This window comes from Nicotiana tomentosiformis, chromosome 2 (assembly GCF_000390325.3).
Source record: "Nicotiana tomentosiformis chromosome 2, ASM39032v3, whole genome shotgun sequence".
Lineage (NCBI taxonomy): Eukaryota > Viridiplantae > Streptophyta > Magnoliopsida > Solanales > Solanaceae > Nicotiana > Nicotiana tomentosiformis.
Window position 1 is genome coordinate 26,886,336 of NC_090813.1, and position 59,529 is coordinate 26,945,864.

A 59,529-nucleotide genomic window follows, 5' to 3' on the forward strand; every position below is an offset into this window, starting at 1 on the left:
GAAGTTGAGACATAAGATTAGAATGCGTCATCTCCGAGATATCAAATAAAGCTTTCATCAGGGGGAGTATAATACGCGTTGTACTCTTTTTTCCTTAATCAAGGTTTTGTCCCAATTGAGTTTTCCTGGTAAGGTTTTAAATGAGGCAGCACTCAATGCGTATTATAAGATATGTGTACTTTTTTTCCTTCACTAGACTTTTTCCTACTGGGTTTTCCTAGTAAGGTTTTAACGAGGCATATTATCTATGGACATTCAAGGGGGAGTGTTATGAATACATTGAATTTGTGAATGTCCAACAACTCATCCATGAACCATTTTAGATATACATGAATATGTTTATTACATTCATTTAATATCTTGTAACTCTCAAGTAAATTGTACACTATATATACGGTATTTCTAATTCTACAAAAGACATCAATAAGATAGACTTGAATACAACTTGATAGAAGAAAAGTTTTATCTATATTTCTTGGCTTATATTACTATAATTTTATAATATGGAGGGAGTAGTTGGACTAATTTGACTTGTTTAGAAATAAAGGTTTAATTAAAAATACTTCAAAAAGTTTCTTAAATCCAGTAATAATTGCGTTCCATCAATCACTGTGCTTTCACAGATGAAGGTTAAGCGAAGGAACCTCACTCCAATTTTCAAGGTTCCAAGTTCATTTGATTTTTTTTGTCAAATCATGAACCTTAATGCAATAAATTACTCCCTGATTAAATACGGTTGAGGGTCATATCTACCCCGTACTCTTTAAAAATAGTTATATTTGTCTTTCATTATACTTTTTAGATATATTTATCCTTATCGTTATACTTTAGGATTATATTTGCCATTCGTTATACTTTTTTGATATATTTATCCTTACAATTATATTTTAGGATCATATTTGCCCCTCGTCCGTTAGATCGCCATGTCCCATCTTTATTTTCCTACATGGCGCCTATGTGGATTTTTTTTTTCAATTTAAATATGGTCACCTATTTAAGATAATTTAACCTGTGCACTCAATTTAAATAAGACTTCATTAACTCCATTGTTGTGCAACTTCTCATAATTTACTTTGGTTACTGCAGTAACTGTGAGTTGTATTAGATTAGTGATTTTGAGTTCAAAATTATTGTTTGCCAATATGTTGTCGCTTCAATATCGCTATTGTATTTCGCACAATCTTCATAAATGTCGTATCAGGAAATTACTTTTCGTGGATCAATCATGGTCAATTGACCAAAATTTAGACTTTACAGAGTTGTATCTCTATAAACACTTCAAAACATCATTGAGTGATTCATGTCTCCTAACTCCTAAGTATTAAAGGGAAACAAATTAACATAGACAAAGATAAAATAATTTAATAAATTAATTAGAGATAACACTATAATTTCATTCACTCACTGTCCAAAATTTTTCCGCTCTCCGAAAAATATGGAGCTGACCTGGAGAAGAGAGATGGACGAGTGGGGGGGGGGGAGGGAGGGTGTTGGGAATTAGGATTTTCATTTATTTTAGTTAGTGCGTCTTATTTAAATTAGGTGGGCGGGCTAAATAGGTGACCATATTTAAATTGAAAGAAAAAGAAATCCACATAGGCACCATGTAGGAAAACAAAGGTGGGACATGACGATCTAACGGATGAGGGACAAATATGATCCTAAAGTATAATTGTAAGGATAAATGTCAAAAAAGTATAACGAAGGGCAAATATAACCCCTTTGAAGAGTACATGGACAAATATGATCATAAAGTATAACGATACGAATAAATATATCTAAAAAGTATAACGAAGGATAAATATAACCCTTTTTAAAGAGTATAGGGGCAAATATGACCCCTTTCTGGATTAAATATGATGATAACAAACTTTCACCTCTTTTTTGTGTAAGGGATCGTTTGGTAGGATACATTAGATAAAATAATGCATGCATTAGCTTTGCGTATTCATAATATATTATTTTGTACAACTTTTGAATTCATGCATTAGTTATGCAAGCATTAGTTATACACCCTATTTGATATTATTCTATGCATAACTAATGCATAAGAAACCATGATATTATTCTTATACACCCTACCAAACTACCCCTAAAAGATAAGATACTTTATTTATTTATCAATATTGCTAATCTATACTCTTTTTGCCTACCATTATAGTTAGGAGTGTTCAAAACCAAACCGAAACCGAAAATTGAACCGAAACCGAAGCTTAATGGCTTATTGGTATCGAGTTAACGGTTTAACGGACGGGGAATGAATTGAAATTTTTTTATTAACGGCTTATCGGTTTGGGGGCGGATTATTCAATTTTCTTAACGGATAATCCGTTAACCCGTTAAGTATATATATATATATATATCAAAAACCCTTCCACTTCTTATATATATATATATATATATATTAAAGATCAAAAACCCTTCCACTTCTTCCAGTACTCTATCTCTAAGTTCTAACGCCTAATTCCTAAATAATCAGAACCCTTACGTACTATGCATCAGAGGATCCCATGCTTGGCTTAGCTTAGCTTATTCTCCCACCCTACAACAAGATTGTTTAAGTTGATGTCTATGGTTCACCTCTGCTTTTGTTTTTTAAAACTAATGCATGTTGTCTATGTTTAATAGAAGAACAGCAGTGTTGTGCCACATCTTTTTTCACTCTATAATACATGACACAATACATCATTCTTATGTAGGCGTTAACAAACATGTACGTCTGGACTCAATGTGTAATTTTCTATTCTGAATTTGTATGCTAGGCGGTCAGCAAACAATTAATACACGCAATATAGATTGAATTAGGCCGATAAACCGCCCGATAAGAGCTAAACCGATACCAATCCGTCCGATATCTTATCGGGTGGCTAGCGGATTAATACATTTAAAAGCCGATAACCGTTAAGCCAAACCGTTATGAGTAATTAACCGTCCAATCCGCCCGATAAGCAGCCCTAATTATAGTATCTTATAATTATTTAAAGAATCAAACAGTATTAGTAGTACATATGATTTTCAAATATTTTTAACTCAAAAAATAAAAAATTAACGATTCATATTATTTTGTGTAACTTTTTTTGTCGGCTATATTATTTTATGTAACTTACATATATAAGTTTTTACTATTTCTTTTTTCAAAAGATGGAGCAGTTTCAAATGAGAACAGAAACAAAAGTCAATACTCGAAATCCCATCATTCAATTTGGAATAGACAGATCACTCAGTAGCCAAATCAATGTCTCTTACAAGTTGTAATCGCTCATAAATAAAAATGAGATAAAATATGTATTAATCCATGATATATCTACCTAGGGCTGTGAATGGTGGGCGATTATTTTATAGAATCTGTACTATATCATTTTTTTTTGTTATTTTATTTTGCAAAATCAAAATTAAATTTTTCGAAACCGCTCCAATCATCTCAATTTTTCTTCGATATCAGTATGATTCAATTAGTTTTCAATATTTTGTTTAAAACATCATATAAGCGTCGCAAAGGTCTCATTACTGTTCAAAGGATGATGAATCAAGAAACTTGAAATATTGCCAAAATAAAGATCCACAGCTCTATTCTACAACGTTAATTAATCAAAAATAAGATAAAAATCACACGAGAGAAAGATACGAATAAAACTGAGACCGAAGAACAAGGTCTATTAGAATGTTAAGTACTCTCTCTATTCACTTTTATTTGTCCATTATGGACTTTGCACACCCTTAAAAAATAATAAATGAAATACATAATTTACCATGATACCTATATTAATTAATGCATATTTTTAAATGATTTGAGAAAATGATTAGAAATGAGTAATTAATACTGTGGGTATAATAGGAAAAAAGAAATTATCTTCTCTTGTATGCTAAAAGTGACAAATAAAAGTGAAAATCTATTTTTAAAATTCGTTCGGTGTGCCACGCACTTGGACACTCTCGGTCCCCGATCATTCGACATACCCCTTTCCAGAATGATGACACCTTCCAAACTTGGGACTCGTCCCATTCCGCTGCTTCGCTATACCTTCAAATTCTTTTCCTCACCTTGGCAATGCCCTCGGACAACCCAAATTCTTCTCCCGATGATATTATAACTAAATTAGTTTCAACATGAGCAGCAAAATAGATTTTGGGAGTTGCAACTTTGGAACTTGTATTCGTTTCCACTAGTTTAAGGCCTATTGGAAAAAAATTAATGTTTTATTATTTTCAATTTCAATATATAAAATATATTACACCCTCCGTTTAGATGAGTTAGTTTAATTTGACACAGAGTTTAAAAAAGAAAAAGACTTTTAAAACTCATGGTCTTAAAAGCTTAAGGGATAGAAGCTTTGTGGAGCCATGATATTTGTGTGGTTATAAAAATTTCTTATTAAGAGTAAAATGGTTAAAATAAAGAGTTTAAAGTTGAATTATTTTCAAATTTAGAAATATATCATTTATTTTGGAACATACTAAAAAGGAAAGTACCTCATCTAATTTGAAACGGATGGAGTATTGATATAATTTTATTCGCTATCTTTTGGTATCTTTTTGGTTTATTTTTGTAAATTAAAAATTTATCGTTAAAACCTACTATTTAATTAAAAGAATCCTAAAATTTAGTAAAATCTTAAAACAATTTATCTGCTTTTTCTCCTTTCATATTTTAAAAATAATTTTTTTATCACTGAATTAATTATAAGTGATATATATCATATATCTGGAGGAAGTCCACTTGTAGTTGCTTCATCGTCTTCAATTCAGACCTCAGTTTCTTCCCGACAAGACTCTAGTACAAGGGCGTTTTCGTATATGAATGCAATTTTCCCTTGTAACTGCGAAAGTTCCAAGACCCACAACATAAATAGTTGATTATACAATTTCAAAACGCGTCAAAACAAAGTAGCACAGAAACAGAGGAAATTGGTTGAGAAGATTAAAAAAAATAAAAAATTCTTCACCAAACTTCACAAATTACGAGAACTCAACTAGTAAATCCACTTTAATTATTGATACAGAGAATTAATTTTTGGTGTTTGATTAAAAATGGAGATATACGGTGAGGATCAGAGGTTAAAGGAAGAAGAGGAGGAGATGATTGAAGAGAGCAGTGATGATTGTACTTCTTCTTCAGAAGACGAAGGCACAGATGATTACAGGCGAGGAGGTTATCATGCCGTTCGCATAGGCGATGCTTTCAAAGGCGGCCGTTATGTTGTTCAGAGCAAGCTCGGTTGGGGCCATTTCTCCACTGTTTGGCTCGCTTGGGATACTCTCATGTCCGTACGTTTTTCGATCACACCTTCTCTTTTTTTATTCATCTGTTAATGTTTGGGATTGTGGATGATCAATGAAATAGGCCTTAAGTGAGATTTTAAGTCAGTGAGTGCGGAGGCTGAACTAGGATTTGAACCGTACTTTATATTTATTAGATTTCTTAATACAAATATAGTATTTAAATTAATAAGGTACTGGGTTCGGCCGCACCCGCAACCACAACTGTGGCTCCGCCCCTGAGTGCGGAATATCTCTATATCCACTGCTCTTTTTTGGTAATGGATACGAGCATAGTATATTTTCAGTTTTGTGCACCTGTCAGTGTATAAATTTAGCAAGCTTGATATGGTAACAGAAAAAATAGAGTACATGCTTTAGCCGGTTAAATTGAGCTGATGGTGTGAAAATAGTTTACAGTGTCCAGTGTATAGAATTTAAATCGATATAAATCTTGAAAATATTTTTGAACTACATATTCATAGTTTAAGGCTGCCTATAATAGACCCGTGTGGTCCGGCCCTTCCCCTGACCCTGCACATAGCGGGAGCTTAGTGCACCGGGCTGCCCTTTTTATATTCATAGTTTAAACTGAAGATTTGGATTCAATGAGTATTAGAGGATGAATAAATCCTTGAATCTTTGATTAATTGTGATTTCCTAACAGGTGTTGCTTTATATTGGACTTCTATTTCTAGCTCTTTAATCTATTAATTGTTGTCTATTAAATGCTCTTTTATGTTAGAATTGGCCTAGCTCACCTAATTGTGCATAAGCATGAATGTTAGCTTATAGCTCTTGCAAAATTCTCATTAGAAGGACTAAGGTTTGCATTTTTTACTTGACAGTGACTTTGGTTTGTTCGATGTTTGTTTCTATCATGGCGAGTGCTAACATTTTTTTGTATATATGTGTTTGTCAATAATGCAGCAATTTGTAGCATTGAAAGTACAAAAAAGTGCACAGCACTACACGGAGGCAGCATTGGATGAAATAACAATTCTAAAGCAGATCGCAGAAGGTGATCCAGACGGGAGTAAAAGTGTAGTGAAGTTACTGGATCATTTTAAGCACTCAGGTCCAAACGGCCAACATGTGTGTATGGTTTTTGAGTATTTGGGTGACAATCTCTTGACACTTATTAAATATACTGATTATAAAGGACTGCCTATTCACAAGGTTAAAGAACTTTGTTTCCATGTTCTAGTGGGTTTGGATTATTTACACCGACAGCTTTCTATCATACACACTGATTTGAAACCAGAGAACATTCTTCTCTGTTCCATGATTGATCCGTCTAAGGATCCGAGAAAATCAGGAGCCCCTCTTATTCTTCCTGATAATAAGGACGTGAAGGGTCGTGTAACATTCAATGGGAATGTAAATAAGAACCAAAAGAAGAAGATCAGAAGAAAGGCCAAAGAAGCAGCTCAAGGTTTTGCAGGGAAGAAAGCTATTGAGTCGTCTCTCAATGTAAAATCAAGTGCAGATTTCCCAAATGATCAGCTTGTTGGTTTAGCCAGTGTTAATAGATCGTCTAATACTGATGCTGCAACAGCTAGTGGGAAAGAACATGTTGGTTCCAAGAGAGGCAGTGGTTCTAGAAGGAGGAAGACACTGGAGTCTTATGACCTAAAATGCAAATTGGTTGATTTTGGGAATGCTTGTTGGACATACAAACAGTTCACAGACAATATTCAGACGAGGCAGTATAGGTGTCCTGAAGTTATTCTTGGGTCTAAATATTCAACCTCAGCAGATCTTTGGTCCTTTGCTTGCATTTGTTTTGAGCTTGCCACTGGTGATGTGTTGTTTGATCCTTACAGTGGTGACAACTTCGATAGAGATGAGGTATGATATTTATGAATGCATACTCCCCCCAGTTACTACTATGTGTTTTCGTTTTTATTTTTTCCCAAAGTCATTTCTATGTTTCAAGAAAGGACTATGTATTGACCTGATACTTAGTCATTTTATACTTAAAAGTTATTTTTATTTTTTCCCCCAGTCATTTCTATGTTTCAAGAAAGGACTATGTATTGACCTGATACTTAGTCATTTTATACTTAAAAGTTAAGTGAGCAAAGGAGGGTAGGAGCTGAATTTTGTTTGTTCTTTCTCTATGAACTATAGAATTATATACCCTTCTGAAGTAAGGATATTCTAGTACACTAGTAGTCTAGTCAGGAGATATTTGTTTGCGTTTAGTTCATCTGGTTTCTTCCAGAAGCATGATTATTTAAAAATAAAAGAGGGGATATTAACCATTTTATGGCTAAACATGGATTAAAACAACAAAAGAACTGTTCATTTACTTTTGCTTACAGGCACTGCCCCTACATATTTGTTTAATCCTTCTTGTGAACGTAAAGTTCTATGGACTGCTTCATATTCAGTTTTATGTGTCTTTTTTGAGTTAAATAAGTTTTGGTAGATTTATGTATATATTCCGCAGAATGTATTTGATATTTGCACAAGCCAGTAGTTATTTGTATGAAAAAGATGGTCTAATATGCATTTGATGGTCTTTTCTAGTTTCTTTGTGTGATGTCATGTTGACTTCTGCTCTTTTATTGTCAAATATATCAAACTTTTATGCACCAAGTCAGGTCAACTCAGCAGTTCAAGTAATGAAAGTTGAATGGAAAAATTAATATGCTCAAAGAAAATCTAACAATAGTGCTATTATTATTGGGACAAGATAAATCTTTGTTCCAGTAGCTGCATTAGAGGAAGTAAGGGCGAGGGAAGATATGTTGGGTTCAACAGTTAGCATAGAGTGTTCTGTTTGTCCGTGGTTTACAATACCACTTGGAGCCTTGTAAAAAGTGATTTACATATCCAGAGCTCTAGGGATCATCTGGTGATGTTATTGCTTCATCGTTTTTCTGAAATTCAGTATATAGGACAACCAGTTCCTTTTTCTATGCAGAAATCTACATTAAGCTCAAATTACTTGGACCATATAATCTTTTGTATTTGATTTATTGGGTAACAAATTGACAAAAGAAAAGGAAAATAAAGAGAAATTATGTTGTTCCCATTCGTTTGAATGATTACATTTATAATCGTGTTGACAAAACTGTACATGCTATCATGAACAAAATATTAAAGTTGTGCTTTTACTGTTTTAGTATCTCTCCTCTATTGACTTCTCTGTTCTATTTTTAATCAAAATGTGGGTAATCATCACTTTTATTCCGTCTCTCTTCCCTTGTCTTTAATTGGACGTTTATTTAAATTGTAGCAAGTGAATAAAGAAAAGCTTGAAAATATTGGATTCAAATTTCATCATGTTGAGAAAATACAATAAATCTTTAATTCGACGTTTATTTGAATTGTAGCAAGTGGTATTGGTCTCTAGCTGATAATGGTTATAACTATGTTATATAGGAACTTAAAAGAGGTGGGTATGAACAACAGATTTTCAAAAGAGACTTGATAAAGTAACTATTCTAAAGGGGGAGTGTTAATCTCTTTTTCCTATTTTAGCTTTTGGAGGAAAATAGATGTTTCAGTTTTGGGGTTGGTGTCTTTCAGTGCAAAGGGTTAAGAGAACAAGTTGTGTTTTGCATATTTTGTGATTTTATTGGATAGAGTGTATTTGTGCTGTCGAGGTGCGCTCAAGTTGGTCCCCACACCATAGTCATCCCAAAAGAACACTTTTTTTTTTAAACCCCTTCCAAAAGAACACTTAAAAGTTGTTAAAGAGGATAAGTGAGTTCGACAATAGTCTATGTTATCTCTGAACTTGCTGCTTGAATTATCTTTTCTAAGGGGTAACCGGGAAGGTTTGAAAAGAAAATTTGAAGCAAGATTTTGAGAAGTCTTAATGAGGTAGGCACACGATTTTGTAAGCAAAAACTGGCGATACTAACCAGTAATAGGTGTTTTCAGGGTGCATCCCTAGGGCGGTGCATGCTGGAAGCAACCCAAGGGTGCTAAAGGTAGGTGCAAGGATTCATTGGACGTGCTCCTGGCATGCGTTGCACCTTAAATGTAGAGTGGCGCCCAAAAAGCTTCCTAGTAACAAGCTGAATTGGCCAATCTAACCTTTTAACATTTCTTTTAGCTGCTGGTGAGTTTGAAATCCTACAAAAATCAATTATACCCGTCTTAAAATCCATGTTCTCCACTTAGTCATGGCGAAATGAGAATATGAAGTTCATCACTAAGTATTTACAATCGGGAGGGTGGGGGAAGCGCAAGAGGTAGAAATAGGAACTTATAGATATTGCAAGGAGTTAGCGGTAGAAGATGGAGAGAAGTGAAATTGCAACTACAAAAGGCTTAATCACGAGGATTGTGGAAACTATGCCTAGTGTATGTCAAACTATCTCGTACCTCATGGTCTTCTCCAAGTTTTGGGAGCTAGACGGACCTAGAATTCTGTGTCAAATTGAGATACATAGGATCAAAATAGAACTTGACCAAGGGGGGGGGGGGGGGTGACCTTTATTTGGATTGACTTATAATTCAATTCCTTTTTATGATGAATTTCTAGTTTTTCCTTATCCTGGATATAAAGAGCTCTTTCTGGTTCTTTTTTGTTGCTGTAATCTTGCCAAAGCCATTGTTATTGTGATTTAGTACTCAATTTAACATTGAGCATAGCCTATATATATATATATATATATATATATATATTTACTGAAAGCTTCTCGGGTTGGCAGGACCACCTAGCACTAATGATGGAGCTTCTCGGAACAATGCCCCGAAAAGTAAGAGAAAGCACCTTTAACCACTTCAAAGTTATTACAATTGTGTGCAGTCATTTTATCAACATGTTATGTCCTTTCCAGATTGCCTTGGGTGGGCGTTATTCACGTGAGTTCTTCAATAGGCATGGTGACTTGAGGCACATCAGACGGTTACGCTTTTGGCCCTTAGATAAGGTCCTCGTAGAGAAATACGAATTCAGTAAGCAAGATGCAAAGGATTTGGCTGATTTCCTGATCCCAATACTTGATTTTGTCCCAGAGACACGGCCAACTGCAGCTCAGTGCCTTCTTCATCCATGGATGAACACAGGTCCCAACAGTTTGGAACCTCGCGCGCCTGATGCACAGTCTAAAGCCACTGATACTGTAAACTCTGAGCAGATTAAGAGTGTGAAGGAAAGGAAAGAGGCTATGGAGGTTGTAATGGGGAATATGGCTATTAACTAGGAGTCTAGGACTAAAGATTGTCAAATTACTTGGTCAAATTAATGATACTTCGATACAGCAGCTTTAACCAGCCCATCTCATTAAGAAATCTAATCTATATATTATTGGTATATCGTCATGTTGTTTCTTAAGTAATTAAGCGATGTACAGTTAAGGAGGCATTATAGCACCATATATTACTTGAAACTCTTGGCAAGTCCATATAAATTCCATTACTTCGTTAATATGCTTATTGTGCTTTTAAGTCGATTAGTCTCTTGCAGAGGCGGATCCAGGATTTCATGGCTACGGGTGCCACTATTTTAATGTAAAACGACCACTAGTGAAGAAGATTGAATTAGAGTGTACATTCAGTCGATTCAATCCGTTTTGGATTACTTCGGTTCGATCCATTTTGAATTTATTCAATCCAATTTAAAATTTATTTTATGCATAAACGAATATACGATACACCCCTTCCATCTACATGTAGCTGATTAATATTATATTATGTCTTTAATGCATCGCTATTAAAAAAAATTGTAATTAATAAAATAATATTATATGGATTAAAAAATAATTAGATTACATCCATCCAAATAAAATACGAACAAATATTTAAGATGAAGAAAATAAGAGAAATTAACAAAAAAGAACAGAAAAGGAACAACAATTGCATTCAGAGAGTCTTGATCCCAAGTGTCTTGCATGGAATTTCAGCACTTCAACCATAGCACCTTCAGTCCTTTTGTGACTTGAAATGCCACTTGTTCGTTATGTAGGTGTTTTTGTGGAAAATATTAGTATGTATATAAAACTTTATCCGAGCGACCGGGTGGCGTGCCACCCCCAACTCAATACATAGATCCGCCCCTGATCTCTTGAGCTGCATTTTCTTGCTTCCAAAAAGATTAATTATATTATTTGTGAATGTCCATTCTTTATTTGGTTAGGTTTAGCAAACAAAGTTTTTAAGAATGGAAAGAAATTATATGGTGGCTCAAATTCTTTCCTAAAAGGTTAGCACCCAAATATCTTTTCTAAAAGGGTTAGCACCCAAACTATCTTCTGTTTTCTATTATTTTACTATATAACAAGTAACAACAAAGGTAGCCTTTTCATATAATCGTGGCGGAAACGCAAAGTTTAGAAATAGAAAGACTCCTCGGTAAGGAATAAAGAAGTATTTAACGGATATCGCTTGAATAGTTTCTCTTTTGAGTATTCCTTAATTGTCAATCAATCACTTTTTCCTTTCGAGAGAATATATATAGAGGGAGCACCCTTAACGGAAAACGGAAAAAATAACAAGACATGAAAACCCAAAATGCATTTACCATTATTATCTTATTTGGCAGTTTATTTGTAATTTCTTTGCTTAATTGATAAATTTTCAACCATTTTCATTTTAGCAAAATATAAGGAGTTGATTCATTTTTGTTACAAAATTTAAAATTTAGGAGTTTCTTATGACAGGTTATAATCTTAATAAGAAAATAAAGATCTTTTTACTTTATTTACTGATCTCATGCATGTGATATTATATTTACCTCCCTTAAAAGTAATTAATAATTAAAAGAACATTTGTAATGAATTATAAATCTGATGTTCCCTAAAATTTAATGAGTTTTTATCGTTTTCTTACGGAAAAATAACACCGTATAGTTACTCTTAAAATAATAGTCGAAAGGACTAAAAGTGATCTTTGCACTTTTCTTACTGCTTACTAGGAGTACTATTTTTGCATGGAAAATATACCATAAGGTGACAAATTTAAAACTAATAACACGGAAACAAAGACGCATTGCAGGAGACATACGTCATGTGTATTTGAGTATCCCAAGACGTGGCCGCTTCCTTTGGTTTCACTTTACCCCACAAATGTCAAACCAGAATATACGTAACTTATGTCATTTTGTGCAAATATGAAATAATACTGAGTTCAATTGGTAACGCCAAAGAAATGGACTCGACTGCAGCTTCTTCTTCTAGTAGAAGAGTTGTGTGGTTAATTGCAGTTCCATTAATTTTAGTGTCTCTTTATTTTGGTTTACAAAGTTCAAGTACCTTCCCTTTGGTCCTTTCTTTTGGCAATTTTTCTCAGTTTTTAGCAACAAATGTTACTTCCAAGAATGAGAGCCAACTGAATAATACACCACCAATTGCTGAATTACAAAAGAAGTTGAGCAGTTTAGAGAGGCTTGAAGCTGGTCTTGTACGAGTAAGAGCTGCTATAAAACAAGCTCAAAGTAAAAATCAAACATTTGATGATCCTGAGTATGTTCCTACTGGTTCAGTTTACTGGAATCCCATTGCCTTCCACAGGTATTATTACTAGCTTTTAATATTGTTTAAAAACTTTTGATTATGGAATTAAGATTCTTGAACTTTTGTTATAGAATTGAGCTGGTGCAAATAATCTTGAATTTTTGATTATGAGATTAAAATTCTTGAAATTTTGACTATAGAATTGAGTTTGGTGCAAAGATTTTTGAATTTTTGACTATGGAATTAAAATTCTTCACTATTGTTTTTCTTTTTCAAACGTGCTATGAAATGCTTTTCTTGAGCCGAAAGTCTATCGGAAACATCATCTTCAATTTACTTTCACAAGGCAAGGGTAAGCTCCGCGTACACATCACCCCACACTGTGAGAATATACGGGCCATGTTGTTGTTGGAATTAAAATTCTTGAAATTTTGACTATAGAATTGAGCTGGTGCAAAGATTCTTGAATTTTTGAGTATGGAATTGAACAGGAATTAAGATTCTTGAACTTTTGACAATAGAATTGAAATGGAGCAAAGATTCTTGAACTTTTGAGTATGGATTAAAATTCTTGAAATTTTGGCTATGAAATTAAGATTCTTTATTTGGGAATTGTAGGAGCTAGTTGGAAATGGAAAAACATTTCAAGATATACAAATATGAGGAAGGCGAACTCCCTGTTTTTCACTATAGTGCTAGTCAAGGAATCCTGGGAATTGAAGGAATTCTGATTCATCAGCTTGAGATTAGCAAGTTTAGGACTAATGATCCTGAGAAAGCCCATGTTTACTTCCTTCCCTTCAGTGTCTTATCGATAGTAAGCTATGTTTATGTTGTCGATTCTCGAGAATGGGGTCCTATGCGGAATACAGCAGCAGATTATATTGATAATATCTCAAGAAAATACCCTTATTGGAACATAAGCCTTGGATCTGATCACTTTATGCTTGCTTGCCATGATTGGGTAAGGAAACACCAATTTTCATAAGCTTTTTTGAATTGAGAATTTAAACTCCCCCCCCCCCCCCCCCCCCACAAAAGTCCACCATGATGGTGGAGGGTTTAAGTTATACCCCAACCTTTAGATAATAAAAAAGGATAAGTACACGGAGAAGGACATAAACCATAGCCTCCAAAACATGATGGAGAATGATAGTACTCATTCTTGTGTACATCTGATCAATAAGATACTGTCTAGCTTTGGTGGCTACATACTTTACACAATATGTGTACATCGAGCTTCACAAAAAGATGCTATGAGTATAGTTGTAAAAATTATACAAACATCATCACTATCTAAGGTTAGCATCATTAATTACAAAACAGTTCTTCTTTGGTCTGAATCTGAAGTTTGGAATGCTCTGCTGATTCAATATCACAATTGCCTTCACATAATATGGTAAGGAGCTCTCATTATCAAAGATAACTCGACTTCTCCCTTTTTCACCCATGTTTACTAATTGATCCGCAACCATATTACCCTCTCTGACTGTATGGACAAAACAAAAATTACCATTACTTGAGACTAAAATTCAGAATTAAAACTTAATAGGTTCAATTTTTAAGTTCTAATATTGAACTCATTTCACTTGTGAAATGTATGCGTTTAAAATTTAATATTGTTGAATCATTAGAACATATGTTCTAATGATATGTGTCGAAAATACTGGATCAGTTGAATCATGTAAAATAGGCTCCATTCGCCTCTATTAATGTTTCAAAAGAAACTATAAGGACAAGCTGAGAATAGCATAAAAACACAAAAGAAAGGTTCCTCATTCCTAGAGTTTGATAATCAAGCCATGGCCTAAGAATCTTGACTCGTGATAATTAGCTATGCAGAATTTTATTACTAGTCCTGAGATTATTTTGAGGTTGTTTTTCTTTGATGTTTTTGGGAGACAATGCTTAATTCTTCTTATGTAATTTTCCATATTGCAGGGTCCTAGAATTTCCTTAGCTAATCCTTACTTGTACAAGAACTCAATAAGAGTTCTATATAATGCAAATACATCTGAAAGATTCAATCCTACCAAGAATGTATCGTTGCCAGAAATCTATCTCCCTCGAGGTACAACAAATGGTTTAATTGGAGGGCCGTCTCCATCACATCGTTCTGTTTTAGTTTTCTATGCCGGAGGTATTCATGGCTACATAAGGAAAGTGTTAATGGAGCATTGGGGAAAGAACGCGATGATCCTGACGTGCAAATACACGAGTACCTTCTGAAGAATATGTCGTACTATGGCATGATTAGAAAGAGTAAGTATTGTATTTGCCCGAGTGGTTGGGAAGTGGCTAGCCCGAGAATGGTCGAGGCACTTTACATGGGGTGTGTTCCAGTACTCTTGAAGGATATCATTATGTTGCGCCATTTAGTGATGTTTTGAACTGGAAAAGTTTTGCTGTTGAAATGACTTCGAACGATATACCTAATCTGAAGAAAATATTGATGGCAATACCTCAAAGAAAGTACATCAAAATGCAGAAGAGAGGACTTCAAGTGCGGAGGCATTTTGAGGTAACATAATTCATATTTGTATTACGATTTCGATGTGATTGTAGCAGCAAATGTTGAACTATCAGAATTGTAGATCGAAACTTCTTTTCTTATATATGTTTAAGAGCATGTTCCTATATTGAGAATACTCATATATATGAACGTGTTATAAAATCTTGAATTATGGTGGATGTTCATAACCACCAAAAGAGTAATGCTCACTACTCTTCTCCATTATCTCCATAACTTTCACTACTATAATACTTATGGAGTTATGATTGTAATTCCATAACCTCCCCATGATCTTCCTCAATGATCTTAAATGCTTAATGACATTTTTTCTTTTTTGCTTAATGACATATTCAATGACATATTTATTCACTTTTCATGCATATATAAAGGCCTTGTAATAGATGGAAAGATCACACAATTGAAGAAGAAATAAGAATCTCTCCTCTCTTTCTCTCTATATCTCTTAGCTTGTTTTTTCTTGTTTTATATTGTTACTTTGAGCTATATTTCATAACACGTTATCAGCACAAATTCTCTAACTTCAAAATTAAACTTCACATCTTTCGAGTTTTTGTTTGACACATATATTCCGCTAGTTTATGACCGTTTCTAGTTAATCTTTGAGTGAATAAGAGACATATATATACAATTGTGTATCATATGTTTAAGAAGAGAGTGCTCTGATCCTTTGGTGCGTAGATTCGACCTCATGTGGTCTAGAATTGGCAATTGCCACTAACCAACTTTCCCTGAGGTATGTTACTGTATCATATATCAAAAGGTATGTTACTATATTCAATAGTTATATTCTTCTAAATTTCATCAGTTTACATGGACTATTATTTTTTTATTTGTTCACATTAATTGAATATGAAGAGTAACTTTTGCGAAATTGATATTATTGACATTTAAATACCAGTAAGGTAATAATTTATCCCTACCAAAAGATCAAAATGATATACATATCTGATGCAGGTACTTACCATATAATATTGTTATCTATCATTAATTATTTATGCAATTATACTTTGTTTGTTTTAAGATTTTATAATCTTTGCTATTTGGAGTTTTGTTTTTACAGATTGTTAGAAGGTCTGCAAAGTGTTCTTGGAAGATGTGTATTCTCAACAATCTTCTGTTGTGATTTTAGCGATCCAATTTAACTTCTAAATACATGCAGATTTGTGCTCTTCTCTACAGGGAGGTTTCTATTGCTTTAATGATTAATCGTTTACACAGTAAAAAAAAAAAAGTTTCTGAAAATTCACAAAATGTTGAAATCTTGCGATACCCAAACCATTTATTCGCAGGGATCTACTTATGGTATGTAATATTGTATGACCATTTGAAATGATATTATGACTAAACTCAACTGTACCTATAATTGTAAAGTGATAATACGTATAAAGATTCGAATGTGAATCTTATTGTGCGGCCTATTATGCCATTGGTTAAGGGAAAGGCATATACCATGCCATTTATTAAAGGTAAACGATGGGTTTAAATTCCACATGAGGGTAAGACATCGCTGATGCACTATGATGATAAGAGTTGGATTTGAGTCTCAACTCATTATGACCTAACATGCCTTTATATGAGTAAGACATTGGATTTGAGTCCCAATGCACTATATTGATGATATAACGATGACTAAAGAAAAATAATATATTTTTCATGAAAAGGAGTGAAGCGCGTCCCACTTGATTTGCTCAATTCTTGAAGTGAATGTGGTAGCGGCGCATAATAAGTCTAAATGAAGACAAGTGGTTGACCAATGAACGTGGACGTTTCAAAGAACAAAATAATAATAGTCATCACTATGATTATAAAAGAAGAACAATAAGAGTTCTCAAAATAGTCCTTCAAAATGTGAAGGCAATATTTACCATCAAATTAGTATGGAAAAATAATAAACCACACTTCTGACTATGATCCATTCCTTAAAGAGAATGTGACTTATGATAAGCATTGAGAATGCAGACCCATTCCTAAAGATGAATGTGGCAATATGTGATAAAAGAAATGAATAAAGACATGCAATACATGATTGGATGAATGCCACACAACTCATCTCTAAGGGAGGTTTGAGTAAAATAAAGAGAATAAATATTATTATGTGGTTACATGAATATGTCATTGGTCGCGTACATGTGATACGCCAAAATATTTTGGCATGCCTTATAAAAGTTATTAAAGGCAAAATTAAAGCAGAAAATGATTTTGCTTATGTTGATTTTGACCATGATATTATGATATAATTTTCTTTGTAAATGAGACATTCACCATATGGATGGTGTCACAAAGTATCTTATAGTACAAAATCAATCAAGAGCCCTAGAAGAACTAATTTGTACTACCTAGATGAGTAAAATTGTTCATGACATTAATATTATAGTAAGTCTCAAAAGAAACTTTTTGAGTTTTAAATGTACAAGCCAAAGTGGTTGGCATATTGAGACTATAAATAAAAGGAAGATTGAATATCTTCAAATTACTATAATCATACCGGATAAATATAAAAGGTTACCCGACTTTTTTTCTATTTATACTACACAAGTATAAGCATGATGATGGAATCACATGCCACAAGTAAACTAGAGGTTTACTGAAACAAATATTAGTTGGCATGACCGGTTGGCCATCCCGGTTCAATTATGATGCGAAAATTAATTGAAAATTCACATTGGCATATATTGAAGAAATAGAAGATTCTTAAAGAATTCTCTTGTGCTGCGTATTCTCATGATATACCAGTTAAGGTTGGGATTGAATCTCTTTATTTCTGGAACGAATAAAAGGTGATAAATATATGGGCCCAGCCACCTGCCATGTGGACCGTTTACTATTATATGATTTTAATAGATGCATCTATTGTATGGTCACATGTGCATTTGTTATCAACTTGCAGTTTGACTTTTGCAAGGTTGCTTGCTCAAATTATTAGAGCACATTTTCAGAATATAAATATGATAATTTATCTTGATAATGCTGATTTAAATCCAAGTTAGTTTAGCAGAAATTGTATGCCTCCAATTATAGCTAAATCATTGGTTATGAGAACAAAACTTCTAAAACGAAATTTGGTATGAGATGTATTATTTAATATACAGTAGCACTTGTATGCATCTAGCCAAGTTATGAAATTTTTTCCCTATCACAATCAGTTTAGGGTCAGGAACTAAATAATTTCCATCTAGAAATATGGATGTACTATATGATTTAATTATGCCACTATAATGCACAAAGATGGGTTCCCAAAGAAGGTTGGGAAATGTGTTGGTGATCCCAACATTAGGGGAAAAAAATGGGCAGCTGAGAAAGTGATACGTGGAATGAATTATTATGAATACATATAAATCCTCGTATAAGAAAATATGAACTTGAAGTTCAAGTGATAATTCATTTGCAAATTATTGCCAGCCGCATTTGTTGACCCAAAGCTAAATATCATATTTCTGCTGCTAATGCTCCAAATAGACTAAAGTCCATAAGGGACAGAGTCTATGGAACGCAAAAAGCGTAACAGGCCAATCAGTTCCAAAGATAAAACTCCTTGAAGAAGGAGAGGAACAAATGAAAAAGATGGTCATACTAAGGAGGCAAGTGCTCTATAAGAGCACCACGACATAACACTTTATAGGACCTCATGGGAGAGGCTCAGATACCTGAAGCTATTGAGATCTCAATACGTTATATCTTTATTGGATAATAATGGAACCTGTCGCGCCCCCTTTTCCTCGCGAAAGCGGGCTTCGACACGTGACAACTCCTTTTAGAATGAGAGATAGAGTGCTAAAGGAGAAGAGTCGCCACCTAACGATTTTTAAGGTGCGTTAGGGCACCTATTATGCAGATAACTCTGTTTGACTAGTCAACACCACCAAATATCGGGTAATGGCTCAAATTACCTCAAAGAGAAGGTGTTAGGCACTCTTCGAGGTCTACAACTGTGGGTCCCGATCGAACTTAAGATTATGTGGATTACGATTAAGCTAGGTGATCATATAAATAAAGGGAATTCAGAAGTCAAAGAACTTTATTACAATATGATTAATACAGATCTTAGTGCGAATATAGGGATACAACTATTTAGATCTAATAACAACATATAAAAAGGGGGGGGGTCCTAAGTGTTTTAGCCTAAAGGATCACCCCGTGCAACATAAATAATATTTCGCAACTCCCTTAAGATAGAGAGTTACTCATATTATTCAGCGGGCACAAACTATCATCTCCTGCTACCCGATTACTATGTTAAAGTTATTTACCTAAAAGCGCTCTAATTCAATTCTAAGTCGTACCCTATACGTGCACTACCCGTCCCATACCTATGGCCTAGGAGGTATTGGACCTCTATTTGGGTGGTTCTAGACCTTACTTAGGCTGCTCAGAAATGTCAAAATTAGGAGACATACAAAAATACATTGGACTTCAAGTATGTACAATTAAGGGCTCAAGTTTGCCTCCACATTTAAGCAACAAATGCACGCAAGACAAGTTTTCATGTTAGGCAATTCCAAATTAAGAACCTTAAGCCCTATAGACATGATTTCTATGTGACAAGGTATCAAAGCACACAAGCAGTTTCAGAGGCCAGGCACTGCTCATAGACATGATTATACATGCTGATTATTGAGATTACAGGATTTTAGTTATTAACCCTGTTGTATCTAGGTGACTTACGCAGTAAGGAGTAATGAAGATCATTGGGAGGAGCCCAGAATTACTTTTGCTTGATGACAGTGGCATAAACAAGCAGTAAACATTTTTTAGAGGTCGATCATTAATATAGAACGAGTAATTATACCCTATAGGCAGGATCTCTAATAGATGACGCTTGGAACTTGTTTTATTGTTATACTTATTCCTATAGGCATGGTTTCTAGTGAACAGTGCGATACAATAGCAAATGAAATGATCAAAATCCTATAGGCATGATTTCTAGTGATTAGTGCGATACAGTAGCAAATGAAGTGATCCAAATCCTATAGGCATGATTTCTAGTATATATGCTGCAACAATGCAAATTGAAGGAAAGTTCAACGATATTTATTTTCTATGGGCATGTTTTCTAATTACATGTAGCAACAAGGATAATTGAAGCATTTGAGCTCATACTTTGCTAGTAGACAAGTAGTGTAAGTGTGTGCTTCTCCTAATGGCATGATTTCTATAGTGTACATAGAGAGTGAACGACACATATAGCAAACACATTATTAAGTCTTATAGGCATGTTATCTATCCATCACATGTAAATATTAAAATTTACCCCATTCCCTTTTACTAACAACCCTAATCGTTTATACAAAGATTATTACAGGCCCAATAATGAGTAAAGTAACAATGCTATATAACAGTGAACATGCCCACAGTAGGCCCAAATAAATACCCAGCATTGCCTGGGCCTTCAACATCTCTTACAGCGTACCCAGGCCTTCAACAGAGAGCCGCGTTCAATACACGACTCAAGGGTCCATAGGAGAGTCCAAATCTATTTACTTAACCACAACACTAAGTGTTGCACCACTTGAAATAACCAAATTCAGATACACAGTACATAACATGGGAAGTGGAATAGTAGGAACAGTTTTGGAGGTTGAGGGAGTGACTGAGGACCAAGCCCTAGTGTGTCAGAGTTCATAAAGGCCTCAATGGGACCCCGAGCAGTGCTCATACTAGGGAGGCCAACAATAGAACCTAGATAGCCTTAGCTTTCAGCCGTCTAAGAATGAGAATTTAGAATAGCATAAGTTGCCAGTGAGGAAAATGGACAGAAGTTAGGAGATACATTCATATCGTAAAGTAGACATAGCCAAATTGAGCATATAGAGTAATTAATCAAATAGGCTAGTAGGTCTAGCAGGACAGCAAAGCACCACATAGATAGCCTCATATTGAAAGAAATTAGGGAAGAAACAAGTTTGCAAGATATACATAGATTATCATTCATGACGTTAAACCGATTGAGACCTAAGAGGTTCGGATTAAGCTAAGCATGCATCTTAGGGTCATGCTAATAGGTATTTAGACATTGTGATAAATACTGGAAAAGACAGGGTATCAAATGAACAAAAGACAGAATAGAAACATATTAGCATGGAAGCAAGATCATAGTCAATAGAAAATGGTTTTAATACAAATTACAACACATTGTACATGCAAGACAGACATTGCAGAGATTCAGGACAGTGTGTGATAGCAAACACATGTAGGTATTCTAGGATTGATATAATAGACTAATCTAATAGAGAAAATCTAAGTTATGTCATAAAGCAAAATAGTTCAAACATGGTAGAGAGATCAAGTTAAGATAACTGTCAAGATCTTAGTCAATCACTAATGGGGTAGGGGGATCATGCTGAGTGACAGAAGGGCAGGTGAACATGTCACAATTAACACAAGAGGTTCTAACACAAGTATGAAGCATTCACTATAGAGATTAAGGACAAATCAAGTAAGCATGTATTAGGGAACATCCAGACACCCATACACTTAAGAGGATTAGATTATCCAAGTTGGACTTAGGCATACTCAGAACTAGTAGCATTAATGTAACGACCCGACCGGTCGTTTTGAATATTATAACCCCGTTTCTTCATTTACTGCTCAAGTTATGCTTTATAGTTATTTTATGACTTACCGTGTTAGTTGGTTCAGGTCTGGAAGAATTTCGGAGTGAAATGAGACACTTAGTCTCATAATTGAAATCTTAAGTTGGAAAAGTTGACAAGATATTGACTTATATGTAAACGACCTTAGAATTTAATTCTGATGATCCCAATGGCTCCGTATGGTGATTTTGGACTTAGGAGCGTGTCCGGAAAATTATTTGGAGGTCCGTAGTAAAATTAGGCTTCAAATGACGAAAGTTAATTTTTTGGGAAGTTTGATCGGGGGTTGACTTTTTGATATCGGGGTCGTAATCCGATTCTGAAAATTATAACAGGTCTATTATGTCATTTATGACTTGTGTGCAAAATCTGAGGTCAATCGAACTTGATTTGATAGGTTCCGGCGGCATTTGTGAAAACTTGAAATTTCAAAGTTCATTAGGCTTTAATTGGGGTATGATTCGTGGTTTTAGCGTTGTTTAAGGTAATTTGAGGATTTGACTAAGTTCGTAAGGTGTTTTAGGACTTGGTGGTATATTTGGTTGAGGTCCCGGGGGCCTCAGGTGAGTTTCAGAGGCTTAACGGATCGAATTTAGACTTGGAAGAAAATTTGAAGGTTTCTGCCATCTGATGTAATCACACATACGGAACTTCCATCGCAGGTGCGAGCTCGCAGAAGTGAGCCTTCCATCGCAGATACATCTAGGCGTGGCTGGGGCTTCGATTGTAGAAGCGGTAGGTAGCCGCAGAAGCGTCCCCGCACCTGCGGGCGTTTGATCGCAGAAGCGCAAGGGCGCTTGGTGAGGTAGCTTCGCAGAAGCGGACAGCTCCTCGCATAAGCGTGTCCGCAGATGCGCACAAAATCCCGCAGAAGCGAAAACTCCTGGGCAGTACAAAAACAGAGGGGTTCCGAGCTTTTGCCATTTTTGGGCATTTCAATCTCGGGCTGGGCGATTTTGAGCAAGGTTTTTACGGGAAATCTTGAGGTAAGTCACTTGTGATAATTTCTACTTCATATTATTGAATTATCATCGAATAATCCAACTAGATTACATGTTTTTGAGGTGTAAATCGGGGATTTGAACTTAGAGATTTGAAAATAAGATTTGAAGATTTGGAAGTCAAGTTGAGGTCTGATTTTGGTAAAATTGGTATGGTTAGACTCGTGATTGAATGGGCTTCCGTATTTTGTAACTTTTGTCGGGATACGAGACATGGGCCCTACGGGCAATTTTTGAGCTAAATTTCGGATTTTTATGGAAAATTAACATTTTCTTATGGAATTAATTTCAATAAATTTTATTGACTGAATCGAATTATTTGTGGCTAGATTCGAGGCGTTTGAAGGCCAATTCACGAGGCAAAGGTTTAGCGGAATAAGAATTTCACGGTTTGAGGAGAGTAACATTTTTAAATCTGGTCCTGAGGGTACGAAACCCCATATTTTTGTGTCATGTGATTATTTTGGAGGTGACGCACATGCTAGGTGACAGGCTTGTGGGCGTGCACCGAGGGGATTGTGATTGGTCCGTCCCGTGAAACTGTAAAGTTGAATAACTTGTTGTTAGCTATATGCTCTCTATGTGTTAAAACAATTTGACTGTAAATCATGCTTAGACTATGTGATAGTGTTGTTGGGACCCACAGAGGTCGTGTACTTGTTGAATTATTTGCTAATTGCTGTCTTGTACTCAGTCATGATTTTATCTGCGTATCATACCTCAGTCTTTCTTGATTTTTGTTGATACACTATGTTATCTTTGTTTGGGCTGATATTTGTGATTTTCCAGAGCCCGAAAGACTAGAGAGATTGATGTCGAGGGCCTGTCAGTGAGGTATGGATATTATAGCACGTGAGTTGTCCGTGCAACACGTGATTTGTCCGTGCGGATTATTGCGCTTAGGCTGTAGGAGCCCCTCCGGAGTCTGTACACCGCTAGTGAGCGTGGGTACCCATTGAGTGTGAGTGCTGAGGGTTGGGAGCACAGTAAGTGATTGTTGTCCTGAGAGGCTGTACTTGTTTTTCATTTGTTATTGCACTTAGTTGCTATCTATCATTGTTGTGAAATTCTCTGAAAGATTTTATATCCGGATTACATGAACTTGAACTGTATAAAACTGATTTGACATAAACTGCTAGATTTGAAAGCATGTCTATTCTTTGCTGGAATTACTGAAAGTGAACTATAACTGTGTAGCTCGTCACTATCTTCAGTTCTTTATTTATTATTGTTACTTACTGAGTTGGTTGTACTCATACTACACTCTGCACTTCGTGTGCAGATCCAGGTATTCCCGGACATAGCGAGTGTTGATTCTTTCGCACAGTTGATTTTTCGGAGATTCGCAGACCTTGCCTCTCCTTCCCTATCTTCTTATTTACTGCATTTGGTCTTAGACTATTATGGACCATATTTTCCAGACTTGTATTCATATTAGATGCTCATGTACTCAGTGACACCGGGTTTTTGGGAGTTTTTATGTATGTATTTGTAAATTTTCTTCCGCTGAATTTAATCATTGTATTTTTAAACTTAAAAGATATGGGAGTTTATTGAGATTGTCGGCTTGCCTAGTATTGAGATAGGCGCCATTACGACGAGTGAGATTTTTGGGTCGTGACAAGTTGGTATCAGAGTCTAGATTACATATGTCTCACGAGTCATGAGCAGGTTTTGTAGAGTCTTGCGGATCGGTACGGAGACGTCTGTACTTATCTGCGAGAGGTTGCAAAACCCTTAAGAAAATTTTACTTTCTTGTATTCTGTCGTGCAAATTTGCTGATTCCGAAAACTAAATTTCTGTTATTCTATTCTCTCACAGATGGGGAGGACACGTACTACTAGATCGGGCGAACAACCACCAGTGCCACCAGTTAGGGCCACGAGAGGCTGGGGCCGTGGTAGAGGCCGGGGCTGAGGTAGAGGTCGAGGTATAGCTCGTGCAGCAGTTGGAGCAGCACCTGTAGTACCACTAATTGTTCCAGTTCAGGAACAGATTCCGGATACAATTGAGCCGGCGGGACCAACTCAGGCACCAGTTACTCCTATTGTGATTCCAGGACTTCAGGAGGCTTTGGCCTATATATTGACAGTTTGTACTGGTCTTGCTCAGGTGATTTTGGCTCAGGCTACACCTACCACTTCTCAGGCCGGGGGAGGTACTAATACCCCTGTTGCCCGTACTCCAGACTAGGTAGTACAGGGGCTTTAGAGGAGACTTGAGAGATTTGAGAGGCTTCGACCTCCACCATTCAGCGGTACTGAGTCAGAGGATGCTTAGGGTTTTCTGGATAGGTGTCAACTGATGCTTCGGATATCGGGTATTCTGGAGACCAGTGGGGTCTCGTTCACTACTTTTCTGTTTTCTGGGGCTGCTTTCAGATGGTGGGAGCCTTACGAGAGGCGTAGGCCGGTCGGTGCAGCACCCCTTACCTGGCAGCAGTTCTCCAGTCTATTCCTGGAGAAGTTCGTGCCTCAGTCCCGCAGAGAGGAGCTGCCCAGACAGTTCGAGCAGCTTCGTCAGGGTGATATGTCTGTGACGCAGTATGAGATGAGATTTTTGGAGTTGGCCCATCATGCTATCTTGTTGATTCCCACAGACAGAGAAAGTATCAGGAGGTTCATAGATGACCTCACTTTTCAGCTACGATTACTCATGACTAGAGAGAGTGTCTGGTGCCACTTTCGACAAGGTGGTCGACATTGCTCATCAAATTGATATGGTTCGCAGTTAGGAGCGGGTTGAGAGGGAGGCTAAGAGGCCTCGTAGTTCAGGTGATTTCAGCGGTGTTCCTTCAGGGGGTCAGATTTACCGCAGTAAGAGTTGTTCTTTCAGACACGCTCAGGCAGCTCGTCCAACTCATCGTGGTGTATCAGCTAGCCATGGTTCTTACAGTGGTCACTTAGGACAACCTTCATTCAGTGCACTACCAGCGCAGAGTTCTCATAATGCCTCATCCGCTCAGGCTTGTATAGGTAATTCCTCGGGTTATCAGGAGCAATAGTTCCATTAGAGGAGGGGTTGTTTCGAGTGCAGAGAATTAGGTCATTTCAAGAGAGATTGTCCTATGTTGTTAAGTGAGGCTCTACAACAGAGTTCTCGACCAACGACACCAGCACCAATAGTTACACCACCCGTCCAGCCAGCTCGGGGTGGGGGTCAGGCAGTTAGGGGTCGCCCAAGAGGGGGAGGCCGGTCAAGTGGCGGTCAAGCCCGATTCTATGCTTTTTTCCTGTCAGTCCAGATGCTGTTGCTTCAGATGCAGTGATCACATGTATTGTTTCAGTGCGCCACATGGATGCTTCTATATTATTTGACCCTTGGATCTACTTATTCATATATATCATCGTATTTTGCTCATTATCTGGACATGCCCTGTGAGTCCTTAGTTTCACCTGTTTGTGTGTCTACACCGGTAGGCAATATTATTAATGTGGACCATATGTATCGGTCGTGTGTGTTAACTATTAGGGAACTGGAGACTAAAGTTGATCTCTTATTACTTGGTATAGTTGATTTCGATATAATCCTGGGTATGGATTGGTTGTCTCCATGTCATGCTATTTTGGACTGTCACGCAAAAACCGTGACGTTGACGATGCCAAGGTTGCCAAAGGTTGAATGGAGAGGTTATCAAGATTTTGTTCATAGTAGGGTAATTTCTTATTTGAAGGCCCAACGTATGGTTGGAAAAGCATGTTTGTCATATGTGGCCTTTGTGAGAGATGTTGATGCAGATACTCCTATTATTGATTCAGTATCGGTCGTGCGAGACTTTTCGGATGTATTTCCTGCAGACCTGCCGGGTATGCCACCCGACAGGGATATTGATTTCGGTATTGACTTAGTGCAGGGCACTCAGCCCATTTCTATTCCTTCATATCATATGACATTAACTGAGTTAAAAGAATTGGAAGAGCAACTTCACGAACTCTTTGAAAAGGGGTTTATTAGGCCTAGTGTGTCACTTAGGGGTGCACCAGTTCTGTTTGTTAAAAAGAAAGATGGCACTATGCGGATGTGCATCGATTATAGGCAGTTGAACAAAGTTACAATCAAGAATAAATATCCCTTACCGCGTATTGATGATTTATTTGGCCAGCTTCAGGGAGCGAGGGTGTTCTCCAAAATTGATTTGAGATCTGGGTATCACCAGTTGAAAATTCGGGATTCGGATATTCTAAAGACAACATTCAAAACTCGTTATGGCCACTATGAATTTCTTGTGATGTGTTTTGGGCTAACCAACACCCAACAACATTTATGCACTTGATGAATAGTGTATTCCATCCATATCTTGATTCATTCGTCATAGTATTTATTGATGATATCCTGGTGTACTCACGTAGCCAGGAGGAGCATGCACAACACTTGGGTATTGTATTACAAAGATTGAGAGATGAGAGACTTTATGCCAAATTCTCTAAGTTTGAGTTCTGGCTTAGTTCAGTGGCATTCTTGGGACACATAGTGTCCAGTGAATGGATTAAGGCGGATCTGAAAAACATAGAGCCAGTTCAGAGTTGGCCCAGGCCATCTTCAGTTACTAAGATTCGGAGTTTTCTCAGCTTGGCCAGTTATTATCGTCGCTTTGTGGAAGGTTTCTCGTCTATTGAATCACCTATGACTAAATTGACCCAGAAAGTTGCTCCGTTTAGGTGGTCAGATGAATGTGAAGAGAGCTTTCAGAAGCTCAAAACAGCTTTGACTACAACTCCAGGTATTGGTGTTGCCTACAGGTTTAAAGTTTTATACTGTGTATTGTGACGCGTCGCGTATTGGTCTTGGCGCAGTGCTGATGCAAGACGGTAGGGTGATTGCCTATGCGTCCAGACAGTTAAAGGTACATGAAAAGAATTATCCAATCCACGACCTTGAGTTAGCAGCTATTGTTAATGCCTTGAAGATTTGGTGGAACTATTTGTACGGTGTCCATTGTGAGGTTTATACAGATCACCGGAGTCTACAACACCTGTTCAAACAGAAATATCTTAATTTGCGGCAGCGGAGATGGTTAGAGTTACTTAAGGATTATGACATTGCCATTCTCTATCATCCTGGAAAGGCCAATGTGGTGGCCGATGCCTTGAGTCGTAAGGCGGAGAGTTTGGGCAGCTTAGCATACTTACCAGTAGCAGAGAGTCCTTTAGCCTTGGATGTTCAGGTCTTGGCCAACCAGTTTGTTAGATTGGATGTTTTCGAGCCGAATCGAGTTTTGGCTTGTGTGGTTTCCGAGTCTTCTCTTCATGATCGTATTAGAGAATGTCAGTATGATGACCTACATTTGCTTGTCCTTAAGGACACGGTTCAGCACGGTGATGCCAAGGAAGTCACTATTGGAGATGACAATGTATTATGGATGTAGGGCAGACTATGTGTGCCTAAAGTAGATGGTTTGCATGAGTTGATTCTCCAGGAAGCTCACAGTTCGTGGTACTCCATTCATCCAGGTGCCGCGAAGATGTATCAAGATTTGAGGCAACACTATTGGTGGAGGCGAATGAAGAAAGATATAGTTGGATTTGTAGCTCAGTGTTTAAATTATCAACAGGTAAAGTACGAGCATCAGAGACCAGAAGGATTAATTCAGAGGCTTGAAATTCCGGAGTGGAAATGGGAGCGTATTACCATGGACTTCGTAGTTGGGCTTCCACGGACTTTGAGGAAGTTTGATGCGGTTTGGGTGATTATAGATCGGTTGACTAAGTGGGCGCATTTTATTCCAGTTGGTACCAATTATTCTTCAGAGCGGTTGGTTGAGATTTATATCCGCGAGATTGTTCGCCTACACGGTGTGCCCGTGTTCATCATTTCAGATCGGGGCACGCAGTTTACATCACAGTTTTGGAGAGCAGTGCAGCAAGAATTGGGCACACAGGTTCAATTGAGTACAACATTTCATCCTCAGACGGACGGACAGTCCGAGCGCACTATTCAGATAGTAGAGGATATGCTACGCGCTTGTGTCATTAATTTCGTGGGTTCTTGGGATCAATTTCTGCCACTCGCGGAGTTTGCTTATAATAATAGCTACCAGTCAAGCATTCAGATGGCTCCGTATGAGGCTTTGTATTGGAGACAGTGCCAGTCCCTAGTGGGTTGGTTTGAGACGGGTGAGGCTAGGCTATTGGGTACTGACTTGGTTCAGGATGCTTTAGAAAAGTCAAAGTGATTCAGGAACGGCTTCGCACGGCACAGTCTAGACAGAAGAGTTATGCCGACAGGAAGGTTCGTGATGTTGTTTATATGGTTGGGGAGAAGGTTCTGCTCAAGATTTCACCCATGAAGGGTGTATTGAGGTTCGGGAAGAAGGGCAAGTTGAGCCATAGGTATATTGGGCCTTTTGAGATACTTAAGAAAATTGGAGAGGTGGCTTATGAACTTGCCTTTCCACTTAATCTATCAGGTGTTCATCCAGTATATCCATGCTCCAAAAGTATGTCGAGAATTTGTCTCATATTATGGATTTCAGTACAGTGCAGTTGGACGGTAATTTGACTTATGATGTGAAGCCGGTGGGTATTTTAGACCGACAGGTTCGAAAGCTGAGGTCAAAGGAAATAGCATCAGTGAAGGTACAATGGAGAGGCCAGCCAGTCGAAGAAGCTACTTGGGAGATTGAGCAGGAGATGTGGAGCAAATTTCCATACTTATTTGAGACTCCAGGTATTATTCTAAACCCGTTCGAGGATGAACGTTTGTTTAAGAAGGGGAGAATGTAACGACCCAGCCGGTTGTTTTGAGTATTATAGCCCCATTTCCCCATTTACTACTCAAGTTATGCTTTATAGTTATTTTATCACTTACCGTGTTAGTTGGTTCGGGTCCAGAAGGATTTCGGAGTGAAATGAGACAATTAGTCTCATAATTAAAAACTTAAGTTGGAAACGTTGACCAGATATTGACATATGTGTAAACGACCTCGGAATTTAATTTTGATGATTCCAATAGCTCCGTATGGTGATTTTGGACTTAGGAGCGTGTCCGTAAAATTATTTGGAGGACCGTAGTAGAATTAGGCTTGAAATGGCAAAAGTCGAGTTTTTGGGAAGTTTGACCGAGGAGTTGATTTTTTAATATCGAGGTCGTAATCCGATTCTAAAAATTGTAATAGGTTCGTTATGTCATTTATGACTTGTGTGCAAAATGTGAGGTCAATCGGACTTGATTTGATAGGTTCTGGCATCGTAAGGTATTTTAGGACTTGATGGTATATTTGGTTGAGGCCCCGGGGGCCTCGGGGTGAGTTTCGGAGGGTTAACGGATCGAATTTGGACTTGGAAGAAAATATGAAGATTTCTGCCATCTGATGTAATCGCACCTGCAGAACTTCCATTGCAGGTGCGAGCTCGCAGAAGCGAGCCTTCCATCGCAGATGCGTCCAGGCGTGGCTGGGGCTTTGATCGCAGAAGCGGCAGGTAGCCACAGTAGCGTCCCGCACCTGCGGGCATTTGATCGCAGAAGCGCATAGGCGCTTGGTGAGGCAGCTTCGCAGAAGTGGACCGCTCCTCGTAGAAACGTGTCCACAGATGCGCACAAAATCCCGCAGAAGCGGAAACCCCTAGGCAGTACAAAACAGAGGGGTTCCGAGCTTTTGCCATTTTTGGGCATTTCAAGCTCGGGCTGGGCGATTTTGAGCGAGGTTTTCACGGAAAATCTTGAGGTAAGTCACTTGTGATCATTTCTACTTCATAATATTGAATTATCATCGAATAATCCGACTAGATTCCATATTTTTGAGGTGTAAATCAGGGATTTGAACTTAGGGATTTGAAAATAAGATTTGAAGATTTGGAGGTCGAGTTGAGGTCGGATTTTGGTAAAATTGGTATGGTTAGACTCGTGATTGAATGGGCTTCCGAATTTTGTAACTTTTATCGGGTTCTGAGATGTGGGTTCTGCGGGCGATGTTTGAGCTAATTTTTGAATTTTTATGGAAAATTAGCATTTTCTTATGGAATTAATTCCAATAAATTTTATTGACTGAATTGAATTATTTGTGGCCAGATTCGAGGCCTTTGGAGGCCAATTCATGAGGCAAATGCTTAGCGGAATAAGAATTTCATGGTTTGAGGTAAGTAACAGTTTTAAATCTGGTCCTGAGGGTACGAAACCCTCAGATTTTTGTGTCATGTGATTATTTTGGAGGTGACGCACATGCAAGGTAACGGGCGTGTGGGTGTGCACCGAGGGGATTGTGACTTGGTCGGTCTCGTGAAACTGTAAAGTTGAATAACTTGTTGTTAGCTATATGCTCTCTATATGTTAAAGAAATTTGACTGTAAATCATTCTTAGACTATGTGATAGTGCTGTTGGGACCCGCAGAGGTCGTGTACTTGTTGAATTATTTGCTAATTGCTGTCTTGTACTCAGTTATGATTTTACCTGCGTATCATACCTTAGTCTTTCTTGATTTTTGTTGATACACTATGTTATCTTTGTTTGAGCTGATCTTTGTGATTTCCGAGAGCCCGAGAGACTAGAGAGATTGATGACTGAGTGAAGTCGAGGGCCTGTCGGTGAGGTATGGATATTATAGCACCTGAGTTGTCCGTGCAGGATATTATAGCATGTGAGTTGTCCGTGCAGGATATTATAGCACGTGAGTTGTCCGTGCAACACGTGAGTTGTCCGTGCGAATTATTGCGCTTGGGCTGTAGGAGCCCCTCCGGAGTCTGTACACCGCTAGTGAGCGCGGGTACCCATTGAGTGTGAGTGCTGAGGGTTGGGAGCACAGTGAGTGATTGTTGTCCTGAGAGGCTGTACTTGCTTTTCATTTGTTGTTGCACTTAGTTGCTATCTGTCATTGTTGTGAAATTCTCTGAAAGATTTTATATCCGGATTACATGAACTTGAACTGTATAAAACTAATTTGACTTAAACTGCTGGATTTGAAAGCATGTCTATTCTTTGCTGGAATTACTGAAAGTGAACTATAACTGTGTAGCTCGTCACTATCTTCAGTTCTTTATTTATTATTGTTACTTACTAGGTTGGTTGTACTCATACTACACTCTGCACTTCGTGTGCAGATCCAGGTGTTCCCGGACATAGCGAGTGTTGATTCTTTCGCACAGTTGATTTTTCGGAGATTCGCAGACCTTGCCTCTCCTTCCCTATCTTCTTATTTACTGCATTTGGTCTTAGACTATTATAGACCGTATTTTCCAAACTTGTATTCATATTAGATGATCATGTACTCAGTGACACTGGATTTTGGGAGTGTTTATATATGTATTTGTGAATTTTCTTCCGTTGAATTTAATCATTATGTTTTAAACTGAAAAGATATGGGAGTTTATTGAGATTGTCGGCTTGCCTAGTATTGAGATAGGCGCCATCACGATGGGTGAGATTTTTGGGTTGTGACAATTAGGAAGAAGTTAGATGCTAAAAGATTTAGAACAAAGTAGAATTAACAAAATCGTGCACAAAAGTAATCCAAATATTAAGCCAAAATTTTAGAGGCGAGAACACATGCAAATCAAAGGCACATAGGGATGAAATTGCAAGAGTCAAGTAGCTTACCAACAAAAGATCCACAAGAACCCAGAAACCTCGATGCGTCAAAGTTCCCAAGAGCTTTGATGAACTCAGGGAAATGCTCGCACCAAGAACATGTAACAAAATACTAATGGCCTTGGCTTTCAGCCGGCCAGTACAGAATACCAAGCAAGAGAGTAGCAAAACACCCAAATTTTAATAAGAATCGATTCTTTTCAGTCCCCTATCGGAGGGAAAATGAGGGGGTTTATATAGAAGTCAAAAATCAAACAAACACATAAATAAACGAAGTAAATTAAACAACAAATAAGGAAAGAAAACATGCAAATCAATTTGAAATTGATTTTAGAGAGAAATCCGGTAAACCCTAGGTTTTTAGGGAAAGTGTAAATCAGTAGAAATCCAAACGAAATCGGACTCACACAATATAGTATTGAACGTATGTAGACGAGATATGGCCCATATTCAAATGATTGAAATTGAATGGGCAGAATCGGAGAGATAGTACTTGCCATGTTTAGGCAAGTACTAAGTGATACCATGGAGGAACAACCGGTAGCGGAAAAGCACAGATATGGCAAGTAAATAAGAGGAGAATACCATTAGGAGAGGGATTAGGAAAGGGATTTACGGAGTGGCAGCGATTTAGGGTTCTTCAGAGAAGGGGGAGGGTTCCAGGGCGGCGAGTGAGAGGGAAATGAGGATTAGGGTTTGGGGGTTGGGCAAATAAAAGGATAGGTTAGTTGTGGGCCGTTGATCTTAGAGATCAACGACTAGGATTTAAAGAGGGATTGTGGCGGGTTAATTACACGGGTTGCGACCGGGTTGGGTTAGAAAGGTTGTTTGATTTGGGCTGGGGTTATTGGGCTAAGGTACTGGGCTAATTTATTCCGAAAAATCACTTAGAAATTGGGCCAACCTTTTAAACACATGTAATTTAGTAAAACTAATTTATAAAAATAATTTGTAAATGAGTAAAATATCTTTTATGCACTAAAATAATTAAGAATAATGATTTAACATTATAAAAATATAAAATGCTATTTTTGACACAAATAGTATAAATAAGGAGCATTTGTATATGAATATAGGCCATTATTGCAAAATTAAATAAATAGTTTAAAAAATGCTAATGTAATTATATGAAATGAAATAAAATATTTGAAACATATATTATAGGTGCAAAATAATTATTTCAGATAACTAAGTCATTACAAAATAATTTAAAAGGATAATTACTATATATTTACATATAATTTAAATACAAAAAAATTAATTTAAAGCTCTAAAAATTATGAAAAATTATAAAAAATGCTTGTATAGGTTTGTAAACTAAATAATGATGCAAAAATGCTATTTTGAAAATATATATAATTTTTGAAAAATATGAGGGCAAAATTGGGTTTCAACAACTGCCCCTCTTTACCCGAGAATGATGAAAGAGTTGTCGAGTAAAGAATATGATGACCAATTTTGGCCGAATTGAGTGAGGGATGGTGTGATTTAAAAAAATGAGGGCCGAACCCTGGTTCCTGAGTTGCCTACATATCCCCAGTGTTACGGGAATCAGGTCGTATGTAGTTCTGGATCCAACGGTGAACTGAACCGATGGAGTTGTTATAGGAATGGTCGTATGCTTTGGAAAGGGTTCTTTTGGGTAGGACAATATCAGATGAAATTGCAAAATCATGAATGTGAATCTGAAATGTTACGGATGTATCTCAAAACGAGTATCTGAACGGTTATCAAGTAAAAGTGGGTAACTGATGGTGGTTGGTTGCATTCGGAATAACTGCAGGATGTGAATTTTGAACGGAAATCGGAGCAAAGATTGCTCCCGTTAGGAGAACGGTTACTTCCTGGATTACCTACAAAACTTAAAACACGATGCATGCAAGTATATATGGATTATTGCGAGAATTAAAACATGATGCAAATTTCCTTTGGATGATGAAAGTTGTCTTTGGACGGTGAGGATGATGTCCTTAGACCATGATGTCTCGGGCCATGAATCATGTAATAAGTGATTCACAGGCCATGAAATGATATCCTCGGGCCATAAAAATGGTTCCTCTAAACCATGACACCTTTGAATAATGATGTGCAATACTGAGAGATCCTCATGCCATGGAATGGTGTCTTCCGGCTATGAGGATGATGCCTTCGGACTATGACGCCTTTAGACAAAGATGGCGATGTTTCAGCCCATGAGATGCAAAGATATGATGCTAGGTCGTATGTAAAATGAAACAGAGCTTAGGCAATGCTTAGCCGCAGGCGAATAGAAGACAATGTTAGGTCTTAAATAATATAATGGAGATAGTATTTAATCTTGAGGAAAAGGCAGTGCTTAACCGTATGCAAGAAGGGGAGGAAAGGCTTAGCCTCATGCAAAATAGGAGACAATGCTTAGTCTCATGCAAAGAAGGCAATGTTTAGCCTTATGCAGTTAAGGAGGCAGGGCTTAGCCTCGTGCAAATAGGAGACAATGCTTAGTCTCATGCAAAGAAAGACAGTGCTCAGCCTTATGCAGTTAAGGAGGCAATGCTTAGCCTCATACAAATAGGAGACAATGCTTAGTCTCATGCAAATAAAGGCAGTGCTTAGCCTTATGCAGTTAAGGAGGCAGGGCTTAGCCTCATGCAAAATAGGAGACAGTGCTTAGTCTCATGCGAATAAGGCAATGTTTAGCCTTATGCAATTAAAGAGGCATGGCTTAGCCTCGTGCAAATAGGAGACAATGCTTAGTCTCATGCAAAGAAAGGCAGTGCTTAGCCTTATGCAGTTAAGGAGGCATGGCTTAGCCTCATGTAAATAGGAGACAATGCTTAGTCTCATGCAAAGAAAGGCAATGCTAAGCCTTATGCAGTTAAGGAGGCAATGCTTAGCCTCATGCAAATAGGAGACAATGCTTAGTCTCATGCAAAGAAAGGCAATGCTTAGCCTTATGCAGTTAAGGAGGTAGGGCTTAGCCTCATGCAAGAAAACAATAAGTGATAGTGAGAAAGCAGAGTATTTCTTAGCTGGAGATGCTTGGGATAGATGATTTGCTATCTTGAAGGTAGTGACCTGATGTGTTTGCAGATATTATTGTCTTACTGTGCTTGCATCCAAAGAAAACAATTGTGAGTTTTGTGGTGGAGGTTGGTCCGTGCTTTCGCCTTCTCGCTTTGCCTTTGCTTCTGCCTTGAGATCCTGTTTGAGTTGCCCTGGGCAGCATCTGGCTGTTTATAAAAATAAAGTTTTCGAAAAAAACAAATATGCGTGTATTTGATGAATGTAGTTATTTAAAATATAGTAGTATGCAATATCAAGTAATTTAGATTGACCAATGACTGTGACACTTTTTAGAGACATTGCGACTTCTATGCTTTAGAATTTTGAGGGTCCTCCTCAAAATTCTGCCCTAGTTTAAAAGCAATTCTTTGACTATTGTGCATATGACGAAGTTGGCTAGACTTATTTCAGAATTTTGAGGGTCTTCCTCAAAATTCTGCCCCAGTTTCTGACCATGGCAAAAATGAAGATTTTATTGAGATGTGACCAAACCCACAAGGCTGTCTACGTATCCCCTCTTAAACGGGAATCAGGTCAAGCACAGTTCAGTTACATAAGATGAAGAACTACAAACAATCTAAACATAATATCTTTTGACTGCGTTTGAGTTGATAGGTTTTGGCCAAACTTCCCTGTCTATTTATGTAAGTGTGAGTGCTCCTCCTATTAGTACTCTGTGAACCATGTAGGGCCCTTGCCAATTCGGTGAAAAATCCCCTTTGGCTTCATCTTGATGCGGGAAGATCCACTTTAGCACCAACTGCCCTGGTGTGAATTGTATGGACCTGACCCTTTTATTGAAAGCTCTGGACATTCTGTTCTGGTAAAGTTGACTGTGACATACTGCGTTTATTCTTTTTCCGTCAATGAGAGCCAGTTGTTCATAACGACTTCATATCCATTCTGCATCACTGAGTTCAGCTTCTTGTATGATTCTCAAAGAAAGAATTTCTACTTTGGCGGGAATGACGACTTTAGTACCATAGACCAACAAATAAGGAGTTGCCCCAGTTGATGTGCGAACCGTGGTACGATATCCAAGTAGGGCAAATGGAAGCTTCTCATGCCATTGTTATGATTATTTACAATCTTCCTTAATATCTTCTTGATGTTCTTATTGGCGGCTTCCACAACTCCATTCATTTATGGCATGTATGCTGTGGAATTCTTATGCTTGATCTTGAAGGTTTCACACATGGATCTCATCAAATCACTATTAAGGTTGGCGGCGTTATCGGTGATGATTGATTCCGGTACCCCGAATCGACATATAATACGATCCCTAACGAAATATGCTACGACCTTCTTAGTTACAACCTTGTAAGATGCGGCTTCAACCCATTTTGTGAAATAGTCCATGGCCACTAGAATGAACCTTTGCCCATTTGAAGAGGCGGGTTCGATTGGACCGATGACATCCACCCCCCAAGCGGACAAAGGCCAAGGTGCACTTGTTGTATTGAGTTCATTAGGTGGTACTCGTATCATATCAGTATGTACTTGGCATTGATGACACTTTTGGACATACTTGATGCAGTCTGTTTCTCTAGTCATCCAAAAATACCTTGCTCTTAATATCTTCTTAGCTAAGACAAAGCCATTCATGTGTGGTCCGCAAGTTCCGGCATGTATTTCTTCGAGCAATTTGGATGCTTCCTTGGCGTCGACATACCATAATAACCCCAGATCTGAAGTCCTTCTGTACAGAATTCCTCCACTTTGGAATAAGTGGTTAGATAATCTTCGGAGTGTGTATTTCTGAGTATGATTTGCGTGCTCCGGGTATTCTCCTTTTGCTAAATATTCTTTGATGTCATGTAACCATGGATTTCCATCAATTTATTCTTCAACATGAGCACAATAAGATGGCTGATTATGAATCCCTACCGGGATAGGGTCGATGAAATTCTTGTCTGGGTGTTGTATCATGGAAGATAGAGTGGCCAATGCATCTACGAACTCATTATGGATTCTCAGAACATGTTTGAACTCTATCTTTGTGAATCTCTTCTTCAATTCTTGTACATAGTACAGATACAACAGTATTTTGGTATTCTTTGTAGCCCATTCTCCTAGAACCTGATGTACTAAAAGGTATGAGTCACCAATTACCAGCAATTCCCGAACGTTCATGTCAATGGCCAACTTGAGTCCCAAGATGCAAGCCTCATATTCTGCCATATTGTTGGTACATGGAAACCTAAGCTTTGCGGATACTGGATAGTATTGACCTGTCTTTGATACTAAGACAACTCCAATACCTATTCCTTTAAAGTTTGCGGCTCCGTCGAAGAACATCCTCCAACCGTCGTATGCTTCAGTGATGTCTTCTCCCACAAATGATACTTCCTCATCGGGAAAATACATTTTCAATGGTTCGTATTCTCCGTCTACAGGATTTTCTGCCAAATGATCTGCCAATGCTTGCCCTTTGACTGCCTTCTGAGTTACATCGATGACGTCGAACTCACTCAGCAATATTTTCTATTTTGCCAACTTTCCGGTAGGCATGGGTTTCTGGAAGATGTATTTTAATGGATCCATACTTGATATGAGATATGTAGTGTAAGCACAGAAGTAGTGCCTCAACTTTTGAGCTATCCATGTCAAAGCGCAGCAGGTGCATTCCAACAAAGAATACCATGCTTCGTAGGGTGTGAACTTCTTGCTCAGATAGTATATGGCATGTTCCTTTCTTCCCGTCTCGTCGTGTTGTCCCAAGACAGAGCCGAAAGCCTCATCTAGTACAGATAAATAGAGTAGCAGAGGTCTCTCAGGTTCCGGTGGGACCAGGACAGGTGGTTTGGATAAATATTCCTTGATCTTGTCAAAGGCTTTCTGGCACTCTTCAGTCCAACTTGTTGTAGCGTCTTTCTTCAACATTTTGAAAATCAGTTCACAAATCACAGTTGATTGTGCTATGAAATGGCTGATGTAATTGAGACGCTCTAAGAAACTCATCACATCTTTCTTGTTTTTCAGAGATGGCAAATCTTGGATAGCCTTGACCTTTGACGGGTCTAGCTCAATTCCTCGGCGGCTGACGATGAACCCTAACAACTTTCCAGTAGGGACTCCAAAGGCACATTTTGTGGGATTCAGTTTCAGGCTGTACCTTCGAAGTCGATCAAAGAATTTCCTCAAATCTGCTATATGACCTGTGCTTCTCTTGGATTTGATGATGACATCATCCACATACACCTCTATCTCCTTTTGTATCATGTCGTGGAAAATGGTTCTCATGACCCTCATGTAAGTGGCTCCAGCATTCTTTAGGCCAAACGTCATCATTTTGTAACAATATATTCCCCATGGTGTAATAAAGGTTGTCTTTTCGGCATCTTCTTCATCCATCAAGATCTGATGATATCCAGCAAAGCAATCCACAAAGGATTGAAGTTCATGCTTGGCACATTTGTCAATCAGTATGTGTATATTGGGCAAAGGGAAATCATCTTTGGGACTCGCTCTGTTTAAATCTCGATAGTCGACACACACTCTGACCTTCCCATCTTTCTTTAGAACCGACACAATGTTAGCCAACCAGGTCGGATATTCAACCACTCTGAAAACCTTGGCTTTGATCTGCTTGGTGACTTCCTCCTTTATTTTCAGACTCATATCTGATTTGAAATTTCTGAGCTTCTGCTTTACAGGCGGACTCATAGGGTTGGTAGGTAGTTTATGAGCCACTATGGACGTGCTCAAACTGGTCATATCATCATAAGACCATGCAAAAATATCCTCATACTCCTTTAAGAACCGGATGTATTCTTCATTTCTCTGACGGCGATAGGTAAATGCTTACACGAGTTTCCTTGACTATTTCAGAGTCTCCCAAATTAACGGTTTCAGTCTCATCCAAATTGGACTTAGGCTTGTTTTCAAAATTTTCCACTTCTCTGACAATTTCCTCGGGTGTTATATCCTCTTCCAGATCTTCTGAATCATTATCCCTATGTTGCGTTGTCTCGTTACATGTCACAGTCGTAGGTTCATTGGGATAGGTAATAATAATATTGTAGAGAAAAATGTAAAGAATAATAATAAATACTAAAAATAACAATGCATTAAATAAATCTTGAAAATTCCAAACAAGTACGGCTCGATGACTCGAGCAATTATTTCAAAACAAAATACGTTCAGAACAAAATATTGAAAATGTCTTAGATGCTCATAAAATTGCTTTTTAAATAAATAAATAATTGATGCTAATTGCCAGGCTACCCAGGAACTCGACGAGCCCTTGATGGCGTAGCAGTCCAATTCTTGAGAACAACTCCCTTCTCCATTATCTGAATAATAAGGTCTTCTTTCTCCTCCTCCTCCACAACTATCACACTGCAGTCCATGTCTTTGTCATCCAGAAATAGCTTCTTTATGCCAGCTAGAGCTTCATCTTCTTCAGACCCCCACATCATGTCAGCTTGATGAAACGACTGGCTCAAATATGGTGCTGGCTGCTCTAGAGGGTAATAAGGACCACGCTACGGTGGCGACCAATTCTGATACTCGTGCCAGGTGTATTCATACCCAAGCCCAAAAGTTGTGCTATGACACTTTAGCTGTATCAGTTTGGTGATCCCCTGGAGATTCTTACCGAGACCCTTGCCAGGTTCATACCCTGTCCATGCCAAAATGCCTTCTATCTTACTGCTCCACCATTTGTCTTTTTTAATTGCGTTGACACGCTCGACGTGATGGTATGTTTCCCCACCCAACTTCATTCTATTCTCGATGACCGGAACAGTTTGATTGGTGTAAATGGGATTACTTCCTTCCCCATAGATGATCACTTCCTGATGGTTCCACTCAAACTTCACAGCCTGATGTAGTGTAGAAGCCACGGCCCCAGCGGCATGTATCCACGGTCTCCCTAACAACAGATTGTATGTAGCAGATATATCCAATACTTGAAACTCAACATCGAATCAGGTCGGGCCCATCTGTGGGCTAAGGTTGGTATCCCTAATTGTGGGCCTTTGAGACCCATCGAATACATTCACATTCATACTCCCTGCTTGTATCTCGTGCAGACCTTTACCCAACCTTTTCAATGTAGTTGGTGAACAGATGTTGAGACTCAAAACCCCCATCTATGAGGACCCTAGCAATGAATTTGTCCTCAAACTGCACTGTGATATGTAGTGCCCTGTTATGACTTAGTCCTTCCGGTGGCAGCTCGTCTTCATGAAAAGTGATCTTGTGGCTTTCCAATACTTTCCCTACCATGTTGGCTATCTCTCCACTGGTGATGTTATTGGGTACATAATCTTCATTCAACACCTTCATCAAGGCATTCCTATGTGCCTTGGAGTTTTGCAGCCATGATAAAATAGATATTTGAGCAGAGGTTTTATTCACATGATCAACCACAGAATACTCTCTCGCCTGCACCTTTCTCCAAAGATCATCTGGGCCAGTCTCAACGACAGGAGGCTTAGAGGCGGCTTCTTTGCTTGTTCCTCCCAAATGCTCGGGGTGTATAAACCCTACCAGTTCTGGTCATGCCTTGCGCTGCACCTGTTTCTTCCATTTTTTCCTTTCCTTTCCTTATTGCTTCTGCAACATAATCCTAAGGTATAACATTAGACTTAAAAGACGGTGTGGGTGCCACCATCATGGTGAAGGGTGTTGTTACCTCAACCTCAAACGGAGTTGGTGCAGCTACCTCAACTTTAATCGGTGACTGAGTTTGTACCACGATAGGTGTGAGAGTGACTGGAGATGTTTTAGGATTATCCCCTTCTCGAATGAGTCCAATTGACCCCTCTTAGTCTCATTCTTCATCGATCTCTATCACTTTTACCGCTACACCCCTGTGATCTGGGAGAGGATTGTTACGGACATTGGCTACAGACTCCTTTGCCTGTATGACTTTGGTGTCAATTAGTGTCTGAATCTTATCCTTCAAAGTACGACACTCATCAATAGTATGATCCTTCATGCCTGAGTGATAAGCACATGTCTTATTTGGATTAATTCACTGGAAGGAGTTTTCCATAGCAATAACGGGGATGGGAGTGACATAAATGGTAGCCTTCAGTCTCTCGTACAATTAGTATATGGGTTCAACAATTGGGGTGTATTGTCTGGGTGGTCTGCGGTCGAAATTGGGTCTAGATTTTTGGTAGTTTTGGCGGGCTGGTGGTGAGTGGTAGTACGCTGGTTGGGTGTTATAAGTATTGTAAGTGGCAGTTGGTTGTTAGTATCTGGGAGGTGAAGGCTGATATGTGGGTAGGGGTGTTTGGTATGTAAGAGGAGACTTTGGACCTTGGGCTACCATCACCGCACCTACTTCTTTCTTCTTGGAGATACCTCCTGGCTGTAAGGCTTTATTTGTGGCTTGGAGTGCTTCAACATTTTATCACCATTCCACTTTTGATCCCGTCTTCTATTCTTTCTCCAAATTTGATGATGTTCTAAAATTTATGGTTTTCAATAACCATCAGTCTTTCATAGTATTACGGATCCTGAGCTTTGACGAAGAACTTATTCATCTGTTCTTCTTCCAGTGTTGGCCTTACTTTTGCAGCTTCAGACCTCCATCGAGTAGCATACTCGCGGAAAGTTTCCGTTGGCTTCTTCTTGAGATTTTGAATGTAGAAAATGTCTAGTGTGTTTTCTATGTTAAACCTAAACCGATCCATGAAATCTGATGCCATGCTCACCCAATTAACCCATTTCTTTGGGTTCTGACCGATGTGCCAAGATAGGGAATCTTCGGTGAGGCTCCTCGTGAACAGCTTTATACGGATTCTTTCATCCTTGTCAACTCCTACAAGCTTGTCACAATACGTTCTCAAGTGCACCTTCAGATCACTAGTCCCGTCGAACATTTCGAACTTAGGAGGTTTGTAACCTTCTAGCAGTTCTACATTTGGCTAAATACACAAATCTTCATAATTCAAACCCTCAATGCATTTGCCCCATTCGACACTTTGAACTCTGCTAGTAAGTTTCTTGAGTTCTTCCTCCATGTTCTTGATGAGCAGGTCCTTCTCAGCGGATTCGGGTATGTATAGGGTCTATTGAGGGGTGTGGGGTAAAGTTTCCACATATATATGATTTCTTTGGTGGACCTCGGAAATCTGAGCGTAATGGTGGTCATTGGTTGAGTTTTGTGGGTCATGAATAGCCTATGGTGCATTCTGAGGGGTATGGTATGTGGTTGTTTGTAGGTATTGAGTTGGGTGGTGATGGTGTTGTTAAGGAGTAGGTACCGGTGGATGGTTGTGGTTCTGAGGAGGTGTGGTGTATTGATGTGGTGCGGGAGGATTTTGCGGATTTTGATTTTGTGTGTTTTGGGAAGGTGCTAGGTTTTGGGCGTGTGTGTTTTGTTGGTTAATGTCAGGGACGTTTAGGGTGAGGGAAAGGTTTGCCAAGTTCCGGACCTGTTCAAATTTCCCTTGTAGCTCCAATATTTTCTGTTCCAGACATAGGACTAATTCATTCTATGCTGGAGTATTACAAAGATAACATAGTGTTCCAGACTAGTTTCAATGTTCTCTGCATTGTCCTTTCTGATACCTCTTAAATCGTCCATCTTTCCTTTCCCTTTTCTTCTGCCTTTAGGATCACTTGGTGGAGGAGGAGGTGGAGGACCTTAGGATCTGGTGTGATATGCAGATGATGCCAGTATGCATGAACCAACCTTTGGGGAATGGGAATAAATAAAAGAAAAGAAAAACAAAAAGGTAACCAAGTCAGTAAGGGTTATTGAAAGAATGATTGCAATATTGAACATGCTTTGAAAAATCATGTAACAGATACGCGTCCTAATTTGGGGGACCTCGTTGTGACCGAGGTAGGCCCAAACGACACTTAGACTTGGAGAAAATTGATGCCAATAATTGTGTCATTTCATTAATGCGAAAATGAATCAGATCCATACTAAAACGACAATAATAAGAAAATTACTATTGGCATTTGCCTTATTACAATCGAAATCTAAAACTATGCTAACAAGTAGTAAAGAACATCATTTCCTAATCTACTTGGCCCCAGAGGGACCTTCTCCATGCTTGTCCTTCTTGGTTCCATCAATCAAGTTCCCCAGGTCGCGCATGTCTAATAGTAGGTAAGCCCTTGCTAGATGCCCTGCCTCATTGCCTTCCATATTCTGACAATCCGAGAGCCTCTTCCTCATCTTCCCCTCAAATTCCATTAAACCTTGATCCAAATATTCCAATCTTTCTATTGATTTAGTAGCAATTTCTTTCCATTCGTTGATTGCTTCCATATCCACTTTGTGCTATTCCAAATGTCTAGCTTCAGACTCGAAAACCCTCTTGCGCAGCATCCTATACTTGACTTGTGCTTCAGCAGCGTCATATATAACCCTATTTTTCAGATTAATCCCGGGCTTGACATCTCCCGCTATATCATCTACCAACCATGATGGGTAGAAGTATACATGGCCGACATGGTACCTGTCTGGCTCGATAGTGTCTTTCTCTACAATGACCTTTTGATTCCACATATGCTGTGCCTCGAACTTGAACGAAATGATGTTACCTTTAAAGTCTACTTTGTATTAGACCATGTTGGAAACTTGAGTTATAACCTGCTTTCTTCCCGCTTGCCTCGTTACCCTTATAAGAGCATAATGATAGATTCCTTTTAACCCGATCAACACTATATGAGTGGTTTCTCTTGACATGATGATGAATTCACTGCTAGGGAACCATTCGAACATCTAATGTACGTTTTCGTCAGTTAAATTGCTGAAGAAGCGTACCCAACTCACAACATTTCCAGGTTGCATGAACCTATCTGGGATAAATGTCATTCTTTTTGGATGATGGTAGGCTATGTAGTCATTTAATGGTCATCCCAGAATCTCCTGATGATATTCACCTCTCTGGAAATGTTCTAATAACCAAACCTGCAGCAACAGATTACAGCCCTCGAAATGCCCATACACCTGCTTGCATCGATCTAGAGCTCGGTACATTTTGGCTAAGATCACGGGGATGAAAGTGTAAGTTTGTCCTTCAATTCCTTCCATTAGAGTCCTAGCGACCATGGCTAAGCAATTGTGGATCCTCCCCCCTTTCATCGGAAATATCAGCAACCCCAAGAAACAGACAATGAACACATAAACTCGAAAGGTGTGTCCAACCCAAAGAAGTAATGGCAAGTTCATCATGGTGAAGGCGATATGACTTGCTATGCCCATAACGTTCATAAAGGAATTCAAATGGTATGTATGACTTCTTCAGATAGAGTAACTCATCATTTTTCTTGAAACCCATCATTTTCAAAAGACCGCGGGGAGTGCGATTTATTGGTACTAATAAACCCGGTCTATCCCATGGCAGCGTAATGAAGCCTCCTATTTCCTCTAAGAGAGGGGTCATTTCTACATCACCAAAGCGAAAGGCAACTTTTTTCTCATCCCAAAACATAGTGGCGGCCTCTATCAATGCGTTATTTGGCCGAATGTCCAATAAGGAAGGTAAATTTCTGAGGACCCTTTTCACATGATTCTTGTCACTAGGTGAGAGGTTATTCCACCAATCAAGCAGCAAAGGTGGGATGTTTTGAACCATGCCGAACCTGGGGACTTCATGCCTCATTTTCTGCAAAACAAATAGAGTTAGCCCTTTCCCCCTCCGGATCTGACTATTTACACATTAATGATTAACATACCAGCATGTTTTCTCCAAGTAATGCATATAATGTGATGGTATCCATTGGGATTATGGAAATCCCGTCGGGCTTTGGACAAGGCTTATCTTAGTGGATTATCATGCGGACAACGTTCTAACCCATATTAGGTTTGACATGATGCATGCACAATTGATATTGGAGCAAGGTGTCTAGAAGGGTCTAGACTGATACTCTCAAGTGGATAACTTGAGAGGGAAAGGCACGAAACTATCGACTGCACCGCTGATCGACTAGTTTACCGCAAATAAGCCTTTCCAATTTAAAGGGTAATTTTGGAAGAGCGGGGACACTCATCAAGTGCCACTATGGTATTAGTTGGGAACGAGTGGGATATGATGTGGAGCATGCTTTATGCAAAGATAATAACACATTTCCAAGTATTTGCATGATAAATATATGAAAGCAATAAATGCAGTATTAAGATAAAACATAAAGGACGTAAAAAGAAAGACAAAAGAAGAAGTTAGTTCGTGGAATATATGGAATATAATAAAGTAAGCAAGGGAGTAGGGGTGGGAGAGACATGATATAGCTAATAAATAGCTGTTAGAGAAACTAAGGGCGAATATGGAAAGAGATGTGCATGTTATAACAAATTTAAGCAAATAAAGGTGGAGAAGGGAAGAGATGTGCATGTTATAACAGTTTTAAACAAGTAAAGGTTAACAAGAAAGGGATGTGCATGTAATAGCAAATCTAACAAATAAAGATGGAAAAGGAATGTGCGTTTTATAACAAAGAAAACTAATCCACATAAGCCAAGTTCATTATGGTAAGAGCCTAAGAGTAAATTTCCAGTAGAGTCGCCATGCTGTTGCACCCCCTTTTCCTCTCGAAAGCGGGCTTCGACATGTGACAAATCCTTTTACAATGGGAGATAGAGTGCTAAAGGAGAAGAGTCGCCACCTAACAATTTTTAAGGTGCGTTAGGGCACCTATTATGCAGATAACTCTGTTTGACTAGTCAACGCCACCAAATACCGGGCAAGGGCTCAAATTACCTCAAAGAGAAGGTGTTAGGCACTCTTCGAGGTCCACAACTGTGGGTCCCGATCGAACTTAAGATTATGTGGATTATAATTAAGCTAGGTGATCAAATAAACAAAGGGAATTCAGAAGTCAAAGAACTTTATTACAACATGATTAATACAGATCTTAGTGTGAATATAGGGATACAACTATTTAGATCTAATAACAATATATAAAGAGGGGGGGGGAGGGGTCCTAATTGTTTTAGTCTAAAGGATCACCCCGTGCAACATAAATAATACTTCACAACTCCCTTAAGATAGGGAGTTACTCATATTATTCAGCAGGCACATACTATCAACTCCTGCTACCCTATTACTATGTTAAAGTTGTTTACCTAAAAGCGCTCTAATTCAATTCTAAGTCGTACCCTATGCATGCACTACCCGTCCTATACCTATGGCCCAGGAGGTATTGGACCTCTATTTGGGTGGTTCTAGACCTTACTTAGGCTTCTCAGAAATGTCAAAACTAGGTAACATACAAAAACACATTGGACTTCAAGTATGGACAATTAAGGTGTCACGACCCAAACCGATGGGCCGCGACGGGCACCCGGTACCTTATTCAACCGAATACCAACATAACGTATCTTTCATATCATTCCATCATAGGTAAATGAACCAGAGTAAAGCATGAGGGAATAAACTTATACATATGACATATTGGCCTATAAGACCAAAATGATCACTCGTACACTGAACATAGGCCGACAAGGCCATACAATCTTTCATATACATGATATCTGTCTACAAGCCTCTAAGAATACATAATTGTCATAAAGGTCGGGACCGAGCCCCACCAAACCAAACAATACACATCTAAATCATACTGACCAAACAAGCAACCGCGGAGCAAATGGAGTGCTCCAACATCTTTCGCTAAGCTGATTGCCTACTTGGAGGACCCTCGACCTATCTATCGGGACTTGCGGGCATGAAACACAGCGTTCCCAGGCAAAAAGGACATCAGTACAAATAATGTACCGAGTATGTAAGGAATGAAAATCAGTAAATAATAGACATGGGAGAAACATGGAGTAAACGACTCGACATGTACGTCTGCATAACTTTGTGAATCATTTCATATTTATAATGTCATGCATATGCATATAAATGTCATACCATGCATAGGTATATGCGTTCATAACATAATCAAGCCTCTGAGGGCATCCCATCATATCATTTCGACCACTGTGGGCAAATCATCAACGTATACCAGCTAATTAGGTGGTGGTACGTATATAACGCCGTAACCTTTTCCCATATCCCTTATACATATACACACACACACACACACACACACACACATATATATATATATATATATATACGCGTATATAACACCATATGGTCATGGGTCAATGTATATGTATAAATGCATAAGAAATACGTTAATAAGATTTCTCGGAATGTCATAAAAATAATATGCTTGTCGGATAAACTTTTTCAAATACGTATTTTTCTAAGAACCATGAACAAAAGATATAATAATAATTCACATGGGGAATTAAGAATATAGACACCCCTAGTATTTCTATGAATAGAGTCATTTATGGAAGTTGTGTATTTTGCTCATTTTCTTTGTACCATTTGGACTATGCCAAAAAGAAAGAAGGGATAGCCTTAACATACCTGGAATAGGAAACAATCCTTATGATATTCTTGGAAACGATTGCACCGTACTCCTTAAAATTGCAAAATCCCACGCTATATAGTATAAAATGGCCTTCGTATGACACATTTGAAGCTATTACGTTGCTATTTCAAATCAACATCTTTGCCGAAGCTATCACGTTCCATTCTATGTCTTTGTGAATTTGAGCCTTCGTACAAAACATTTGAAATACTCACATTGCCATTGCAATTCATGGACCTTGCTGAAACTTTTTCTTAAGAGATGAGCAAAATTGTGAATTAGAAAGGTTATTTAACCTTTAGGTGGGCCCCACATGATAAGATGACTAATCCATATAATTCTCTAAATGTGCCACATTACTTTATGACTTAAGAGTCATATTTAACCAAGTTTCTTGGCTGCCACGTTGGTGCCCTTACACTTATCCATAGTCTTAGTTAATTATCGACAAAATTCTCTTAATTAATTAGGTAATATCCCATTACTCAATAATTAAGAATTATCTTAACTTACTTAAAATACTACTCACTTTTAATATACCTTGTACACCTTACTATCATGGCCACATGGTACCTTGTATGCTACTAATCCATAAATACCCTCTCACCGTCACGAATTTACTCGTCACTTGTTTGAAATAGCATAATGCTTATAATCTCAAAATAATTCCATTCCCAAACTTACGTCGATTACCTTACGACGAAACTTTAACGTACGAAAATGCGGGATGTGACATCTCATTTCCGAGCTTTCATCAATTTATTTGTGGCGTACTCTCACGTTCGAAAATATGGGGTGTAACATTATTCCCCCCTTTGGAGCATTCGTCCTCGAATGTTGACTGATGCACTTATCATTTTCGTAACTTATGTCTTTTAAACACTTTAGTACTCTCCTTGCCATCTAGGCAACTGTTCTGTGAATAAATCCAAAGGCCAGGGCATTTCCCCTTTAGGCCTCTTTCTCATACCATGACTTGTGGTCGGAATCTTTCCAATCTTGTGACTGTTGCTACCTTTTATCATGCAGCCTATACGACTCTGACTTTGTAAGTGCGTCTATGCGACTCTTCTCTCCTTTTTCCTCCAGTTTTTAGCCAATCTCTAGCCCTCACTTTGTAAACATATACCGAGCTTGATAAGATGTCCCTCTGGGCATCTATAGGTATACTGAAGTTCTTCACTCGGTACTTTGTTAAATTTACGAATATTTCTATATCTTATTTCATAGACCCGGTTATCCATCCGTATGACTTTACTGCATCTAGGTAGGTCATCCTATACCATAACTCTTACTTTGATTTATCGTTGTTGAGGTCTGCTACCAAATTCCAACTTACTCTTGTTGCTTATCCCATATGTATAAATCTAGGTCTTTTAATGCTTCCTAATTACTGTTTATCTTAAGAATGACGGCCTAATCTCATCTCATACTTTGTGACTTTTGTCCATTTATTGTTGATTCACCTCAATATTGATTTATAATATACCACTGATAACTTGAAACGTCTTATGTAACACTACCGCTAGGGCTCACGTCTCATCGGGGGACATCTTGAGTAATTAGATTGATCCACCTAAGGGAGATACTATACTTCCATAACCGTATTTTACAGCATCCCAATGTGATTCTCCTTACGAGGGTATTTTAATCCTTTACAATTCATCAAATCATTACTCAATCGAAGGCCCAGACGTCATCCTTTATCTATCAGAATTACACCCTTATTCTATTACTAGGGCATCATTCCATCTCTTCTAATGCTATTAGTCTTAGACTCCTTTGAGTTCATTCAGGCTATACTGAGCTTTCCATAACTTAGAGAAACTATCAGCTCTCTTGTTTTCATGGGCTTAATCCCGAGGACTTATCCATTCTCATCACCTTCTCACTCGCCCTTTCTTATCCTTACTCCTGTCTTCCTCAAACCTTGTCACTTTACCATACTTTAGCTTGCGACCTACACGTATCCATTTATACTGCTCGTAACCTTCCTTCAACTTGCTTGCACGATAGATTTCCTCATGTTATTCTGGAACATCAAGCGAGACATCACATCGTCTCTAACTCTTCTTTACTCTCTTAATTAGGCTTCTCGATACCTAGAAACCATAGGCTGGAAGACATGCCACTGACGACGTTGCTATCATTCCTGGATATTGAACCCCCGCACTTTTAGCCTTCTCTCCGAAGTAAGGACTATTCAAAACCTTCTGCATTTGAGTATCCCGTACGTTGTCCACCTTTACCTTACTTATCTTAAAGTCTTACATCATATCTTCTATCTCTTTCATAACCTCTGTTCCATATAGGTATGATTCATATCCATGACTTGAAGCTTTATTATAATACTTACACCTCTAGTGCATACACCATCCAGTGGGAGCTTCATGCTGACTTCTTATGAGATGGGTACTCTTCTAACTGGCTTTATCATAGAGACGTTATAGAATATGGCTACTGTACTATCTCTATCGTACCTCTGATATCTAATAGTAATCCTGTAATATTCTCAATCACGAGGTCTATAATTTTCTGGGTCTAATAATCAGACTCCTGGTTTACTTGGTTGATGTAACTCTTTAGTTTCCTCTTCCTTCTGATCAGCCTTCATGTAGGCTTAAGCTATCTTCCGATTTATGGCTCCTGGTATTAGTTATTACTTTAGCCCTTCATGGACGTTATGGAATATACATGATACTATCTCCTAACAATTCAATCTTTTGTCTATGACCTGGGCTCAATTCTTTCTTTTAACTTATACTAGAATCTTTTGCGGCTATATGATTGTCAACATATATGGTGCATGGATAATACTCCAAACTCTTAAATGCGTTCATAATGTAACTAACTCTGGATCATTGATCGAATAATTCCTTCTGCTCCTTCTCAACTTCCTTTAAACGTAACCTATTACTTTTTCTTGGCCTTTCTGCCTCCTTGTTGCGTGCCTACTTAGCTTATCTTAGTTCCCACGCATGTAGGAATTTTTATGCAACTCATATGATCTCGAGTATCACTTCTGATTTTACTTCCCGTTCAATAGCCATAGTAGGCGCGACCTTCTTATGGAGTGCATACAATGTTGTTGTGAGACTGTTGTTATAAGACCATTTCCTCCTTAGGTTACTGAGCTTAGATTGAAGCCTTCTTCCTTACTTTCTCAGCTAGTCTTTCATTGTAGTATTTAGGGAGAATCCTCTGACTCTTGTAAAGCTGTGAGCTTATTACATTATATATTCGACAGACCTTTTGATGTCCTTCCTTGCCTATAATTATCCGTAGTTACTTACTTCCATGCCTCTGCACTTGTAGTGTTGCGTCAGAACTAATATTTTGACTATCTTCCCAGTGGCACTCTATTTTATTCCTGTAATACTCATACGGTACCTTTAACTATCCCAACTCCTATCTGAATATTTCCCAAGGGTCACGATGTCATATCTGCGAGACTGAATTCCCCATGTTGGGGTTCACTATGTTTATCTTGCATGATCTGTTGATTTGTCTGTATCCTATTGTCTATCCATAACTAGGCTCTTCCTGAATCAACTACTAACCACTCGTTGGCCCACTCACATATCAATATTCCCTATAATCTTTCTTGGGTTATTTTCTTTGTCTTAACTTACGTCTTGCACTGGCTCCTTATTTATCAATATCATCTCTGGAAGGAACCCTTACTTCCTCTCCTTGACGTCGTGTTTGCATAATATTCCAGAATCGTAGCATATATGTAGGATTTGGATAAGTGAAATCTCATTTCTTTCTTATTTTTTTTTGCATTCTTCCTTTACCATTCCATAGTTACTAGAACCACTTAATTCTGACTTAATTCCACATCACTCCATATTCCCCTCTTTAGGGGAGTACTAAGATTTAGCGCTACGACGACCCTCCTATAGATGTTTTACCTCTTTATCTTTGTCGTCTTTTCATATCATTGATGATCCTTACTCGCCTTGCGGTAATCCTTCTGTACCAAGGATAACAAAATTCCTTACTCACGAGGGTGATAGTGTAACTGGCACACACAGTCCTTTAAGCTTAACTTTGCTCACATTACTTGCTTTAGGGAAGCATCTTCCTGAATGACCATTCTCTAAATTTCTCATGAATCTTCTTCTGTTACCCATTCCATTATCGACGAAACGCAATATGAAATTCTCATGATGCAGACCATTATCAAATCACCCAGTCCCTAATTCATGTTTAGTTTATCTTGTTCACCAGCCCATATTGATTTCTATTACTCTGGGGTCTAACTTTTCCTTTTGGTAGTCGCGTTGGAGTCACGAACTTATTTTTCTAATAAGGATATGACTTTATGGCCTATATTCTTTTGTTGTCTCAAGGCCTGTCACCTCTTGCCTTTTCCTTCACTTGACTATAGACTCTGTAATACTGTCATCTTTTTTATCGACCGTTGTCATCCATGTATCAAATCTTACTCATAATGCTTCATTAACTCTCTTCTTGTTTCCCGCTAATATTTATGTCTATCACTTTATTCTGAAAACTCGAACAAGACATTCTTTTGCTTTTTAGCTCCCCTTGCTCCATCTACTGGCTCTTCAGGTTGCCTAACATTCTTTCTCTACTAGGGACGGGAGCCACACTAAGGTAATATTTATCTCTTCAAGGCTTCCAGTGCCTATCCTTATAATACTCATATCTAGCTGTACTATTTTAGAGTGCACCATCTGGGTGTCTCACAAGGAGATCTATTACCGCATTTGCAATATCCTTCGAAAATGTCAACTAACGTAAACAATCCATTCACCATTTTGGGTTACTCTAACCCCAGCTAGATCCTGATACCTTGCCTTCTCTTATACTACTTCTGTTAGCCCCCATAGAGCATAAATGAGATGGGTGTGGCCAATTGTACATACCTCTGTTATTGTTGAAGGTAACTCCAAAGGCTTATATTCCTCTGACTCAACTCTTTCACAGCTACATCTCTTACCAACCGTCTTTCTGGATGGAGGCATCATCGTATTATGAATAAAATAGAGTTTAGGAAATTGAGTACTTACAACTGAGCTCTACTACACGATCTATAGTAAGAAGAAAGAGTGACAATCCTAAATTCCCTATAGCTTCTTGCTTATAAGTGTGGTGCACAAAACACCCATAAACAAGACTCTACTAGACACGGCTTGTAGACTCCCTAGGACAGAACTACTCTGATACCACTTTTGTCACGACCCAAACTGATGGGCCGCGACGGGCACCCGGTACCTTATTCAACCGAGTACCAACATAACGTATCTTTCGAATCATTCCATCATAGGTAAATGAGCCGGAGTAAAATATGAGGGAATAAACTTATACATATGACATATTGGCCTATAAGACCAAAACGATCACTCGTACACTGAACATAAGCCGACAAGGCCATACAATCTTTCATATACATGGCATTTATCTACAAGCCTCAGATAATACATAATTGTCATAAAGGTCGGGACCGAGCCCCGCCATACCAAACAATACACATCTAAATTATACTGACCAAACAAGCAACTCCAGAGCAAATGGAGTGCACCAACATGTTCCGCTGAGCTGATTGCCTACTTGGAGGACTCTCGACTTGTCTATCGGGACTTGCGGGCATGAAACGCAGCGTCCAAAGGCAAAAGGGACGTCAGTACAAATAATGTACTGAGTATGTAAGGAATAAAAATCAGTAAATAATAGACATGAGAGAAATATGAAGTAAAAAACCCGACATGTACGTCTGCATAGCTCTGTGAATCATTTCATTTTTATAATGCCATGCATATGCATATAAATGTCATACCATGCATAGGTATATGCGTTCATAACATCATCAAGCCTCTGAGGGCATCCCATCATATCATTTCGGCCACTGTGGGCAAATCATCAATGTATACCAGCTGATCAGGTGGTGGTGCGTATATAACGTCGTAACCTTTTACCATATCCCTTATATATATATATATATATATGTATATATATGTATATATACGTGTATATAACGCCATCTGGTCATGGGTTAATATATATGTATAAATACATGAAATACATAAGAAATACATTAATAAGATTTCTCGGAATATCATAAAAATAATATGCTTGTCGGATAAACTTTATCAAATACGTATTTTTCTGAGATCCATAAACATAAGATATAATAATAATTCACATGGGGAATCAAGAATATAGACACCCCTAGTATTTCTATGAATAGAGTCATTTATGGAAGTTGTGTATTTTGCTCGTTTCATTTGTATCATTTGGACCATGCCAAAAGAAAGAAGGGATAGCCTTAACATACCTGGAGTAGGGAAAAATCCGTATGATATTCTTGGGAGCGATTGCACCGTACTCCTTAAAATTGCAAAATCCCACGCTATATAGTATAAAATGGCCTTCGTATGAAACATTTGAAGCTATTACGTTGCTATTTCAAATCAACATCTTTGCCGAAGCTATCACGTTCCATTCTATGTCTTTGTGAATTTGAGCCTTCATATGAAACATTTGAAATACTCACGCTGCCATTGCAATTGATGGACCTTGCTGAAACTTGTTCTTAAGAGATGAGCAAAATTGTGAATTAGAAAGGTTATTTAACCTTTAATTGGGCCCCACATGATAAGATGACTAATCCATATAATTCTCTAAAGGTGCCACATTACTTTATGTCTTAAGAGTCATATTTAACAAAGTTTCTTGGCTACCACGTTGGGGCCCTTAAACTTATCCATAGTCTTAGTTCATTATCCATAAAATTCCCTTAATTAATTAGGTAATATCCCATTACCCAATAATTAAGAATTATCTTAACTTACTTAAAATACTACTCACTTTTAACATACCTTGTATACCTTACTATCATGGCCACGTGGTACCTTATGTGGTACTAGCCCATAAATATCGGGTATTATAGCTCGGACCGTATTTTATCCCAAATTGTCAAATTTCAATGAAACTAGTTTTCTTCGATTCGCTTATCCTCTCGCCATCACGAATTTACTCGTCACTTGTTTGAAATAGCATAATGCTTATAATTTCAAAATAATCCCATTCCCAAACTTACGTCGATTACCTTACGACGAAACTTTAACGTTCGAAAATGCGGGTTGTGACATCTTATTTCTGAGATTTTAACAATTTATTTATGACATACTCTCACGTACGAAAATATGGGGTGTAACATAATGGCTCAAGTTTGCCTCCACACTTAAGCAACAAATGCGCGCAAGACAAGTTTTCATGTTAGGCAATTCCGAATTAAGAACCTTAAGCCATATAGACATGATTTCTATGTGACACGGCATCAAAGCACACAAGCAGTTTTAGAGGCCAGGCACTGCTTATAAACAGGATTATACATCCTGATTATTGAGATTACAGGTTTCCAGTTATTAACCCTGTTGTGTCTAGGTGACTTACCCAGTAAGGAGTAATGAAGATCATTGGGAGGAGCCCAGAATTACTTATGCTTGATGACAGTGGCATAAACAAGCAGTAAACAGTTTTTAGAGGTCCATCATTAATATAGAACGAGTAATTATACCCTATAGGCATGATATCTAACAGTTGACGCTTGGAACTTGTTTTATTGTTATACTTAGTCCTATAGGCATGGTTTCTAGTGAACAGTGCGATACAATAGAAAATGAAATGATCAAAATCCTCTAGGCCTGATTTCTAGTGATCAGTGCGATACGATAGCAAATGAAGTGATCCAAATCCTATAGGCATGATTTCTAGTATATATGCTGCAGCAATGCAAATTGAAGGAAAGTTCAACGATATTTATTTTCTATGGGCATGTTTTCTAATAACATATAGCAACAAGGATAAATGAAGCATTTGAGCTCATGCTTTGCTAGTAGACAAGTAGTGTGAGTGTGTGCTTCTCCTAATGGCATGATTTCTATAGTGTACATAGAGAGTGAATGACACATATAGCAAACACATTATTAAGTCCTATAGGCATGTTATCTACCCATCGCATGTAAATATTAAAATCTACCCCATTCCCTTTTACTAACAACCCCAATCATTTATACAAAGATTATTACAGGCCCAATAATGAGTAAAGTAACAATCTTACATAACAGTGAATAGGCCCACAGTAGGCCCAAATAAATACCCAGCATTGCCTGGGCCTTCAATATCTCTTACAGCGTACCCAGGACTTCAACAGAGAGCCACATTCAATACACGACTCAAGGGTCCATATGAGAGTCCAAACCAATTTACTTAACCACAACACCAAGTGTTGCACCACTTGAAACAACCAAATTCAGATACACAGTACATGACATGGGAAGTGGAATAGTAGGAACAGTTTTGGAGGTTGAGGGAGTGACTAAGGACCAAGCCCTAGTGTGTCAGAATTCACAAGGGCCTCAATGGGACCCCAAGCAGTGCTCACACTAGGGAGGCCAACAATAGAACCTAGATAGCCTTAGCTTTCAGCCGGCTAAGAATGAGAATTTAGAATAGCATAAGTTGCCAGTGACGAAAATGGACAGAAGTTAGGAATACATTCATATCCTAAAGTAGACATAGCCAATTTGAGCATATAGAGTAATTAATCAAATAGGCTAGTAGGTTCAGCAGGACAACAAAACACCACATAGATAGCCTCATATTGAAAGAAACTGGGGAAGAAACAGGTTTGTAAGATATACATAGATTATCATTCATGACATTAAACCGATTGATACCTAAGAGGTTCAGATTAAGCTAAGCATGCATCTTAGGGTCATGCTAATAAGTATTTAGACATTGTTATAAACACTGAAATAGATATGGTATCAAATGAACAAAAGATAGGCTGGATACATATTAACATGGAATCAAGATCATAGTCGATAGAAAATGGTTTTAATACAAATTAGAATACATTGTACATGCAAGACAGACATTGCAGAGATTCAGGACAGAGTGTGATAGCAAACACATGTAGGTATTCTAAGATTGATATAATAGACTAATCTACTAGAGAAGATCTAAGTTATGTCATAAAGAAAAATAGTTCAAACATGGTAGAGAGATCAAGTTGAGATAACTGTCAAGATCTTAGTCAATCACTAATGGGGAAGGGGGATCATGCTAAGTGACAGAAGAGCAGGTGAACATGTCACAATTAACACAAGAAGTTCTAACACAAGTATGAAGCATTCACTAAAGAGATTAAGGACAAAGCAAATAAGCATGTATTAGGGAACATCCAGACACCCATACACTTAAGAGGATCGATTATCCAAGTTGGACTTAGGCATACTCAGAACTAGTAGCATTAGGAAGAAGTTAGATTCTAAAAGATTTAGAACAAAGTAGAATTAACAAAATTGTGCACAAAAGTAATCCAGAAAAACATATTAAGCCAGGAATTTCAGAGGCGAGAACATATGCAAATCAAAGGCATATAGGGATGAAATTGCAAGAGTCAAGTAGCTTACCAGTTAACGGACAACAATAAAGAACAAAAGATCCACAAGCACCCGAAAACCTCGATGCATCAAAGTTCCCAAGAGCTTCGATAAACTCAGGGCAATGCTCGCACCAAGAACATGTAACAAAATGTTAATGGCCTTGGCTTTCAGCCGGCCAGCACAGAATACCAAGCAAGAGAGTAGCAAAACCCCCAAATTTTAGTAAGAATCGATTCTTTTCAATCCCCCCTCGAAGGGAAAATGAGGGGTTTTATATATTAGTCAAAAATCGAATGAGCACATAAGGAAACTGAGTAAATCGGACTCACACAATATAGTATTGAACGTATGTAGACGAGATATGGCCCATATTCAAATGATTGAAATTGAATGGGCAAAATCAGAGAGATAGTACTTGCCATGTTTAGGCAAGTACTAAGTGATACCATGAAGGAACAACCAGTAGCGGAAAAGCACAGATATGGCAAGTAAATGAGAGGAAAATCCCATTAGGAGAGGGATTTAGGGAGTGGCGGCGATTTAGGGTTCTTTAGAGAAGGGGGAGGGTTCCAGGGCGGTGGGTGAGAGGGAAATGGGGATTAGGGTTTGGGGGTTGGGCAAATAAAATGGTAGGTTAGTTGTGGGTTGTTGATCTTAGAGATCAACGGCCAGAATTTAAAGAGAGATTGAGGCGGGTTAATTAGATGGGTCGCGACCAGGTTGGGTTAGAAAGGTTGTTTGATTTGGGTTGGGGTTATTGGACTACAGTACTGGGCTAATTTAGTCCGAAAAATCACTTAGAAATTGGGCCAGCCTTTTAAACACATGTAATTTAGCAAACATAATTTATAAAAAGAATTAGTAAATGAGTGAAATATGTTTTATGCACTAAAATGATTAATAATAATGATTTAACATTATAAAAATTTAAAATGCTATTTTTGACACAAATAGAATAAATAAGGAGCATTTGTATATGAATATAGGCCATTATTGCAAAATTAAATAAACAACTTAAAAAATACTAATGTAATTATATGGAATAAAATAAAATATTTGAAACATATATTATAGGTGAAAAATAATTATTTCAGGTAACTAAGTCATTACAAAATAATTTAAAATGATAATTACTAGATATTTACATATAATTTAAATACAAGAAAATTAATTTAAAGCTCTAAAATTATTGAAAATTATAGAAAATGCTTGTATAGGTTTGTAAATTAAATAATGATGCAAAAATGCTATTTTGAAAGTATATATATTTTGAAAAATATGAGGGTAAAATTGGGTATCAACAGAACTGGCATAAAATGATCATCGACGATATTGTTAATATAATGTGGCGCTCTATATTATTAATATTGATGAGGATCTTGAGCTCAAATCTGTCAAAAAATTTGGACAGATAAATGATTGACTAAATGAAAAATACGCAATAAAAATTGACTTCACCTGAAAAATGTGAGTTGAACGGATAGTACCAATAATTGAAAGTGTAAAGCCAATGGTGGTATAAATGTGTTCTTTTGCGAAAAAGGTTAAGTCGATAGACATAAAGACGACTTATGATACAAGAAAATTTGTAAATATCCTGGCATTGATTATATGGAGACATGTTCTCCCGTGGTGGATGTAGTCATTTCAGGTTTTAACCTGGCAATACATGAAAAACTTGATATGCGTATAATGGAAATCATTGAAGGATTTAAATTGTTCTGAAGCATATTAAGGTTCCCAAGAAATTTATTAAATAAAGCTTTAGAAAATTCTTATGTGAATTAGAGCGATCATGACGTACATGATTTGTTTTTGTGTCTAGTGCAATTGGTGCACTAATGTATCTTGATAGAACTATGAGCACAACAATATGCAAGCAAGATATAGTTTTATTCCTATATGAAGATATTGGAATACTGTTAGATTATATTGCAAAAGGAATCCTTGATATAAATTTGTTTATTCTAACAAATATTGCCAAAGTTTTGTTGGTTATGCAAATGCAAACGTTTTTTGAAGTTCGTTCTTCAAACAATCTATTTGTATGTGAGAGTACTGCCATATTATTATTATTTCACAAGGCAATCAATTGTTGATACTTATTCAACAATGTCAATATACTAGCAACTAATAAATCAAGTCACTTAACACACAACCGGTGTGTGACTTTTCTTTGAAGAGAAGACTCCAATAATAGTGAAGACGATGATGTTTGCTTATCTCAATTGAAAGAAGGATATATTGAAGGAGACAGGATAAATTATATATTCATCAAAGTTCTTTATCAGACACAATCTTCATCGAACGGTGAAATACATGTACAATGAATTTGTTCGCTTGATAATTTGGTGATACTATTCAACGAAGCATGATCAACCTCAGCATTTGAGAAGTTGGTATACAT

General features: G+C 37.9%; 1 protein-coding gene and 1 pseudogene across 2 annotated transcripts; both read left to right on the forward strand.

The window, feature by feature from the left end:
• Nucleotides 1-4,723: 4,723 nt before the first annotated feature.
• LOC104085362 (uncharacterized) lies at nt 4,724-10,534 on the forward strand. Of its 2 annotated transcripts, XM_033653199.2 has the most exons (4): nt 4,725-5,265; nt 6,187-7,107; nt 9,930-9,977; nt 10,059-10,534. In XM_033653199.2, the coding sequence occupies exons 1-4, from the start codon at nt 5,029-5,031 to the stop codon at nt 10,422-10,424; spliced, it is 1,572 nt and encodes a 523-aa protein (XP_033509090.1). In that variant the 5' UTR covers nt 4,725-5,028; the 3' UTR covers nt 10,425-10,534. The 2 variants fall into 2 exon arrangements, with proteins under 2 accessions (XP_070051208.1, XP_033509090.1); XM_070195107.1 differs by having other exon boundaries at nt 4,724-5,265; nt 9,930-10,534.
• Nucleotides 10,535-12,304: 1,770 nt separating this feature from the next.
• LOC104085363 (probable glycosyltransferase At5g03795) lies at nt 12,305-16,635 on the forward strand (annotated as a pseudogene).
• The last annotated feature ends 42,894 nt before the right edge of the window (nt 16,636-59,529 follow it).

Coding starts and splice junctions, on each gene's coding strand:
- LOC104085362 (XM_070195107.1), top strand. CDS start 5,029: ATGGAGATATACGGTGAGGATCAGAGGTTAAAGGAAGAAGAGGAGGAG. Junction 5,266..6,186: donor CTTGGGATACTCTCATGTCC/GTACGTTTTTCG, acceptor TCAATAATGCAG/CAATTTGTAGCATTGAAAGT. Junction 7,108..9,929: donor ACAACTTCGATAGAGATGAG/GTATGATATTTA, acceptor TCGGGTTGGCAG/GACCACCTAGCACTAATGAT.